The sequence below is a fragment of the Panicum virgatum genome, chromosome 9K (assembly GCF_016808335.1).
Source record: "Panicum virgatum strain AP13 chromosome 9K, P.virgatum_v5, whole genome shotgun sequence".
Lineage (NCBI taxonomy): Eukaryota > Viridiplantae > Streptophyta > Magnoliopsida > Poales > Poaceae > Panicum > Panicum virgatum.
In genome coordinates this window covers 21545742-21609637 of record NC_053144.1, presented here as the reverse complement: position 1 = coordinate 21609637, position 63896 = coordinate 21545742, and the positions used below count along the sequence as shown (strand labels likewise).

The window sequence follows — 63896 nt, the reverse complement described above, 5'->3', positions numbered from 1 at the left end:
TTGGGCTGTGAGGTCTGTTTGTTCCCCTTCGATTTGCGTTCGGATGGGATCCCTTTTCTGCCGGGCTTCCTTCCCAATGAAGTGGTCTGTGGCTTGGTCGGCCGCTGCGCCGCAAGGGGGACCCGTCGCGCCGCGCCGCGCCATTGCGAAGGGGACCCGCCGCGAGGGGGCTCGGCCAGCCGCCGTGCCGCGCCGCCGCGAGGGGGCCGCCGGCCGATGCGCCGCCACGAGGGGGACCCGCCAAAGAGCCGTGGGAGGGCGGGACAGAGGCGGGCCAGCCGGTGGCGCTGCTCCCGCTTGACCCGCGAGCTCCAGCGAAGGGGTAGTAGCGGGAGGGCAGGGCAGGGCAGGCGGCGAGCAGCACGGCGTCGGCGTCTCAGGCCATAGCAGCAGCGGAGGCACGCCGGCTCATGATTTTCAAGGGCCCTAGGGCGAGCCAAACACTATGGGGCCGGGGTGTTTTGGAATAGGGACTTAAAAAAGTCTCAGAGACTTTTTAGTATTTAGAAGTATTAAATAAATGTTAATTATAAAACTAACTGCAGAATTCTGGGGCTAAACTGCGAGACGAATCTAATGAGGCATCTTAAGCCATGATTAGCAAATGGTTACTGTAGCATCACTGTAGCTGAATTAATTAGGCTAATTAGATTCGTCTCGCGAAAAAACACTCAGCTGTCAAAAAACATTTATAAACAGATTTTATTTAATACTATAAAATAGTAAGATTCCTTTTGATGTGATAGGGACTTCTGAAAAAAGTTGGGATCCAAACAGGACCAGACCCTCCACATTATTGCAATGATATTTGAAAAAAAATCTCACAGTGAGTGAATATGCATCAACTTTATAGAGCTGTAGTGTATAGATTAACAGTCATCGAAACTATCAAATATGCTTGGAACTCACATCAAATAAAATAGCAATGTTTTTAGTTTATCTCTCGCCAGACTCGAGACAAGCTGTGAGCGGCAGTTGGCGAGGAGAGCTGATAAGGACAATGAAACAATTTTTAATGGATTTGGCACCTGCGCAAGTTCTTGTTCCGTTCCACATTTTCTTGGCATAGCATGAAATAAGCATCGTCTCTCACAGTGTGTAGAGTAATGCACCCAATACTCTTTCTTCTTTTTTTTTAGCATCGCTCAAGCCTCACATTATGGAGGTTCTTAGGTCAACTATTTTTCATTTGAGACTGTAATTAAAAAAAAGATAGCAATTCTAATAATATATGTAATTCACGCGGATGTCCGAAAGACCTGCGTGACTGGTTGCGTGTCTAGCTGTCTGCTCGTATACTCCGAATTAGGCCAAATATTACTACCTACTGTATACTAAATCTTAGGCCCCCCGGAATCTGTGAGCCCCGGGCCGTCGCCCTGCTGCCTGCCCCCCCCACTTCTAAGCCGGGCCTGAGCGGAGGGAGGGTAAGACGGACGCGCACGAAGCGCGCGAAGGAGGCCCGCACATGGGATGGCGAGCGGGACTCCTTTTGCAAAGAAGCCGAGCGAAGGGGTCGGTTTGGTGAGGTGGAAACACGGGATTTTTTATTTAATCTAATAAACATAGAGAGACTGGTGGAGTTGCTTTAATCTGCTGGCTGCTGGCACTCCCACGAGGCACTAGCCCGTGAGGTCGGGTTGCCCGAAAAAAAAAAAAACCCGTGAGGTCGGCGCTCTCCTCGTGCTGCCGCCGCCAGCGCCACCCATGCAGCACTCGCTGGTGTGGTCACAGCCGCCGCCACTCGCGTTGGTCTCCGGCGCACGGCGTTTGCGTGCTGGAGGCCCTTTTGCAGCCTTGCAGGCCCGCGTCATCGAGAAAGGGCAGCCCCAAATTAGACTCAGATTGACCACCGGATATCCACTGCGGCTAGTAAATCAAGCACCAAGTACAAAATCAAATCAAGTTGCCAGCCACATTATCGAATATCAATACCAACTTTAATTGAGCTTGATCTGGACAGAATGAGTGAAGCCAGCAACCTGGAGGTAAGTATAAGCGGCGCAAGAAAGATGACCTGGTAGAGGTGGTGCAGAGCGATGGGATAACATATCGGAGACTTGCATACGAGGGGCAAAAATGTCTTTCAGATTGGACTTAATAACCAATCTAACGGAAGTGTCAAGAAAGGAAGGAAAGAAAAATTTTGATGCTAAAAAGGAAGGCAAAATTTTTATCCGGTGCTATATAAGGTATTTTCTCAATAATGATGATACTAATTAGTTTCTTAGTTAAAGTTAAAAAATTATTTTTTCATAAAATGAGAAAGAGCAATTAGTACTATCCTCATTAATTATCGACAAATTAAAATTAGACCTTACTAATTGGAAGAAAATTCAGTGGAGACGGACCCCAAACTCTCTCCGGTACGGACCCATCCTCGATTGCTGCAGCCTGGTGACTCTAGGCTCTAGCGATCCGACGACGCCGAGAGGCGAGAGCTCGCTTCCTCTGCATGGGAAAGGCTGCCAGCTCGGCTCTCTCCAACTGCCCAACGTGTGGCTCGGCTCCTGGACAAGGACGCTGCAGCTCGGCTCGCCGCGCCGAAACGCAACGCAGCCTTTTCCGCTTCTTGCCACCTTCATCCTCCGCCGCCGCATCCTCCGCCATCCGCCGCCGATGTTTTCTCCGCCATCCGCCGCCGTCTGCGTCACCCGCTTGTGTAGTTTCCTCGCTCTGCGAGGCCATCTGCCTCAACCTCGTCGCCTTATCCATCATCGTTCCTCATCCGCCTAAGGTTCAATTATTCTTTGATTTCCTGAATTGCTTCAAATTTGTTTCTTCCCTTCAGACTATAAACGAATCATTCATAGTGATGTGATCATGTGAACATGAAGCCTGTGATGGATGTATAATTAATTAATTATCTAATTTTATTGCTGGAGGCCGCCTGGAGCTGCCATGACGTAAATCAGAGAACAATGGAGGCGATGACAGCGGAGGAATGTCGAGGAGGCCGCCGCCATCGAGCGAGGCAACTATACGGTGCATGGCGGCGGCGGCGGAGTACGACGGAGGCAAAAGCACCAGAGGAAGAGGGAGGTCAAAGGGAGCACGGCTGGACGAGGGGACAGCGGTGGATCGCGCCGGTAGCGGTGCCGCCGTCGCGGCTCTGGATGCTGCGCGCGGATGTGATGTGCCGTGGGCGTCTAGGAGCCGAATGCCCGACCACCCGAGCCGCACGCGTGCAGACTGGCGAGCCGAATGCTCAAGCCTTTTTGGTCGTCGTTGGATTCTTGCTTTGGAAGAAGAGGAAGCAAAAACCAGCAATAAAATGGTATCCGCATGGATTTATTACTCAAAATCTGCTCCATTGCTATGGCAGTATGGCTGAGGGATTCGAGTTTCCAAATTAGGCCGCCCGCGAGCGGCTGGCCCCCTCCGTATAAATTGACGAGATTGACTAATCAAGTCTCAATCCAACTCAGCATCCTCCATTGCGATCGATCTCAGCGAGGGGGAGGATTGTGAGCGTTTGCTGAACTGATGGCGGCGACGGGGAGCGGCAATGTCGAGTTCATCCGTGCGCGCAGCGACAAGCGGGAGTACCGCCGCGTGGCGCTCGCCAACGCGCTCGAGGTCCTAGTAATCAGCGACCCCGACGCCGACAAGGTATGTAGTGTTGGATTAATCTTGATGTTGGCGGCCTCTGAATGTTCAAGCCGATGTTTGTCTGAATGTTCAGAAAGTGCAGAAGCAAGAGGCGGGAAGCCGTTTTGTTTGGAAAGACGTTTTCAGAGAATAGCATCTTCAGTTTTATTCGGATAAGCACCAGGCCCGAGTCTTCAGGGCAGAAGAGTGCGTAGGTGCGTGCGTTTTGATCCGTAATGTGCGGTCGTGGGATGGCACGACTGTTGGCACATGATCGGGGAGTAGTTAACTTGTAATCTAGCTTTGACTTGTGTGTGCTAGTTAGAGAAAAGTCTCCTCTGCTTTTGTGTGAGCAGTGTGCTCTGTTCAAAAACAAAGACAGCATGGGTTCTGACGGCATGGGAGCTGAGTGGCGCATGTCGTCCGTGTTTCACTCGTTCTGGATTCTTTTGCTTCCTTCGGTTGTAAGCTTTGTTGAGATATATAATGAGAAAAGCAGCTCGGTTAGAGACTACACCAAAAAAAAGCGCTTTCTGTGTTCCTCTGTTCTCTCGAGTACAGAGTGAGTCCAGAGTGAGTCCAGAGTGAGTTCAGAGTTCATGAGTGTTCTTCGTTGATCTCTGAAATTAGTGAGATTGGTGCCTGATCCTTGGCCTGGGTTCCATCATTTGGTACCAGAGCCTCAGGTTTATGCCAAAGTATCCTCAGTTCCATCCCATGTCGGTCGTCACGGCAGGAGGCGCCGGTGGAAGCAGCACAGGCGGAAGCAGCGGCGGCGGCGGAGGAGGCGGTGGTGTGCCGTTCCAGTACCCGCAGCTCAACTGGTCGAACTACACGGCGTGGTCGATCAGGATGCAGGCCATGCTCGATGCGGAGGATGTGTGGGAGGCGATTGAACCGGAGGCGGGGTTAGCGATCGACGTGAAGAAAAACAAGAAGGCGAGGTCGTGTCTGCTTCAGGCACTCCCGGAGGATCTTCTCATGGAGGTTGCCGGGAAGAAGACGGCGCAAGAGGTGTGGGAGAGCCTCAAGACGAGGTTCGTCGGCGCCGATCGAGTGAAGGAGGCACGGTTACAGACCTTGAAGGGCGAGTTCGACGCCATGCGCGTGAAGGGCGGTGAGTCGCTGGATCAGCTCGCCGGGCGCATCGCCGAGATGGCGGTGCGTTACAGCAATCTCGGCGGCACCTTGGAGAATGCGGCTTTGGTGAAGAAGCTGCTTGACTCTGTCCCCGTGCGATTCATCCACTGCATCGCCGGGATGGAGCAGTTTTGTGACCTCAAAACTATGCAATTTGAGGAGGCGGTGGGCCGGTTGAAGGCCTACGATGAGCGCACTCGTGGCGTATCGGCTGGCGGTGGAGGCGGTGCTGCAGGCGATGGGCATCTTCTCCTCGCGGATGGTCAGCACAAGAAGGAGGGCGGCGAGAGCTCCGGCAAGCAAAGCGGTTCTGATGGAGGTGGACGCGGTCGTGGACGCGGCTACCGTGGAAGAGGGCACGGCCGGGGTGGTCGTGGTGAGCATCAGGGTGGCAGGAACACAGGAGGTAAACCACGAGACAAAAGCCACATAAAGTGTTTCAATTGCAAAGAATACGGCCATTACGCCAATCAGTGTAAAGAGCCGAAGAAGAAAGCCAAAGCTCACATGGCAGAAACTAAAGGTGCAGAGCCAGCACTGATGCTTGCAGTGCTGGAGGAGGAGCACCATGACAGGCAGGAAGCAGTGTTCCTAAATGAAGAAAAGTTCAGTCCTGAACTGCATCAGGTGAAGCAAGATGTGTATGATGCAGGCGTATGGTATCTTGACAATGGTGCAAGTAACCATATGACTGGAGACAAAGGGAATTTTCTCGAGCTTGATGAGAGCATCACAGGCAGTGTGCGATTTGGTGATGGCTCCAGAGTGCACATCAAAGGAAAGGGCTCAATTCTTTTTGCCTATAAGAATGGTGGGCAGTGGCTACTTCATCAGGTGTATTTCATACCCAGTCTTTGTAGTAATCTACTCAGCCTTGGGCAGTTGACCGAGTGTGGTCACAAGGTTGTGATGGATGAGGAGAAGTTGGAGGTGTTTCAGAAGGAACCATGGCAACTCATTATGAGGGTTCAGCGCTCTGAGAATCGTCTCTACCGAATACAACTGAGATTGGGATCACCTGTTTGCTTGCTGGCTGAAATGGAAGACCCGGCTTGGCTCTGGCATGCACGGTTGGGGCATGTTAATTTTCAGTCAGTAAAGAAGTTGGCAGAGAAGAAAATGGCTGCTGGGGTACCACTCATTTCTCATCCTAACAAAGTGTGCCACGGTTGTTTAGTGGCAAAGCAGGCAAGGATGCCTTTTCCTGCAGTAACAGACTACCGAGCTGATGAGCCACTTCAGCTGCTACATGCAGATTTGTGTGGGCCGATCACTCCTTCGACAATTGCAGGCAACAAGTACTTTCTGTTAATTGTTGATGATTGTACCAGGTGGATGTGGATCTACACACTCAAGACAAAGGATCAGGCCTGCTCGGCTTTTGTCAGATTCAAAGCATTAGCAGAAAATGAGTGTGATCGCCGGATCAAGGTGCTTCGCACAGATCGAGGTGGTGAATTCCTGTCATCAGAGTTCGCTGAGGTGTGTATTGCAGCTGGGATCACAAGGCAATGTACAGCACCGTATACACCACAGCAGAACGGTGTTGTTGAGCGAAGAAACCGCACTGTCATGGAAATGGCTCGGTCTCTACTCAAGTCAATGAATGTGCCAGCCAAGTTCTGGGGAGAGGCAGTGAGGCATACTGTCTATTTGTTGAACCGATTGCCAACAAAAGCAATGGGCGATCAGACCCCGTTTGAAGCTTGGAAGGGGAGGAAGCCTCATTTGGCACATTTGAGAGTCTTTGGGTGCACTGCACATGTGAGGACAGTGGGCTCTCATCTGAAGAAGTTGGATGCAAGAAGTCAGCCTATGGTGTACCTAGGAGTGGAGGAAGGGAGCAAAGCACATCGTTTATTTGATCCACAGAGAGCAAGACTGGTTGTAAGCCGTGATGTGGTGTTTGAAGAAAAATTACAGTGGCAATGGAATGCTGGAGGAGGTGAGCCTGAACCTGATGAGTTAATGGTTGAGGATTGGTTCTATGCTGAGTCACCTGGAGGCAGTGGAGATGGCACTACTGGAGGTGCAGTTGGGCATGGCCAGAGGGCAACAGTGGAAGAAGAAGCACCAGTGATCATTGAAGCAGCTGCTGAGGGGTCACCTGAAGGTGCAATTTCAGTCACGCCAGTACCAACAGGTGCTGGTTTATCACCTGCATTGAGTGGCTCAGCAACACACTTGGACCCAATAAGCAATCAGCCAAGTGGAGTGCAGTCAGCACAAGGTGCATCACCTTCCAGTCAGTCCAGCACAGATGAAGCTCCAGCAAGGTACAGGAGGCTTTCAGATATTCTCAGGGAAGCACCAACAGTTGAATTGAACTTTGATGGTGATGATGAGGATGCCTTCTTTGCTGAAACTGATGAACCATTCAGTTATGCAGAGGCAGCTGGGCAGAAGGCTTGGCAGGATGCAATGGAGAAGGAAATTCAGTCCATTGAAAAGAATCAAACATGGACACTCACTACACTCCCAGCTGGCCATAGACCTATTGGATTAAAGTGGGTGTATAAGCTGAAAAGAGACTCAAATGGTGAAGTGCTAAAGCATAAAGCTCGACTTGTAGCAAAGGGTTACGTGCAAAAACATGGAGTGGACTTTGATGAGGTCTTTGCACCTGTGGCTAGATTAGACACAGTGAGATTATTGTTAGTTTTGGCTGCAAATCGAGGTTGGCAGATTCACCATTTGGATGTTAAGTCAGCTTTTCTGCATGGTGACTTGAAAGAGGAGGTGTATGTTTCACAACCTGAGGGATTCAGGGTAAAAGGCATGGAAGAAAAAGTGTACAAGCTTAGTAAAGCTTTGTATGGGCTTAGACAAGCACCAAGGGCATGGAATACAAGACTTGACAAAAGTTTGAAGTCTCTAAATTTTCAGAAATGCTCACAAGAGCCAGCAGTCTACATGAGGGGAGACAGCAGTAATGAAATCATTGTGGGTGTTTATGTTGATGATCTAATTGTCACAGGTGCCAACACAGAGCAGATTGGAGCTTTTAAGCACCAGATGATGCATGAGTTTGAGATGAGTGATCTAGGATTACTCACTTACTACCTTGGCATTGAGGTAGAACAGCAGAGTACTGGGATCAGTCTTAAGCAAACAGGTTATGCAAGTAAGATACTTACTCAGTTTGGCATGAGTGACTCTAACTCAGTTAAGACTCCAATGGAGCCAAGAATGCAACTCCACAAGGATGCTGAAGGTGAAATAGTGGATGACACTGAGTACAGAAGGGTAATTGGTTGCCTGAGATACTTACTGCATACAAGACCAGACCTGTCATTCTCAGTGGGAGTTGCAAGTAGGTTCATGGAGAAACCTACCACAGCACACCTGAAAGTTGTCAAGCATATTCTGCGTTATGTGAAGGGAACAACACACTATGGTTTGTTCTACCCAAAACAGCAGAAGGAAGAAGAAATCTTTGGATTTTCAGATAGTGACTTGGCAGGAGATGTGAATGACAGGAGGAGCACTGGGGGGATGACCTTCTTTCTCAATGGCAGTTTGATTACATGGTGTTCTCAGAAGCAAAAGACAGTTGCTCTGTCTTCCTGTGAGGCAGAGTTCATGGCAGCAGCAGCTGCAGCTTGTCAGGCCAAATGGCTAAGAAATTTGATTGCAGAGGTTACCTGCAGAGAACCCAAGCCAATCACTGTGTTTGTGGATAACAAATCAGCCATTGCTTTGATGAAGAACCCGGTGTTCCATGGGAGGAGCAAACACATTGACACTAAGTACCACTTTATCAGAGAATGTGTGGAGAAGGGTGAGATAGTAGTTGAGTTCGTCAGGTCTGAAGATCAGCGAGCAGATGCTCTAACTAAAGCGTTGCCGGTGGTGAAGCTAGCAACCATGCGACACTTGATGGGTGTACGTGATTTTGAGCCACACCAAGATTAAGGAGGAGTATGTTGGATTAATCTTGATGTTGGGGGCCTCTGAATGTTCAAGCCGATGTTTGTCTGAATGTTCAGAAAGTGCAGAAGCAAGAGGCGGGAAGCCGTTTTGTTTGGAAAGACGTTTTCAGAGAATAGCATCTTCAGTTTTATTCGGATAAGCACCAGGCCCGAGTCTTCAGGGCAGAAGAGTGCGTAGGTGCGTGCGTTTTGATCCGTAATGTGCGGTCGTGGGATGGCACGAATGTTGGCACATGATCGGGGAGTAGTTAACTTGTAATCTAGCTTTGACTTGTGTGTGCTAGTTAGAGAAAAGTCTCCTCTGTTTTTGTGTGAGCAGTGTGCTCTGTTCAAGAACAGAGACAGTATGGGTTCTGTCGGCATGGGAGCTGAGTGGCGCATGTCGTCCGTGTTTCACTCGTTCTGGATTCTTTTGCTTCCTTCGGTTGTAAGCTTTGTTGAGATATATAATGAGAAAAGCAGCTCGGTTGGAGACTACACCAAAAAAAAAGCGATTTCTGTGTTTCTCTGTTCTCTCGAGTACAGAGTGAGTGCAGAGTTCATGAGTGTTCTTCGTTGATCTCTGAAATTAGTGAGATTGGTGCCTGATCCTTGGCCTGGGTTCCATCATGTAGGTCCGTCGCCATCTCCGGCCGGCCGCCGTTCGGAATGGTTGCTAACCTCTCTCTCTCGCTATGCTCAGGCGGCGGCGTGCATGGAGGTCGAGGTGGGCTCGTTCAGCGACCCGGAGGGGCTCGAGGGCCTCGCGCACTTGCTCGGTGAGTTCACTGCTTCACTACTACTCTCCTCGGTCCTCCCCATCCATCCCCTCGCTCGCTCAGCTCATCTCGCTTTGCCGCTGGACACTCGACGGAGGTTGAATTGAACAGGAACATGAAGATACATTTATTCCTGAGCCGGCCTGTTTTTCAGCCCTGCCCCTAATAGAGAAGCCCATCAGCCGATTAGAGAATACTAGAATACAAACCAGCCTTTCTTCCTTCTTCCATTTATCGACTTCTTGACTTGATCGGCCTTGGGCGGCCGAGGACGAGTTGCGGCCTTGCTGCCGGTGGCAGCGGCCGCCGGCGGGCGGAGCCGCGGGGGAGGAGCCAGTGCACGCGCCGCACGGACTAGAGTTGGTTCTTGGTTGCCTTTGTTCGTCGTGGTGCTTTCATCGGTCAAATGATGATTCTTGGCACGTATTTGCAGTCTATATTAATTTTAATTCAATGGAATAATAGTCAATGGATGTTCCTTTTGTAGCTTGGCATGTTTTGTCCGTCGGATCATCAAAGTAAACGATTGACGGTTTAGATGTACACTATAATCTCTCTGTTTGGTTTGTCTGTTTTCATCTTATTCCAATTTATTTCGACTTATTCTTTCTCGAGAGTGTTATTGAACTAGCCAAAATCAGCCTAGTCCACCTGAGGTCTGAGGGAATGATATAACCAGAGCAAGAAATCTGTGTTTATTTTTGAGAGCATCCATGACCATGATGATTGGGATCCTGTACATGCATCCCTTGTGCCCCAAACTTTTTTGGCCAGGACCTAGGGTTAATGCATCACTTTTCTCAGGAAGTCTTTTAAAATTGTTGTGTCAACATAAGTCTCCGGGTCGGTGCTACTATTGAATCGCATCTATGGAGCGATTTAAGAATTGTTTACTCAGTAAAGTAGTACAGGACCGTGTTGTCCAAATAAATCCAAATCACTCCTGGACCTTCCTGCGTGGTAGGATCCTTGGCAGCTTCCTCATTCCTATATTTTATATGCTGGCGGCCACGGGACGGTTAGCACTTGTGGTTAAAAAAAAAACTAGACATGCAGAGTATGACGGGCAGAGGAGGGGAGTTTTCTTAACCTCAGAGCCTGCCTAAAATTTGCTCCCACAGGGTCCCTTGTGTTTTTTTAAAAAAAACCAGCAGCCTGCCTGAAATTCCCTCAGAGCCCGCCTAAAATTTGCTCCCACAGGGTTCCTTAGGCAACACATTGGTACACACATGGGACTACCACTTATGCAAGCACTGAGCAGTTGCAGGATTGTTTCCAACTACCTATTATTTGCCACGCATGCAAGGCAACCTGACAGACTAAGCTAGAGTGGCGTGGGGCGCTGTTTTTTTAACAATCTGTTGCTGTAATCTTGAGGAGGCAACATTGCCCAACATCATCTAAAAAGATATTTGATGGATACCTGTGTCATTGAACAAAAAATCATTCTCTTGTAACCATAGTCATGATTCCTTACCATTTGTCTAGAAAATACACTATCTGTTTCTTTGTTTTCTTTCTTGTCTTGGTATTGACTTTATTACCGTGTCTTGTTTACAGAACACATGCTATTTTATGCCAGCGAGAAGTACCCTGAAGAAGATGAGTATAGGAAATATATCACAGAGGTACATTCTATTCATCAATTCCAATCAAAGCAGGGAGGGTGGAGGGATTCATGTTCATTTCATTTTGCAAAAAAGTTCACCCTCTGAGTTCAGCAATTAACATAAATCACACAAAAATAAAAATTTGGATGAGTTTCAACTCAATTGCAGTGTGCTCTATTTTAGAAGCTGAGCCTGTCACAACATGATACATGAGTTAGAGAAAAGATGAGAGGAAATGCTTTTATTAGGCGGGGGACACTGCTTGTAAGGTTGTACCAAAAGGCCATAGGGGCATGGTGGTTAGAGTACAACTCAAATCCAGTCTTACCATAAATGAGCAATGCAAATATGTAGTATGTTGTGATCTCGAACAAAATACACTTAACTCTGCAGCTCGTCTGTGTATGGATATTTTGGTGATAGTCTTGTTACCCTTACTTGCCAGGGCGAATGCTGAAAAAAGGCAATAAAAATCTCCTTTCATAAGTCAGTTAGTTGCTAAGCTCTCTACAACTCTGGACTGTTTGCTGCATGGAATTCTGTTATTATTATTTGTTAGAAGTTGACTGGGCACCTTATATTTTTGTAATAATATTCCTGGCCACTTTCAGCGTATTTTGGTTACTACTTTGACTATTTGGTATGATGTGAAAATACCAGCATGGTGGATATTGGAATGCATATACAAGAAGAGAGACAACGATTTTCTTTTTCGATGTCAATGTGGACAATTTTGAAGAAGCCTTAGATAGGCAAGTTTCTTGAGTAGTATTTTGTTCTCAGTTTATCTATGTATGTTGGATAAGCTTCTGAATTATGTTCTGCATTACTGCATGGTTATCCATTGAATAAAAATGTGGTTATTCCTGATGCACAGATTTGCTCAGTTCTTCATTAAGCCACTGATGTCACAGGATGCTGTTCTTAGAGAGACAAAAGCTGTTGATTCTGGTGAGCAGTTATTTTGTGCATGGTGACTCTATTTGCATTTGACAAGGCATATCCTTCTATTGTATTCCAAATAAAATAAATAGTAATCCCTTGGTTCCAAAATGTAAGTCGTTTTAGTTTTCCTGTCAATCAAACTTCGTTGTCAAGTTTGCAGAAACAGCACCAACATCTACAATGTCAAATAAATTCACTACCAAGACATATTCCATGGTGGATTTAACAAAACTAATTTGATGTTTAAGATGTTGCTGTATTTTTCTATTAACTTGCTCCAAGTTAAGTTTGACATAGTGCAAAATTAAAATAACCTTATGTCTCAAAGCAACTAGCTTTTGATGGCTGATTATTTTTACCTAGTCTGAGCTAACAACCATAATAACTATGTAATTTTTAAATGTTTTATTTGTAGTTAAGAGATAAGAGATCCACATCCTGTCTAATTTTTCTATTTTATTGACCTTACAGAATACAAGAATAATTTGTTGTCTGATGGCAGCAGAATATATCAGGTACTTGGAAGTTCAGTACATCAGATTATTATTTTGCATTTTGCATTGTGTCATCTCTCTATCAGAAACAGCAGTCAGTAGTGCATAAAGGCATTTTGAGTACACAATTTTCGTATTTGCAAGGTGTGCTTTAATATATTATAATAATAGTTTAAATCTTTTAAAACAGTCATAATTATTTTATTGCATTATCAAAGTTATGGTTCTTTTAAATATCCTAGTTTATCATATTTTAATTTTACAAGTTATGCCTCCTTATTACGAGAACACCAGTGTAAATTTTTGTAGCGATCATACTTACTTTGGAACAAGAATTGACCATACTTTGCATTATCTAGGTCTTGCTTATCCTCAAAATATCTTCCACTTTTCAAACTTACCATTTCACTATAAAGTTTTGATCCAATAGCCATGCTCAATTGTGGCCTCAGTTTCTTTCTTTCTTTTCCCCTCTCACAGCTTCATAAGCATTTGTCTTCAAAGGATCACCCTTACCACAAATTCAGTACAGGTAAGAATGCTCTATGTTCAGATAGTTGCAGTCGGTGCTCATTTTGGCAGCTTATTATCTTTGTTAGTTTTTGGACCCAACTTGTTTGGGAGGCAAGAATTTTTTTCTCGAATAAGCAAAAAGGTTTGTGGTTACAATGACGCGCTTGTAAAGTGCCCTAGTAAAGTGCCCTAGGGGGTTGAGAGGAATTACAATGCAAGCTGAACCGCCCTAGTGTACTTAGCAGCTCAAGTCTATTATGCAAAGGAGAACAGCAAAGGAGCGTAGTCTTATCAATCTCTCACAAAGGTTACTCATACATGGAGGTAGTACCCTCCTTATATAGGCATTTAGGTCTGGCTGCTTTAGTAAACAACATAGCTACAGTAACCAACTTCTATCAGTACCTTTTTTTATCTCTCTAGGACACATAGATCTGCGTGTTATTGCATTAGTAGAAGTATAAATATTAGACTATTAGAACTCGGTTCAAACTAGCAGTCGAGGGACATCTTCTGGCCATGCACTATTGTGTATTCATTGGAATTTTTAATCCCAAATATGTAATATAAGTTTTGGATTTGTCATTTTGATTTTTTGAATTTTCCATTTATATCAGGAAGTTTGGAAACACTAGAAACTAAACCAAAAGCAAAGGGCCTGGACATCAGGCTTGAACTTCTAAAGTTCTACGAGAATTATTCAGCAAACCTTATGCACCTTGTTGTTTATGGAAAGGGTAAGTATTGCAAATTAGAACACTGGAGTACATAAGCCTATTTGTTACTGATAAAATGATTCTGTAGAGAGCCTCGATTGCATTCAAGGCTTGGTTGAGCGTATGTTTAGTGATATAAAAAACACTGATCAGAGAAGCTTCAAATTTCCAAGTCATCCTTTTTCAGAGGAACATTTGCAGGTAGAAGATGGAATGCTTGACAGTTCTATCTGTCAGCGCATTTGACAGTTCTATTTGTTAGAGAATATTTGTTTCATGATGCCAAATGTGGGTGATTTCTCATATACTGGTTATACAGATTCTTGTCAAAACAGTGCCAATAGAAGAAGGCGACCATCTACGAATTTCATGGCCAATTACACCCAGCATCCAGTTTTACAAAGAAGGTCCTTGCCATTATCTGAGTCACCTCATTGAGCATGAAGGCGAGGGGTCCATCTTCCATATTATAAAGGAACTAGGTAATTTTACTTCCACAGTTGGTTGTTGTACTTATACTTTTGCTGACCTTATCTACTGAGATATAGTCCATGTCATTCTTTACCTGTCAACCTGTAACATATCTAATCTGGCTACTTTAGGATGGGCCATGTACTTAGAAGCTGGAGAGACCACTGACAGTGACAGTAATGAATATTCATTTTTCTCAATAGGCATCGGGCTCACTGATGCAGGTCATGGTCAGTTTTCATCCATATTTGCTTACTTGGACTAGCATAACTATTTTAATTTGAAGCACTTTGATATTACTTAAGCCTTTTATGCTGCAATGATTGTACATTTGTAGAACACATGGAGGATATTGTTGGGCTGATCTTTAATTATCTTCATCTATTAAAAGAAGACGGAGTCCATGAGTGGATATTTAATGAGGTAATGGAGAGGGTCATCGATTATATATTAAAGTAATATTATATTCAATGAATTGCTTATTTTTTTATTCTCCTTTCACAAAGTATTTAGAGGCTGTTTGTTTCCAATACGGGTTGATAAGTCATATTATCAACTCTTCTGCATGTGTTTAGCATCTTGTGGAACAAATGAAACGATTTACATTCACTTACACAAAAGGTAAATGCTAATATTGTCATTTTGTAGCTTGTGACAATAAAAGAAATGGAATTCCATTATCAAGACAAAGTCGATCCAATCAGCTATGTGATTAATACTGTCTCAACTATGCGGGTATATTTCGCTACAACCTATAACATGGTCTAGCTTTTGCAGTTATTTCTAATATAAATCTATCTTTATATGTAATATATTGCCTTGTGGTATTCTGTTTCATTGACAACACTAATCAGGAAACATTCTACAATTTCTTTATAGTGTCAGAAATCTGTTGAAGTAACTTCATCTGTTCATTATTTTCCTTAGACTTCAGTTCCAAATACTTGTAAGCTGTATTGCAGTTGTTCCCACCAGAAGAATGGCTGGTTGGAGCAGCATTACCATCAAAGTATGCACCACAAAGAATAAATATGATACTTGATCAACTATCACCTGAAACAGTAAGGTACGCTCTGCAATCTGTCATCTATATCATTATCCTTGTAAACACATACATGAAATGGTTCTTTTCTATCTAAGATATAAAATAGGGAGAGTTTGTAAATCAAACAATAGAATCAAAATTATCGTTCCTTTTGCCACTTCAGTTACTGATGAGCATGCAGATCAAAAGACAAGAGCAGCAAATTAAAGCTGTAATAAACCTTGTCAACTAGAGTACCTTCAATCTTATGGTTTAGGTAGCAGTAGGAGCGACATTAGTAACTCTGGCAAATCTTGTTAAATCTCCCTTCTTGTCACTGGGGTGAAAATACAAAAGCCTATTCGCTCTTCTCAAATCTAGCTACTCTTTGATAATCTCGATTTTTGATTTTGTCCATTCACATATGCATATGTATTGGAAGTGTTGGGAGTTGATGGAACTGTGCCCGGATGTACCGTGTTTAATTTTGGAAAAATCATGGTCTGGGAAGCTCCACATGCATAATGTAAGCACATGTTTGGCCTAGCTATCTTATAGTCCATGCTCCATACCCACCCAAAAAAAAGACCGATCAAGGAGTAACTTGGTGGCTTTAAGAAAATAGGGCACCCAAATTTGCCTCGACGAGGACTTGACCTTTGCCTCGATGAGGACACCTTAGTCAACTGACTCTTAATGTCCATAAAGACAATTTGGGTAACTCTTTCAAGGTGGTAGTTAAAATGTTAACACCCAGTAGCTGATTATTTCCGCTTCACTTTCATAATTGAATTCATTTTCCATGTACCTTGCCCATTGTGCCATATGCATTTGTTCTTTCTTTTATGCAATACTTCTTTCTATTTATTTAGAATATTCTGGAGGTCCAAAAAATTTGAAGGATCTATGAGTTCTGCTGAGCCCTGGTACAACACACCATATTCAGTTGAAAATGTCACTCCTGCTGTGATACAGGTCCACCTTTTCAAAAGTCCCATGTTCTTGTATTCCCTTGTCTTATTGAATTCCATCTTGTTTCACCTAACCTGTTGATGTGCTAACATATCGTAATTGATTTTCTCTACTTGACAGCAATGGATTAAAAAAGCTCCAACTGGGAAACTCCATCTCCCAAAACCTAACATCTTCATACCAAAGGATTTATCTCTTAAAGAAGTGCATGAAAAGGTCAGTTTTGCAGTACCTCAATTCTAACATCATTGTACTTTTTTTACTCGAACATGCAGGAAAATTATCTGCATACTCATATTCATATGAATTGTTGGGACCTTGCATAGTAAATAACTCTAACGAAGAAAATGCTTTAACAGGTTACTTTTCCAACTGTGTTAAGGAAGAGCCCACTTTCACAGTTATGGTATAAGCCTGATATGTTGTTCTCCACACCAAAGGTTCACATTATCATTGATTTCCACTGTCCATTATCCAGCCACTCCCCTGAAGCAGTTATTGCTACTGAACTCTTTGTTGATTTGTTAGTAGATTATTTGAATGCTTATGGTAAGCACAAATCTGTAAATTTGGTGTACTTTTATATTTTTCCCATCCATAATGATCAATTTAGAGTATACTACCAACTTTAAGTTCAAATGTATACTATCTGCATTTTTTGCAGCTTATGATGCTCAAATTGCTGGTTTATTCTATGAAATATATGTTACTTCGGCAGGATTCCAGGTATTTTTAGTTACTATGATTCCAGCTATACGCTGCACATTTATAATTATCATGCTGACTGTTGCAATTCTGATGCAAATGTGAAGTTACTAGTGTTATGCTAATTTTGTTAGAACTCCAATTTAACTTTAAATGTCTATTAAAGATTTCTTTAGGTGGTTACAATGACAAGATGAGAGTTCTCTTAAATGCCATACTAGTGCAAATTGTGAATTTTGAAGTTAAGCCAAACAGATTTTCTGCCCTGACGGTAAGGTGGATCTTATTACTTTCGTTTTTGTTCCCTTTCATAATATTTCTAAGCCACATTTAACCTTACAGCTGATGTGATTTGGGTTGTTGACATGATATTTTGGAGTCCTGAAAAAAGTACCAAGGTTCCATAGACCTTGTGCTCTGCATTTGTGTTATTCTTATTCATGATTGTAATATATTTGTTGGCTTACAAGTGGAAGTTATGGCAGGCTTCCAAAAATCATCTAGCTAAATAGAATGTTTTTTACACTTAAAAAATTTAGTTTATACAAACGAAGCAAACTAAAATATTTCTTCTAGAAAAATAAAATTGTCTTTATTTTGTTGTTTAAGCTTCCTAACCATCCTATATTACAGTCTTAGCCAATACCTATTAGAGATGCTAACAAATGTGACCTTTCCAAATTATAGGTTGTTTTGGCTTTTCTAGATCTATAGTTTTTACTATGTGTCTAGATTCTAGACAGCGTATCTAAGCGCATAGCAAAAGCTATGCATCTAGACAAGCCAAAACAACCTATAATTTAGGACAGAGGGACTAGCTAACAAAAAGATGCCACAATTTGTGCAGGAAAAAAGAACATATCCTATTAATCAAGCACATATATGGTGCGAAAACACAAAATGTGGCCCTATACTAGGGAAATACAAATAGCTGGTATGTATGAGTAATTACTGACTAGTATCTTAAATCTCAGGAAGCTTCTGTCAAGGACTACCAGAATTTCAATTTCCGACAACCTTATTCTCAAGCTTCATACTATGTCTCTTTGATATTGAAAGATAAAAATTGGCCTGCAGCTGAGAAACTTGAAGCTCTTTCTTTGCTTGAATCGGATTTTTTTGCAAAGTTTGTACCACACCTACTGTCGAAAACATTTTTGGAATGTTATGTTCAAGGTTTGGCATTTGTACCAATTATAGTGTTAGTTTATTTATGTGTGTCTTGAGTGGAAAATATTTCTAATTGCACGTTTACATTTCTCCTTGTAGGGAACATTGAACCAAGTGAAGCAAAATCTGTTGTACAAGAGATCGAAAACATTATATTTAATGCCCCAAATTCTTTGTTCAAATCCATGTCTCCATCCGAATATCTGACTAAAAGGGTCATCATGCTTGAAAATGAGTTGAAATGCTACTACCAAACTGAGGGATTAAACCAGAAGAATGAGAATTCATCAGTTATCCAATATATTCAGGTATCTTATGTCGTTCCATGCTGTAGAGCTGTTTGCTTTGTCGACTGAACCTGTCTGGTGCAGGCAGCTCCCAGAGCCCAGGCATCCGATTTTGGACGCCTGGGGCTGGATGAAGCTGCCTAGTTGGTGCTGCCCAGCCAGGTTCCAAACAAAACAGCCCCTAAGTGCAATCATACCTCCATTTTCAAATATATGACGTTTATGGACAAACTATACTATTTAGTTAAAATATAAACTAAATAGCTTGTCCTAAGAGTCATATATTTAAGAACGGATGGGGAATTAATCAAAACTTAAGTAATTGGTGGTTTGTACTTTGTACCGTCAAATATTGTGGAGCGGATTATTGGCGGTGCACTGGTTATCACTGAGTTGTGTACCTTCAGCAAGTTTTACCCCATTTATTTAACATTTTTAAAGCTCTGTGATACAATATTCTGCTTACATGCAAACTATTATCAAATACTCAAACTCAACAAGAATTTATTTATAAGTCGGAATGACTTACCATGTATCTTTAATATATTCAGGTGCATCAGGATGATGCCATTTTGAATATCAAACTTCAGTTGTTCGCTCTAATAGCGAGCCAGCCAGCCTTTAACCAGCTACGAACTGTTGAACAACTTGGGTATATGACTAGTCTTTACGTGAGGTACATGCTTCAGGTTTTTGTTACATTTACTGCTTGTCAATATCTCCTTTTAGGAATAACATGAAGTTTAGTTCACATTTGAAATTGAAATATATCAATTAGATCTTAGCTCACAACAATTGCCCCATTCTACAGAAACGACTATGGCGTCCTCGCACTGCAGGTTGTTATCCAGTCCACAGTAAAGGTAACACGTGAACTAGTTTCCTTTAAAAAAAAACAATCTACAGTAGTTGTTGCTAATGCTGATATTTTGTTGGATGCCTAGGATCCTTCATACCTTGATGTTAGAGTTGATGAATTCTTTAAGATGTTTGAAAGCAAAATCTATGAACTCTCTGACAAGGATTTCAAGGTTAGTACCTTTGGTTTTCCATTCACGCCTAATGAATCTTTCTAGCTAGTAAACCATGTGTTTTGCAATGCAAAATTGCTGTTCCTTTTGTAAGTGCACCTTGCAACGCTCTTTAACATCTCCACCACTGGATAGAAAGAAGCCACATTCTCGCAGACTCACTATTGGTGAGAACAGGGGCCTAGATAGTGGATCAAAAGGATGGGAAACTATGGGTTAAAAGATCAGAAATATGACGTGATAGTATTTAGTTTATCCTCATTTTTTTATTTTACCGTACATTGGACTATTTGTATGCTCATAACCAAAGGACATTACTTCATACCACTGGACTAGATCTTTTTGCGCTTGAAGCATTGACATGGGCTTTGTTATTTCAGAGAAATGTGAAATCACTAATTGATTCTAAACTGGAGAAGTGTAACAACTTATGGGATCAATCTTATTTCTACTGGGGAGAGATTATGGCAGGAACTCTGAAGTTTGATAGGGCCACGTCTGAGGTAAGTGTTCTCCTTTCAGCAACAATGCATGTAAAGGAAATTATATTATCAAGTATAAAGCAAACAGGCTGGATGTAGCCTTTCGAGTAAACAGATAATACTGTATTATTAGAAAATTTTCACGAAATTTATAACTGTCACCACTTTATATTCAGAGGAAACAGAAATAAGAATATTGTGCTAGTAATTGTCAAGATGTATGACCTTCGCTAACAAATGAAACAGGTGGCTGCGCTAAGGGAGCTCAAAAAAGAAGAATTCATCGAGTTCTTCGATCAGTACATAAAAGTGGGCGCGCCACAAAGGAGGACATTAAGCGTGCAAGTCTTCGGCGGCAACCATTCGGCGGAGTTCAAGAAGGCGATCAACGAAGCCGATCCGCCCAAAACGTACAGAATTACAGACGACATATCCGGCTTCAAACGGTCGAGGCCGCTGTACAGCTCACTCAAGGGAGGTCCGGGCAGGATCACCATGGACTGACAGCCATCATGCCTTATCTTTCATGTACGTAGCAGTGTAATGGCCTGTGCAATATAGCCATGAATTTTCGATTCTGAATCCTGCATCAGATTCAATTGCACGATTGTTGGTGCTGCCATTCTTCACTCATGGTTTTTATAACCAATAATTCACGACAGCGTACGTGTCACTTTGTGGGCAAATCTAGGGAGCTGTACAAATCTTGTATTGTTCGCATCTCTGTTTGCGTCTCTTCTGACTGCTATGCGGTATGGACAGTTACGTATCCACAGTCTGCCTCTGCCCGTGGCCGTGCGGGCGTGCCCGACGCCAGCCGAGAACCGTCAAGGCGCCCCCATCCGCACGTCCCGACTTCGGCATGCCCCGGCAAGTTCGCGAACGGCCGCTGCGGTGCCACCGGTGCAACGTTGGCGAGCACACGAAGTAGTAGTGAGGCGCCGCCTGACTTTGTAACGCTATAGGTAGAATCAATATCTAACACTGTTCGCCCTGCGCCCTGCACCTCTTTGGGCTTTGGCGCTGCAGCCCAAAATGTTGCCGCTTCACCGCCAGATATATTTTATCTCACACAAAAAATAGTAATAGTGGTGAAGAATCTCAAAATTTAAAATAAATATATGCATGATTAATTACAGATTATACATATGTATATATATGGTAGTCAATATAATTTGCGGCGATTTACAAGACTTATTGCTATGTGTATTGACCAATCAATTGACACTATCGTCTATGATCGATGTCCGTAATTCAAGTCGATCTCTTTTTTCTTGATGGATTAGTTGTTACGAAATTCCTACTATATGGTAGTATTTCTAACAGGAACGTCAGGAAGGCACTCTCGCCGCCCTTGATGCTCTACTTGGGGGCTGGCTCTTCGGGTTTCAGGGAGCAGCATCGTGTTTTTAACTTGTGCCTCGATATTTTCTGAAGCGGATTTTATATGGTGCTTGCCTCGATTAATCTATTAACCAAGGTATTTGTTTTAGGGCCTGTTTGGGACTGCGGTCCAAAAAAGCGCGGCACGCATAAGCGATAAACGGCGCGGACCTCGCTTCTCGCGTTTTCCCCGCTTCCAGTTCAAACGCTCGCTTATCGCGTGGTGGGCGGCCGGCAAACGCGCGTTGGACGCAGACCGTTCGGAGGGATTTTTTTTTGTTTCTTTCGCTGATACGCGCCGCAGCCGCCGTCCCAAACGGAGCCTTAGAACAACCAACTCGATTATCTATATTAACCGGGCGGTCATTGTAAGGGTGCCCGTCTGGATTAATCTATTTTAAGAGGTGATTTTTTAACCATCTCGGTTAATAAAAATTAACCGCCTCGGTTAATCAATATCATTAACCGAGGTGGTTAAAATTTATACCCGTCTTAGAAGTGTTTTAGAAAGGTCGCGATAAATTATTTTTATAGTAGTGGGTTAGCCCTTCCTATACAGAGCGGGAGACGGCAGCATCCGCTGTTGCGGCCTTCGGCGACACGATGATGCCTAGGTGGGCCTGGGTTATGCACCCCCTCTGCACATGCTTCAGAGTTTCCTATCTCATCTCGGTGAATAAAATTAACGTGAGGTGCATATACGGTGAAAAGTTGATCCAAGTCACTGATTTTTCATTTTCATGAGGGTGCATGTGCACAGGGGCGGAGCCAGAAAGTCGATTTTTTCATTGTTAGGGGGCCAACCATACAAATTTATATAAAAATTTAATCAAAATTTAAATTTGTAATGTAAATTTGGGGACTATAGGGGCCAGGCCCCTGCCCCCCCCCCCCCCTCCTCCGCCCCTGCATGTGCATCCCTAGATACAACATACTTTCACCCCTGTTCTCCCCGGGATGCTTTCGTCCACATGCAGAACTAAAACAGCTGGTTGGTGCAGGTTCCTTCGGACAGTGGCGGAACTGAAAGAAAATTAGGGGGGGGGGGGGGGGGGGGGGGGCAACGATAGAACAAAATCCGATAGTATTTGTAGTTACAAAAAATTTGCAATTTGCACTAGTTTTTTTATTGATTGTGCTAATATGCACTAGCTAGTCACAATATATATTATTTAATCATGCAATGACAATTCATAGAAATAGGAGCAGGAGTCAATATATCTTGTTCATTTTAGTTTTACCTCAGTTTCCTACAAAGATTAGGCCTAATTTAAAAAAAACTCTATTATGCGATCCGAAATCAGCAATGTTTATAGAGTATACCGTATCAATAATAATATATTTATATAGGTTTTAATTGGAGAAGTATAAACAGAAGCCATGACGGTGGCTATATGCGATGCCATTAATAAAGCAGGTGGGTTTGTCGTTGCCGTGCATCTTGGCTTTGGCCGCCTGCCTGCTTGCCGTCAGTGCCTTGTCATGCATTCATGCAATGCCGATAGTGAGGCGTGAGTCCGCTAATACTCTCTGCTCAGCCACACACGGAGAACGGAGAGAACTTCCGGGGCTAGAGATCAGGGTGGATTGTGGACTTCTGAGGAACCGAAGTGGGTTAAGATTAAAAAGTACTTAAAAACTTAAGCTGAGATTTAAAAAATACTTAAAAACTTAGTTAAAATTAAGTTGAGATTAAATAGTACTTAACAAAAAAAGTGTGTTGTTAGGGGGCCATGGCCCCTGCCAGCCCCTCCACCCCATCCCCACAGCTCCGCCACTGCCTTCAGGTGTTGATACGGTGTAGTAGTAGTTGTTTAGTTCAATACAGTGTGTATGGTAAAACTGCCAGAACCATGCTCTGCGTTCTTTATTTTAAACTTTAAAGTCAAGTCCACTAAAGAAGCTGCGAGATCGATTGCCGTTGTATATACCCTTAGCTTTAGTAGCTAGTCTAGGGTTTCAGTCCTTCGCTTCGTTGACAGCGGCGCAAAGTTCAGTAGTTCCAGGTGGCATCCACAAGGTGGAGGCGGCGCTATGTCCATGGAATAAGCTTCTCCAGCTCTTCCTCCAACTCGCCGATGAGCGCAGCGGCGAGGGGCTGGTGAATTCCTACCTCATCAGATCTGGGGATTCTTTTGAAGCTTCGGATTTCGGCGATGAGAGCTTTTCTCCCTCCCTGGCTTTTTCGGGACTGTCATCGGCGACGATGCCCCCATCCTAGCGAAGCTGTAGGGAGGTATACAAGAACAGTAGTAACAAGAGCACAATTAGCTGTAACCAAGAAATAAGAAGATTCCGTCTTTTAATCATGCGGCAGTTAATAGACTTGGTGGTATTTTTTAATGAAATAGTGGTTATATTAAAATATGACGTGTTATTGTGGAGGTAGTATAAGAAGCAACAAAAGAATGGTGGTACAATATTATATCTTTAGCGAAACAGGATCTTATGTTGAACAAATTACGAAAACACTTTGAATTAACAATTTTGTTATATAACAAAGCTTTAGGTTTTGAAATTTTGAGCAATGTTTGTATTCAAAACTTTATAATAAAATTGTAGATTTTTTTAATTATGAGCAACTTTTGTGTTGAACATTTTTTTAAGATGTTTGGTGTTGAAATTGTAGGTACAATGGATCGCATTTAAGAATTTGTGCAAATGAATTGCGAGAGTGTTTTGAATTTTAAAATTTGTTCTATAATAAATTGTAGTTCTTAAATTTTTTGAACAAGTTTCATGTTGATTAATTTTTTATTTCAACATGTTTTGGTATTCAAATTATACTAATAACGTTGCTCGTGTGTAAGTAACGAATGGAACGGATTGTGGTTTGACTTAATTGAAATCCGAGGGTTCTTCTAAAAAATTGGTAAGAAAGGACTAGGATGGCGGGTTGATTTATGAAAACTTTAGGTTTTCTTTGCAAATTTTGCTGAACAATGAAGGTTGGACTGCGGGTTTATTTAGATAAAATTTGTGTGTCCTTTCATTAAAATAACTATGAGAGGTCGGACTGCGGGTTGATTTCGTTAAAGGTCGTGTGTTTTTTTACAAAATGATTGGAACTCACACGATTTGGGCCGTTCGCATGCCCGATCCTGGCCAGAAAAGACGGACGACGTGGCACAATTTGAGTTCGAGAAGTTCACTGATTTTAGGTCTTTAGAGATAATTTTATCCACGATGAACAACTCTTAAATAAACGCCCGATCCGACGGCCGGGAAAGACGGACGACATGGCACAATTTGAACTTGAGAAGTTCATTGGTTTGGAACTCGTACGATTTAGGTCGTCCGCACGTCCGATCCGATGGTCGAGAAAGACGGTCGACATGGCCCAATATGTGATTTTAGGTCTTTAGAGATAATTTTATCATAATATGTGGTTTACTGGTTTTAGGTCTTTAGAGATAATTTTACCATTATTGACGGCTCTTGACTAAACGCCCGATCCGGAAAGACAGACGGCGTGGCACAATCTGGGTTTGTGAAGTTCACCGGTTGTAGAGGTCTTTAGATTAGATTAGATTAGATTAGAGATAGAGATAGAGATTTGGTCATCTGTCCTTCAGCTAGACGATTTCACGCGGAAATTCCATTTTTACCCCTAGTTGTTTACTACTAAAGCACAGCCCCCTCGCTTGATTCTGCACGCCTCCAAAACCCCTTCTCGCCACGGCGGCCAAGGGGCCTTGCTCCAAGCCCTCCAAACTGCGCCGCGGAAGGCATTGCAGGTACGTCCGCTCAATCCCTCCCAGATCCCCCTCCGTTTCTCTCGATTCTTTCTCTCGATTCGTATCGAAGTCTGCTCCTTTGTTTATCTTGTTCTGCAATCATGATCTATAAAAGTACATATGGAGGGGAAATGGAAGGAAGGGGCTTGATCGGTTTCTGGTGTAGCCCGATCCAGTGTTCCTGAGTTGTTTGAGGGTTTTCTGCGACGTGAGTTCTTAGATTTCTTGGCAAGAGGGTAAAGTTCGTTTTCGAGAGTAAAGTTCGTTTCTTTTGAAGTTTTGAGCTGCCTCTTTGTTTGTGGAATGGGGTTTTACCTCCCCGGCCTCTCTTCTCTCTTGTGTGAAATTCTGGTAATCTCTTGGTTCTTGATTCTGCATCGTTTGCTTACGGCTTCATGATTGGTTTCACGTGCAGTGGACTCCTGAGCAGGGGAAGTGGTCTCTACCATGGGCAACTCTTGCGTTGCAGGCGCTTGTAAGGATTCAATCGAACTTCTTTTGCTTGTGGATTAAATTATTCTACTAGAATGCTGATTGCTACTTTAACTTGGTGGTGTTGGTTGGTTTGTATTTGGATTCAGATCCCTCATTAGTATGACCTTATTGTCGATGAAATCGAGATAATCCCTTAATAAACAAACATAGGGCAAAAATGAACTGTCCATCTCCAAATTTTCATTCCAGTTGAAAGTTGATTTTTGATTTGGTGCTGTACAAGCTACCAGCTACCACTACCTGTTATGATGTTGTGCGACCCACGTTGCAGTATGTGTATGTAGAATATGATTAGCGGCATGTATTATGTGCTACTGCTTTGAAGATTTATTGTGGAAATAAACTGATTCGTCGCTGCAAAGAAAATAAAACTCTTGGCTTTCTAAGTTGCCCTCTTATCAATGGAGTGCACAGAAAGAGTAGTGTGTGTATTATGTGCTAAGATATGCAAAAGCAGAATTCCACTGGTTTTTACTCCTGTTTGATCAAGTAACCAATTATCAGGAGCCATTTGTCATAAGTAACTCTGCTAGATATTTTTATCTAAACAGTTGGAAATTTGCCCTCTGGTTTTCCCTCTGTATAGATTATACAGAACTATTATGCTCCATTTCCTTCCATGAGGTTTCTATTTTGAGTTCATTTATTTGTCGCTGCAATCATGCACCCTAATCTGCTCATAGCGTGTAATCTCTTCATTCCCCACTGTCTTCCTCAAACTGTGCTTAATTGTTCTTGTAACAATTTCAGCTCCTGCACCTCTGAGAAAGACCCATGATCCAGTTTTCAAATGGAAGTTTTACGGTTTCTCAGCTTTACTTGATAGGGGGGCTGTATCAGCTAATTCTGCTCCTTTTCACTGCTGTGGATACAGTTGGTATGTATCATAATCCCAAAATGAATCTTTATCTAGCAGGCATGACACATCACTCAAAATCTCATTTGATTTGTTTGAGATAAAGAAAAAGTTGTCTATCAAAAATATTAATTAGAACAATTAGATTGTTCTTGAAAATAATATTAATTAGACTGTCAGGTAGTCACAAATGATGTTCTAGTGAAGTTAGAAGCAATCACATTCCCGAAGAAAAGCCTTTCATTTTCTTCACTCTTGACTTCTAGTCTGAGTTGTTGATCTGCTCATTAATTCATTTAACAGGTTCCTGCACGTGATCCCAAAGCATAAAAAGTCTGGTGATAAGATTCCATACGTTGCTCTATGCCTTTGCGTAAACCAAAACATCTTAAAGCCAGGTTGCACCTTGAGTGCAGTTTTCGAGTTGTCAATATACAACCATTCAAAAGGGACTTACCGTGGATGTAAAGGTAGTTCCTGAACTTATAGTTTCAAGTACAGTCATTTGATTAAACTGCGAGTTCTTATTCCTCCGTCCTTTATAAGCTTCAGCGCTAACTCTCAGAACTTGGAACCTCTGAGCATCATATAGTAATTTACCTTTTCAACTCAATCTGTGTGTAGAGTTTGATATATGATCAAATACTTGTCACATTGTCTTTAAATTTTCATACTATTTCGTTCACTTGATATTGTATTCTTGTTTGATCAATATTTCGAAGAACATAGACATGCCACTCTTACTATTTTGACCATTCTGATTGCACTTCACAAAAGCTAGCCCTGCATACATGTTTATTTGCTTTTCTAAATTAATTAAAGTGAATAATTATTTTCATGTTAGTTTCATGTAATAGTTTTCTTTTTGGGCCAACTCCCCCACCTGTGGTCCTAGGTGGTGTGCTGTTTTTTTCTTACTGGACTTTTTATCTCTTAATACAAAGATACATAGCTCTCCTGCGTGTTCGAGAAAAAAAATTGATTAACTAGGGTAGAAGCAGGTTGTATTGTGCTTGGGAAATTTGTACCTTACAATTTTATAGGAGTATATTTCTCATACTGCTACCTTTATCTATGAGCAGCTAGCTACCACTTCCATGTCAAGCAGACGCACTCAGAGAGAAAATGCTTGATTCCTCTTGACGAAGTACTGAAATCATCTGATTTTCTGGTTGATGATAGCTGTGTCTTTGGTGTGAGGATATTAAAGGCGGATGTTTCTTCGCAAAATAAGCCTATTGTGATTCCAAAGAAGCCTATCACAGTTCAGAACATCTTCCTCCAGAAGAAGGGATTCATCAAAGGAATCTACACCTGGACCATGAACAACTTCCTTGACATGAAGCTCCCAGTCCTTTCTCCTGAATTTGATGTTGGCGGACAAAAATGGTATGCATCTATTTTTATTCTGGTGTAATTGATTCATATAATATGCATATGCCATTAGTCATTTCAGTCAGTTTTCGGTGTGCAAGTAGCATTCAACTCAGGTGGTGTTTGTTTAGAAGTACAAGTAATTATTTATGCCACCAATATTATCAGTGGATATTCTATTGTACTAGAATTTTGTGTGGGTTTCTTCATCAACAGAAGATCCCTTGTTCCTACAAATATTTTCATGTTTCATATCCCATTTAGATGATCTAGCGTTATCTGTGTTTGGAGATGAGCAACTCTGGTACTATTATGTTTTGAACAACCAGTGATTCATTCAAGCCTATTAAATCTACTCTTTCTGGAAGCTTAATCTTGTTTAACTGTCACTTGACATGGGCACATGGCTGCCAACAATGTCACCTTTTCAAGGAGCCAGCATTATACTTTCTTTTCCTTTTCTTACCTGTCAATTACGAATGGTAATATAGATTGTTTTTGTTCCATTTCAGGCACATCAACATGCATCCACTTGGTGACCAATATAGCACCAATTCGCTTTCGCTGTACTTATACCTGCATGATCAGAAGAAGCTCCCTCTCGAGTCTGGAATGATGATTGAACTGACTCTATCCATCCTGGACCAGAAGCATGGGAAACACTACACAGTTACAGGTTCAGCTCTCCATAACATCTACCGGCCTCATGGAATAGTCAATTAACTAGTGAAACTTACTTTGTGGCAATCTATTGTAGGTCGCTTCGTGTTTGCAACCAACGCAAAGAATGGCTGGGGATGGTCCAACTTCATTCCACTGAAGACACTCATGGACCCATCCAGAGGCTATCTTGTGGGATCAAACTGCATTCTGAAGGCAGATGCCACTATCATTGGGTCATCCAATGACGGCTAGACCTTTTTTGATGACCTCTGAAAGGAAAAATGCTTTTGCACACTTGGAACAATTGTCCGTGATGCCTATATGGTGTCTATGCTGGTATAAATGGCTGAATCGTGATCTTATTATGCATGTTTATGAACTGATGAGCTCTAGGGGTTGAGAAACTCTAGAAGGTTGGTGTGCACTATGTGTGCATTAGTGGCAGACAATAGCTCAAAATGGATGATTTTAGTATCTTGGTTTGTGTGCCGTACATGTTGGGTTCCTGTTATATATCGCTTTGTTTTGGCGTGGCATTACCAACTGTTAAATTCTGCGTAAATGTTATTCAAATTAATCAGAGTGAATCAATATTCGCGAGCAACTCTCTTAAATAACCAGGGGTGAACTATTGATTGGATGACATAAGTGCACAAGTACCTCGGGTTGTAGTGCCATCTAGGTCCCTAAATTTCAAAAATGTATATTTAGATTCTCAAACTTGCTAATTACTTCATGGCAACGGTAGGTCGCTTTGTGTTCACAACTGGAAACAAAGCTGGCTGGGGATGGTTACTCTTACTTCATGGCACTGAACACATTCGAGGACCAGTCCAGAGGTGATCTTGTGGGATTGAACTGTATCTTGAAGGCCAACATCACTGCCATTGGGTCTTCAAATGACGAGTAAAATGCACTCAGGTTCTTTAAACTTTTGGGGCCTTCCTATCTAGATCCTTGAACTATAAAAGTGATTATCTAGGTCCTTGAACTACTGCCTCTGTGCACCAAAGGTCCAAAACTTGCCATGCCAGTGCCCGCATGCGACGTGGACATGCCACGGTGGCAGCCAGAGGGCACCCACGCTGGTCCACACGAGGCGTGCGTCAACCTGGCACATGGCCCGGTGAGCGCGAGCGTGGCGTACGCGAGCGCGCCGCCAGACAGAGCTCGCCTGCGCCCACGCCCGCGGCGGTCCGCCGGAGCTCCCTCATGCGTACCGGCGGCCGGGGCGCAGCTGCCCTCCACGCGCACCCATGGCGGCTAAGGCGGAGCTCCCCCAAAGCGCGCTCGTGCCGTCCGGGCGGAGTTTGCTTGCGCCCACGGCGGATGTGCCGGAGCTCCTCGGCACGCACGCTCGCGGCCGCTGGGCAGAGCTCGCCTGCGCCCGAGCCCGCGACGGCCGGCCGGAGCTCCCCCACGCGCACCGGCGGCCAAGCCAAGCTCCCCCACGCACGCTCGCAGCCTCGCCGTCCTCTTGGACGTCAGGGACCCTACTTCCACTACTCCGGGGATTCCGAGTGGTGGTTTACATGCAACTGTTTGGGCGACTCCTATTCCCTTTCGGTTGCTTCATTGTACGTCGATTTGGGGGGTGCTGGCAATGCTTGCAGCAACTACTCCCATGTTCTCCAGCGGCGTCATGACCAATGGTCTTGTTCTTCGGCTTGTGCGTCCAACAGCTCTACGGTATGTCGATGTTGACATGCTACTCGTTGTGCCATTCAAAAATATTGAAGTTTCTTCGTCAGGAAGGGTGTTGGCTTCAAGTTGCAACCTCGGCGTGCATCTTTTCCTACCTCTGGTGCGGTGGCTGCCCGTCGAGGGGCTCCTCCATTCGCCGGTAACGAAGATATCCGGGAGACTCTTGTATGGACTAATATGTAATTTTCTTTTTACTCAAGGGTATTTGTGTAAGAGTTGCATTGTAAACCTTTACTCTTATATGTGAAATACAATCCCGGTATTCTAAAAAAAAATTCCTCTCAAACAAAAACTTTGAAGTAAGTCGGTCTGAGAAGAGGCTAGGCATAAGTGTGCTTGGAACAATGTGGGTGCGAAATACTCCAGCAAGATGTGCACCCTTGCGTTCACAGACAAGTAACAATATGAGGTCTAAAACTTGAGAAAGTTCTCTCTTTTTTTTTTCATAAGATGAGAAAGCTCTTGTTTACTGCAGATTAAGAACTTTTCCAGCTCAAAACTATACAGAACTTGGAGATAAAATGATGAGAAAGCTGAATTGCCTATTATTATTATATATACTGGTAATCCATGATAATCTGAAATCTTAGCAGTAGCAGTCTACGGGAAAAGTCAGAGACGGAAAAACAGAAATGATCGTGATCAGGGAACAACAGGTAATTGATCATTACATGATATGGATAATTTCCATTTGAATGTTGCAAAGTCAGCAAAGCAGTGTACAGAATTTATTAGTTATTCAACATAATATATGCATAATATTTAGAGGAACCAGGCTTTCCACAGGGTTAGAGCATTGACCATAAGGTAACATCTAGATCCTTGTTCAGGGAACAATGTATGGCAGAATCAACCATATTCAACATAAATAGGTCACTGGGGAAGCTTTTAAAACAAAACATGTTCAACTCCGGGTGCAGAGAAATGTCAAGTACATCAGTTGTGTTTCAGCACAACAATGGCTTGAAAGTCTTGCACTGCCCTGTGCGCCTCCTCACTTTCCATGTTCAAAATGGTGCTTGAATCACCATCCACGAGAGCTAAGGTATACAACAAGTCGCCCGAGAGTCTCATCCACCGCCTTGTTCCATACATGAGCCAACTCAGTCGAGCTTCTTCTACTAGTGATTTCACCAGGCTGTGTAACACAAAGATTGAGGCAGTCAGAATAGCTTCATCATGAGACAGAAAAACTGACACAGGTAACAGGAAAGATTCAGAAAAAGTTTGGACAAAACAATTTTCATTTGTTCTGTCTAATGAAGTACATGAAAGGGGACAATTTTTCTTACTCCTCAAAATATGGTGATCCATATGTCCTCACAAAAAACATTACACATCCATGATAATACTGTCCAGCTTTATATTCTGATGCTGTTTCTAGCTATCATTTCCACTTGAAATACAGTTCAAACACACATCTTTCACAATTCGGAAATATTATTTAACCTAGGGAACATGCTCAATGTCAGAGGTGCGATATGTAGAGCCCATTTTCTCATCAACTTCACTACGAATTTTGCAAGATTTGTATCTTGATATGTAAGAAAACTGAGGGGATAGCAATTCCATTTCTTCAAAAAGGCACCATACGTTGAATTTGAATAGATCGCAATGGTTCCTCGTCCAACGAATATATGTAATACATGGGATAACCATTTAATACTTGGATGTGTTTTGACTTTTGACCTCTTGTACGAGATCATGCAGAAATTATAGCAGTGTTCACACAGTAGTTTGATAGTTTCAGACTCCATAACTCTTTTGAGGTTTTGCTTTTGTATCATGTAATGTTACTGGTTTCGGAACATGCAGATGTTAATCCCTCAAGCGCCAATGTTTCGGAAACAGAATTTGGCATTTTCTAACTTGGAGGTTTCTCATAATTTTTTAATGCCATGAATACCACACTAAGCTACAATCTCTATTAGTGAAGCAGCAACAGGAACATCGATCCAGACAACACGAATTTGATGAAAAATACAACAAAACTAAGGAGGGAATAAAAGCTTCATAAATTCCTGAGCTTAGCCTATGTTCATTTCCATCATGATTTGTAAAGTTGCCATAAGCATATTTGACCTTTGACATCTCTTATAATATAATGTCAATCATTACAAACCCAATAGCACATTAAAAGTGTTTGACATGCAAATCTAGTGATATAACTTTTTAGCACTAAACTTACAAATAATTTGATCAACTATTGGTCAAAACTTAGGAAATTTGACTTTTTCTAACAAAAATATACTGTATAGAAATGAATGGTGGAATTTGATCAACCATTATTGAGCTTGCAATGTCAACCCTTCTACTGTGGTGAGGAATGAACTACCTTGAATATCGAATCGTAATGGTTGCAGTTGCAGCAATCCATTCGCTTAGTGCATTACTGAAGGAATTGCACTACCGTCATAGAAAGATAGAGGATTCTTCAAACTAAACATCTGTTTTAATTGGAACCTGTGCGATTATAACCTGCCTATTGCCAATTTGCCATGCTAGTGGCGGTAAAAGGTCACAACACAAACAAAAGATCACAAATTTCCGATGGTCACTAGAAGTCTGTCATGGTTGAACGGAAAAGTAAGCCATGAACCGCAACAATAGTTCAGAAAGCAGACATTTGCTAGGTTCGGGGGAAGCAACCATATGCCGACCTGGTAGGAGTAAGGAGACCCGTCAGCTTCGGCGAGGGAACGGTAGATGGCGCGGCGCTGGTGGAGGACGAAGCCACCCATGGAGACGGAGCCCAGGGCGAACCCGAGGAGGCGCTCCTGCGCGTAGATCCAGACCCAACCAACAAGAAAACGAACCGAATCAGCCACAACAATCAAACAGGATCCTGTCGATTTCTCGGTGCTTAAAGGGGTTTAGGCTGGGTTGCCTGCGCGAAGATGCTGATCATGGCGGTGACGGTGGCGCGCCGCCGGCGAGACGCGAGATTGGGCGTGTAGGCTTCTTTTCCCCTTCCTTCCGGCTACGGTGCGTTGGGCGGCGAGCCGGTGCTGCGGTTGGTTAGTTGGTAGGCTCCGAGAATGGCGTTTTTTTATTTTTATATTTTTGAAAAACATTTTTTACAGAAATATATTTTCAATTTCACAATTTACAGTTTTATACCACTACCGCTCGGCAGGGGGGCGGCAGGGACTTATATGTAAATAAAAAAATTTAATTGTGCGGAAGCCCTTGGCGGGAGCCTGCCGCCCCCCTACCGGGCGGCAGGGGGGCGGCAGGCTCCCCCATCCGCAGAATGGGCCATTAGATGTGGTTTTAGATATTTTGGATACAAATAAAAAACATTAGTAAAGTATATGAATATGAAAAGTATAAGTTAGCAATTCATACACATACGCAAATGAGAACGAAATAGGTGATGCATGAGAACGAAATAAGTATAACATGACGACATGTCCATAACAAAAATACGGAAACAGCTAGAAGCACCTCCTAACCACCCCGGCCACCCCGGCCATGTCGACCTCTTTTACGCTGAGCGTGGACGTGGTCTGTAGAATAGGTGTGCCGCTCTGGAGGCCATACGTCTCTACCTGGACGTCCGGTGGCCATAGGTGTCTGCAAAGTAGGATCGGCCTGCTGGTTAGGTGTAGAAAATAACCGACTCCAATCTTCGAAGTTCGCCTCAAAGGTATCATGTGTGGGCCCTATACAGTAGCAATTAAGATATCTTAATCATAGTCTTATAAGTCATATATTTGGGTACATATTCATCATACGTACCTGGTGGTGGTGGATACGAAGAATGACCCATATCAGGAAGCTGGTGGTGCGATCCTGTAAACCGTTCAAATTATTTCAAATATTCATAGCACATGATAAATTCGGGCTACAGATTTGGTATTTACCTTGCGTTCCTTTTGCTGTCGCCGTAGGGTAATACGAAGAAGGTCCAGCATCATATAACTGTTGTGATCCTATATGTAAATACAAAAGGAATTAGACTTCATACCACAATTAATTGAAATTAAGATATTGACTGTATGTCTACCGAAAGGTTGTGGTGGTGCCTGTGTTGGTTGAAATGACATCCCTGCAGCTGGTGCCATGGTACTAAACTGAGTCCCTCCGTGAGGTTGGTAAGGTGGGTGTGCATCACCTGTATGGATTGAGAATTAATTGTTGGCTTCAAAGTAGGAAGTTAGTAAGTATCCTCACGTACCTGGATAATGCTGCTGAGACCAATAAGGTGCTTGGGAAGACTGCTGCTGTGTGGGACCACAAGGAAACGAGGTCGAGGCTTGAGACGAACCGTACGAGTCATCGTACGATGTCTGACTACCAAAGGCTTCAAGCATGGAATGGGCTCTTTGTGAAACTCGGGTCCAGGCCGACTCTTGCTCATTCCTATCCATCATAGATCCCGCTCGAATCCTCATCAAATTCGCCCTGGCATCTATGTCCATCAACTTGCACATTTCAAACTGCAAGCAAGAAAAAGAAAGACATTAACACTGTAATCCAAAGTATTTGAAAAGCGATGATGAAAGGATCTTAAGATGCCTAGAGGGGGGTGAACAGGCAATCTGTAATTCAAAACACTTACAAAAATGTCAGACGCAGACTATCCCGGATACTCCGGGTATACGCCCGGATACTCCGGGTTTGGTGGTCCGGAGTATCCGGAGCTATATCCGGAGTCTCCGGGTTTGAAGGACCTGAAACGAAACTGCAAGAATCTCTGTAAGAAAAGTAGATCAAGCTAAAGAATGAGTACCAGGGGTTCCTTAAGGTTGATATCCAACAAACAAAGTTCATTAGAAACTCGAGAGTGAGTAGATCGAGCTCAAACCCTAGAAATGAAGTCTCACAAGCAAATGACAATGAAACCAAGTAAACTAACACAAAGGAGACAAGGATTTGTTTCCCGAAGTTCACACCCGAAGGTGCTACGTCTCCGTTGAGGAAGGATTCAAGAGACGGTGCCCAAGAACCCCTATGCTCCTCTTCCAAGGGCGAGATTAGCTCTCAAGCCCAAGGTTACTTACTATGGATTCCTCGGCGAGGAATGGAGATTACAAACTTCTTGTGCAGCTCACAATCTTGGTTGAGCAATCACAAGCACGCCTAGCCGTCTAGGAGCACAAGGCTCCAAGAGTAACAAACTTGAATCCGTGAGCTTGACCAAAACCAAGTGCTCAAGAGATGGAAATGAGGCTCACTAGCACTAATCCTTGCTCTTGCTTTCTTCTCACTCAAATCCCTCAAGGGAATCACTCAAGAATGGAGAAGGGAGAGTGAGAGAGTTCTTTTTGGCTTAGGTTTGAGTTCTGTTCGTCAAAGTGGCAAGAGGAGAGGGCTGAAGGGGTATGGAGGGGGTATTTATAGTCTTCAGCCCAAAAATAGCCGTTGGGCGAAAGGGTACCCGGAGACTCCGGGTATATGCCCGGAGACTCCGGGAAACCCTGATTTTTCAGCCCGGAAACAGCACCCGGACACTCCGGGCAATGGGGTCCGGAGTATCCGGCCCTATACCCGGAGTATCCGGATAAGGCAGGGAGAAACTTCGGTTTATGACTCTTTTGAGTTGTTTTGTGGCTCACAATCATTTGTATAGGTTCTCTTGAGCACAAGATCTAAGTCGAAACCCTTGAACCAAGTCCCTCTTGATAGTACGACGTTCCTATACTCAAATTTCAAATTCAAAATCTAATTTCTTGAGTAAACTTGAACTCCGCTTTTTCATTTCCTTTTTGAGGGTCGTATATCGTCACTTGATTCACCTATACTTGTTCACCACCTGCACACATGCTCAATTACACGATTAAATGCACATGTGTTTTATCATTAACCACCAAAACCCACTTAGGGGCCTAGATCACTTTCAATCTCCCCCTTTTTGGTGATTGATGACAACCCACATGTAACTCATTTGATAATTATAAAGCGATAAACATCTAACATATAAGACCTCCCCCTAAATGTATGCCATGAACTTTGAATTTTAGTTTTGACTTGACATGTCAACAATTGGCATATTTATCGAGAGAAACACAAAAGCTCTTATAAGTTTTACAGTGGGGTGAACAGGTGAGTGCCAAGAATATGTGTGATGCATATGACATGTTATCCACTCAATAAAATGTGTATCTGTCAGCTAGACCCGGAGACTCCGGGTATAAGTCCGGAGACTCCGGTCATGATATCCGGAGAATCCGGCCTATAGCCTGGAGAATCCGGCCTTTCTGAACTAGAACACAGAAAAACAGAAAACAGATAATCCACAGCTCAAATATGACACATACTAGCAGAAATTCCTTAGAAATAACTCAAGTTCGACAGCTAAGCACAGAGTAACACACAATACAAAGGTTCTCACACCACATAGTCCTTACAAATGATCAAGAGAGTTTAAAACGGAATGGAAACGACATGAGTACGATACAAACGCGACACATGCCCAAATGAGTACATAAATGGCATTTTCAGTCCCCCTTTGTCATCAAGTGCCAAAAAGGGAATGAAAAGAAGCATGAAGTTCATCTACTCATTATCTTCATCTTGAGCGGCATCCTCGGAGGTATCCTCATCTTCATCGGAGTCGGGGTGCTCACGATAGCCTATGGGCTCATCTTGTTCGGTCTCCTCTTCCTCATCAAAGATCTCTTGGCCACTTGGAGGAGCACGGCGGGGAGAAGAAGAAGCACGTCGACGAGGAGAACGGGGTTGACGACGAGCACGTGGAAGTGGAGCATGAGTAGCGGCAATAGAAGCCTCATCGGCGGCACCCCACTCAGCAAATGGATCATCAAAATCCGGGAGCTCGCGGTGAGGATCCAAAGGAAGTCCCAAATGACCCCGAATCTCATTGATGGACCTTGTGTTCTCATGCACATCTTTTGCAATATTCCTACACATCCCAAATAAGCTGCGGAGGGCCCTCTTCACAAAGGAGTCATGATGACGGTGACGAGACGATGAAGAGGCACTCACAGAAGATGGAGCAGGATCATGTCTTGGGTTCCTTGTTGCACCTGCATGAGCTGGAGGAGGAGGAGGTGGTGCATCACCTGAGAGGGCACGCAAGTGAAGAGGCTCATGCTTAACTGTCTTTAGAAATGTGACCTTGGTCACCCTCTCTATCATATACATGATGTAAGGTGCAGCAGGAAGGGACTTCTTGGCCTCAATCATAGTCCTTCTTAGCTCATTCCAAATGAAGTCCATAATGCAAAACGGTCTACCACTTGGCAAAGTCCGGGCTAGAAGATTCACTGCATAGTATCTAAGTGCCACAGGATCACCATCCTTTGCATCAATGGTTGCTCTAAAGAATTGATTCATTGCATAGTAAACCGGCAAGAGATGGTTTGCCTTTCCTTCTTGAGCACAATAAGGATTGTAGAACAAGGTGGGTACTTGATATGTCTTGAGTTGCTCCTCAACATGAATGGGATCTCTCTTCTCATCCTTAGTGCCAAGTCCAAGAATCCTAGAGAAGGTCATGTAATCCACTCCATATTTTGCTCCTTCGGTGGTCCAATAGAATGCAATCTCATTTTCATCATAATATAAAGAAGAATGAAATTGAGCAAGGATCTCCTCATTCCAATCATAGCGAAAACCCATAATATCATAGAGACCCATCTCCTTGCACTTTTCCATAGCCTCATTGAAGAATGGATCCTTCATATTCTCATAATATTTCCAATCCACATACTTGCAATGAACAATGGGAGCACGAGACTTACACATCACAACAGAAGAATAGAAGTCTTCGTGAAGCTTGCACCAAAAGCGCCGCTCAAGACCTTCACTCTTGTCATATCTGTAAACTTTCTCTTTGCGTGCCTCCCTAAGTGCCACATCTTGCTTGTAATAGTTTCTTTCCATCTCTACTGTGAAGCCAAGCACTATCACAGGTCGATGAAGCATTGGAATGTTAGGATAAGTGCGCTGCCCGGGAGGATACTCAACTACCAAGCGAGGGGGGGTCTTAGGACATATGTCATGAGCAATACCCTTGCTTGTCGGAGTCGGACGGGATGGAGGAGCCGCGGCTCGGCTTTGCAAAATGTAAGGAGCTTTTTGGCTCCTTAGAACTGCTCCCAGCGGGTTCCTTCCCGGCACGATGACGTGGACGCAACTCCCTTGGAGGATTTCGAGGAGCATCTTCCCTTTGAGTGTGAGGATCATGACGCCTCTTTTGTCTTCTTTGTTCCGCATCCTCCAAGGATTCACCAGCACGTGGCCTCACCATGCCTAAGTATAGAAAGGAATGATCAAGACCAAGGTCGATAGAAATTGGAGGAAAAAGACGTGTTTGTGGTGTCCAAGTCCGGAGCTCCGGTTATATCCCCGGAGACTCCGACCCAGAGGGTCCGGAGTATCCGGGTGTATATCCGGAGTATCCAGACATGTGCACCTGAAACCCTAAGTTTCAAAAATCTAAGGATTTGACCAGGGGATTTGAATGAAACTTGAGCCAAAGGTTTCTACACATGCTATGAAGAGATCTCCTAAAGATTTTTCAAAGAAACCTACGACATTGGGAGATCGGGCGATCCGAAGTTCAAAAGTACCTTTGAGACCGTTGAGAGCGCGGGAACTTCAAATCCAAGACTTCCCCGGAGTTTCCGGAGGGGAGGAGAGTCTTCCTTCAAAGATTTACGAGTTCTTGAAGCTTGGAAGAGTGGAATCGCCCCTAGGGCGTGAGTGGGAGAGTAGAGAGAAGAGGGGGCGGCGGCTGTGGTAAAAAGAATGAAATGAACCGTTTTCCCAACCCTCCCCGCGGTATATATAGTAAATTTCAAATATCCGGAGTATCCGGCCTCAGGGCCGGAGTATCCGGATAGTCCGGAGTTTCCGGGCCCTGGGCCGGAGACTCCGGCTCCCCCTGAGACTGAGCAGAGAGAAGTTCAAAAGAACTTGATCTAGATGGATTTGGTAAAGATAGATTTTGTAGATCTAATGGTGTGAGAGAGATCACTCAACTTGAGATCAGCCAATATTCAATCAAGGAGAACAATGATCTCAAGTGAGCAAAAAGAATAGCCAAACTTTTCACAAAACAAAGGTCACACAATTTGAAAGTTTTCAAGATTCTTAATCTATGATCACACAAGTGTATGCAGTAATTCAAGCTAGGTTACGAGAATCCAAGATGTTTAGTTCACTTCTCAAAGCACAAAACCTTGACTCATCTAGAGACTTAGTAAAGATATCGGCAAGTTGCCCGTCGGTGCTTACATGTTGTAAAGCAATATCTCCCTTAGCCTCATGATCCCTTAAGAAGTGATGACGAATATCTATGTGCTTTGTTCGGGAGTGTTGTACCGGGTTGTTTGCTAACTTGATTGCACTCTCATTGTCACAAAATAGAGGAATTGCATCAAAATGACAACCAAAGTCACTCAACATTTGTCTCATCCACAAGAGTTGTGCACAACACGCACCGGCGGCAACATATTCGGCCTCCGCCGTGGACAAGGCAACCGAATTTTGCTTCTTAGAGCTCCAAGCTACTAAGGACCGGCCAAGGAATTGACAAGTCCCCGTAGTGCTCTTTCGATCCACTTTGCAACCGGCATAATCCGAATTGGAATAGCCAAGTAAATCGAAAGATGAGCCCTTGGGATACCATAAACCAATGTTAAGAGTGAAAACTAAATATCTTAGGATTCTCTTAACCGCCATCAAATGACATTCTTTCGGATTAGCTTGAAATCTTGCACACATGCACACACTAAGCATAATATCGGGCATAGATGCACAAAGGTAAAGAAGGGATCCAATCATGGAGCGATATACCTTTTGATCCACGGCCTTGCCATCTTCATTAAGATCGAGATGTCCATTGGTTGGCATGGGAGTTTTGATGGGCTTGGCATTTTCCATATCAAACTTCTTGAGCATATCATTGGTGTACTTGGTTTGACTAATGAAAGTGCCATCCTTGAGTTGCTTGATTTGAAATCCGAGGAAGAAGGTCAACTCACCCATCATAGACATCTCAAATCTCTTTGTCATAATCCTACTAAAATCATCGCACCAAGTTTTGTTAGTAGAGCCAAATATAATGTCATCGACATATATTTGGCACACAAAGATATCTTTATCAACTTTGCGAGTGAAAAGAGTAGGATCGGCTTTGCCTATTTCAAAGCCTTTCCTTAAGAGAAAGTCATTAAGGCATTCATACCATGCTCTAGGGGCTTGCTTGAGCCCATAAAGCGCCTTATGGAGCAAGTAGACGTGATTTGGGAATTTTGGATCTTCAAAGCCCGGTGGTTGCTCAACATATACCAATTCGGAGATTGGTCCAATAAGGAAAGCACTCTTCACGTCCATTTGATATAGCTTGAAATCATGGTGAGTAGCATAGGCAAGTAAAATACGAATTGACTCAAGCCTAGCTACGGGTTCATACGTCTCACCAAAATCCAAACCTTCGATTTGTGTGTAGCCTTGAGCAACCAACCTTGCTTTGTTTCTTGTTACCACGCCATGTTCATCTTGTTTGTTTCGAAAGACCCATTTGGTTCCAATGATATTTTGCTTGGGTCTTTCTACTAAGGACCAGACTTCATTCCGAGTGAAGTTGTTCAATTCCTCTTGCATAGCCATCACCCAATCCGGATCATCCAATGCTTCTTCCATCTTAAGAGGTTCCAAGGAAGAAACAAACGAGTAATGTTCACAAAAAGTAGCCAAACGAGATCGAGTGGTTACCCCTTTACTTATACTTCCAAGGATATTATCCACGGGATGATCCTTTTGAATTATGTGATGAACTCTTGGATGTGGAATGGAGGATTGATGTTGGATTGGTTCAGCATCTCTACCATCTTGAGACTGATCTTGATGTTGGATTGATGCCTCAGCTTGAGTATCCCGGATACTCCGGTCTAGAGTCCGGATACTCCGGTCTGGGTGTCCGGAGTCTCCGGCTTCATATCCGGAGTTTCCGGGTTTTGCAGCGGATGTAGAGGTAGATGGCCCTTGAAACATCAACACATTATCATCGTCATTGTCCACTTGTTCTTGAGGTTTTATTTCACCAATCGCCAACTTCTTGATAGCTTGACTTGATGATTCTTCCATTCCTACAACATTATCAACTTGCTCCCCTTGAGAGCCATTAGATTCATCAAATGTCACGTCACACGCTATTTCAACACAACCAGAGGTTTTGTTGAAAACACGATAGCCATGAGCATTTGAGGCATAACCAAGAAGAAAACCTTCATCAACTTTAGGTGCAAACTTAGAGTTCTTGGGCTTCTTGTTAAGAATGAAGCACTTACTTCCAAAAACTCTAAAGTAAGACACATTAGGCTTTTTACCAAGTAGGAGCTTGTATGCCGTCTTGTTCAAGATCTTGTGAAGATATAGGCGGTTGATTGCATGACATGCCGTGTTGATTGCTTCCGCCCAAAATTGATCCGAGATCTTGTACTCATCAAGCATTGTTCTAGCGGCCTCGATGAGAGTTCTATTTTTCCTCTCAACAATTCCATTTTGTTGAGGAGTGTATGGAACCGAAAATTCATGACCAATGCCCTCTTCATCTAGAAACTCTTCTACATTAGTGTTCTTGAATTCGGTGCCGTTGTCACTTTTCACTTTCTTGATCTTAGTCTCAAATTCATTTGGAGCTCTTTTTGCAAACTTCTTGAAGGTCTCTTGCACTACATTTTTGTCATGCAAAAAGAATACCCAAGTGAAACGAGAATAATCATCAACAATAACAAGACCATATTTGTTACCACCAATGCTAATGTACGCCACCGGGCCAAAGAGATCCATATGTAGAAGTTCAAATGGCTTGACGGTGGTGACGATGCTCTTTGATGGATGTGGAACATCAACTTTCTTCCCGGCTTGGCATGCACTACATACACGATCTTTCTCAAAAGAAACATTTGTTAGTCCTAGAATGTGATCCCCCTTTAGAAGCTTGTTGAGATTTCTCATCCCAACATGAGCTAGTCGGCGATGCCATAACCAACCCAAGCTAGACTTTGCTATCAAGCAAGCATCAAGTTGAGTCCTCTCTTGAGAAAAATCCACAAGATAGAGCTTTCCCTTGAGCACCCCCTTGAAAGCAACGGAGTCATCGCTTCTTCTAATGACGGTTACACCCTCGTTAGTGAACAAACAATTGAAGCCCGAATAACAAAGTTGTGAGATGGACAACAAATTGTAACCAAGTGACTCAACTAAAAGAACTTTTGAGAGAGTGAACTTTGAGTTTAGATTAATCTTACCGGTGCCAAGCACTCTTCCCTTTTGATTTCCCGCAAAAGTAACGAAATGATCTCCACTTGATGCGGTTATTGTTTCAAACATACTCCTTTCTCCGGTCATATGATTTGTGCAACCACTATCAATCACCCAAGTTGATCCACCGGAGGAGTATCCCTACAAAACAAAGTTACTCTTTTCTTTTAGATACCCAACAATACTTGGGTCCTTTAATGTTAGTCACAAGAACTTTGGGCACCCATACATGGTTTTTCACTTTTGTGTTCCATGTACGGAGTCCTACAAATTTGGCAACCACTTTACCACGGTGGTTCCTTATCAATATATAATCAGCATAGAAGGATACATGAGATGATTCTTGTGCCTTGATCTTAGTTGGGTTATAGGCCTTGAACTTATCTTCTTTGAATGAGGATGCAACAATCTTAGCACCCTCATCACATGTTGTGTCTCTCTTGATGAAGTTGACATGACCACTTTCTTGAATTACATCATTTGTCTTGTGAATTGGAGTGGTCATGTTCACTAGACCTCCTTGAGCACCCAAGGCGGTCTTGTTGTTGTTCTTGGTAAATGGAATGGCATGTGGGGTACCTTGCCCATTCCTACCAAGTCCCTTACCCACTTCAAACCCAAACTTGCTCATGTATCTTGACCCAAATCCCTTGGTGTGTTTCTCAAATTCACCTACCCTTGTAAAGGTAATTTTCTTTGGGACTTGAGTATGTGATGGAGCCTCTTCTTGCAACAAGTGAGTGAGTCTAGAGATTTCTTTCTTCATTGCATTCATCTCAATATGGTTAGTAGCACAAGTTTGAATATCAATATTAAAGCACCGTGCACATCCATTACTTGTAGAAGGACTAGATGAATTAGATGTCTCTTTAGTCTTAGAAGTACTTTCCCAAAGAGTATTAAATTGAACTTCAAGTACCGTGTGATTAGTTTGTAAGCTTGTCATGCTCTCTTGAAGTTTCTCATTATCCTTCCTTAGGAAAGTGTTAGTGTCATTGACAAAAGAAAATTTTCTAGTCAAATCATCCACTTTTTCTTTTTCACTAGAGAGTGACTCTTTCAACTCAAGAAGAGTGCCATCCTTGACTTTGATTGAGTTCACAAGCATCTTGTTTTCCTCCCTTTCATAGGCGAGGTCCTTTTCAAGAGCCTTGAATTTTTCTCTCTCAAGTCTAAGCAATTCTTCTTGTGTTTCAAGAGTCTCATCCGCTTCATTTAGTTTCATAACTAATTTCATCATTTTAGTTGCGGCCCCTTTACCATATTTCTTGACTAGTTTAGCAACTTCTACTTCATTATCCAATTCATCGTCCGATGAGTTTGGAGATGTTATCTTGGAGTTTTTAGCCATGAGACACATGATAGGAGCTTCATTCTCATCGTCGGTGAGATCTTCAAACAAGCTTGGAGGATGTGGAGATGATGCCTTGAACGCCATGGTTGCAACATCTTCTTTCTCGGACTCACTTTCTTGTTGTGAATCCCATTCTTGACCAAGATGAGCTTCTCCGGCTTGCTTCTTGTATCTTGATCTATCTCTCTTGGATGTGCTTTCTTTGGTGTCTTTGTTCTTCTTCTTTTCTTCCGGGCAATCGGCAATGAAATGCCCAATTTTGTTACACCCAAAACACGGCCTATTTGATCTTCTTCTTGGCTCATACTTCTTGTTCTTTCCAAAGTTTCTAAAGTTGCCTCTCTTCAATACTCTTGTGAAGTTCTTGATAAAGAAAGCCATTTGCTCATCATTAAGCTCTTCATCATCATCACTACTAGTTCCTTCATTTTTTGAGGATTGGTTTGCCTTTTCTTTGCCTTTTGACTTAGCTTGAAGTGTCAACCCATTATTCTTGGCCGCTTGTTCTTGAAGCTCGGCTAGATCTTGGTTGATCTTAACTCTCTTCAATTGATCATGGTGAGCTTCAATTCTTCCAAGAACATTCTCGGCGGTGAAGTGTTTGAATCCCCTTTCGGCTCTAATCAAGCTAGGTAGAGTAACATCCCTAGCCATATACACGGTCAAAAGCTTGTCCACAATCTCACGGTCACCCCACTTGTCACCGCCAAGAGATTTGATTTGATTTATGATTTTCTTCATCCGGTTGTACATCTCTTTCACACCTTCATCCTTCTTCATAGAGAACAAGCCCAATTCATCTTCTAAAGTTTTGATTCTTGATTCTCGTACTTTCCTTGATCCTTGATGGTTCACTAGTAGAGTGTCCCAAGCATCTTTGACGGTTGGTGCATCCTCTATCTTGTCAAACTCTTCAGGACTCACGGATGTGTGTAGGATGTTCAATGCTTGGAAATTCCGTTGTAGCACATATGCTTGAACCGGGGTTGGAGTTTCATCTTCATCCGGAATTTCACACCCAACTTCCACAACTTTCCAAAGATCCTTGTGGATTGCATTCATGTAACCGAACATCTTAGTCTTCCATTGATTATATCCGGTACCATCAAAGAAAGGTGGCTTGCCCATATGAATTGATGCATTGTGCTCACTAGGTAGAGAAAAAGTGTAATCATGAGCAACTCTTCGATAATCACCTTTGCCTTTTGATTTTGATGAGCTGCCCTTATTTGAAGAGCGTGAGGCTCTTCTCTTGGAATCGGTGTCGGAGTCATCACTAGAGTCAATGATAACTCGGGAGCTAGTCTTTTTCTTCCTTTGCTCCTTCTTCTTTTTCCTCCATGCCTTCCACTCCTCATAAGACATCTCATCATCGGATGTCTCTTCATCACTTTCTACTCCACCATTCTTATTCTTTCCCTTCTTGTTGTTGTTGGATGGCTCTACATTCTTGTCTTTGTCTCTTTTATCACTAGGATCACCTTTTTCACCTTCATTAACCGGAATCTCTTGATTTTTTTCATCATCCGACATCTTGACCTCTCCGGACAGTTAAGCCCTTTGAATGGAGAGCCAAACTCTGATACCAATCGAAAGGATCTTAAGATGCCTAGAGGGGGGTGAATAGGCAATCTGCAATTCAAAACACTTAACAAAAATGTCAGACGCAGACTATCCCGGATACTCCAGGTATATGCCCGGATACTCCGGGTTTGGTGGTCCGGAGTATCCGGAGCTATATCCGGAGTCTCCGGGTTTGAAGGACCTGAAACGAAACTACAAGAATCTCTGTAAGAAAAGTAGATCAAGCTAAAGAATGAGTACCAGGGGTTCCTTAAGGTTGATATCCAACAAACAAAGTTCACTAGAAACTCGAGAGTGAGTAGATCGAGCTCAAACCCTAGAAATAAAGTCTCACAAGCAAATGACAATGAAACCAAGTAAACTAACACAAATGAGACAAGGATTTGTTTCCCGAAGTTCACACCCGAAGGTGCTACGTCTCCGTTGAGGAAGGATTCAAGAGACGGTGCCCAAGAACCCCTATGCTCCTCTTCCAAGGGCGAGATCACCTCTTAAGCCCAAGGTTACTTACTATGGATTCCTCGGCGAGGAATGGAGATTACAAACTTCTTGTGCAGCTCACAATCTTGGTTGAGTAATCACAAGCACGCCTAGCCGTCTAGGAGCACAAGGCTCCAAGAGTAACAAATTTGAATCCGCGAGCTTGACCAAAACCAAGTGCTCAAGAGATGGAAATGAGGCTCACTAGCACTAATCCTTGCTCTTGCTTGCTTCTCACTCAAATCCCTCAAGGGAATCACTCAAGAATGGAGAAGGGAGAGGTTTGAGTTCTTTTTGGCTTAGGTTTGAGTTCTGTTCGTCAAAGTGGCAAGAGGAGAGGGCTGAAGGGGTATGGAGGGGGTATTTATAGTCTTCAGCCCAAAAATAGCCGTTGGGCGAAAGGGTACCCGGAGACTCCGGGTATATGCCCGGAGACTCCGGGAAACCCTGATTTTTCAGCCCGGAAACAGCACCCGGACACTCCGGGCAATGGGGTCCGGAGTATCCGGCCCTATACCCAGAGTATCCGGGTAAGGCAGGGAGAAACTTCGGTTTATGGCTCTTTTGAGTTGTTTTGTGGGTCACAATCGTTTGTATAGGTTCTCTTGAGCACAAGATCTAAGTCGAAACCCTAGAACCAAGTCCCTCTTGATAGTACGGCGTTCCTATACTCAAATTTCAAATTCAAAATCTAATTTCTTGAGTAAACTTGAACTCCGCTTTTTCATTTCCTTTTTGAGGGTCGTATATCGTCACTTGATTCACATATACATGTTCACCACCTGCACATATGCTTAATTACACGATTAAATGCACTTGTGTTTTGTCATTAACCACCGAAACCCACTCAGGGGCCTAGATCACTTTCAGATGATAACTTTGACTCACCGCCCCAGCTAATGCCTCATCCCTATGTCGTGCGTAGCCATCCTGTGATGTCGCAACATGCGGCTGTGGTTGCATGTCAGCATATATCAAGCGGCAACAAGTCTGTGGCTGGTACCAGCTCAGGTACGCCCTGTACGAAGCATCCGTGTGTGCAGGGGTCGCAAGCACCACGTTCTCCTCTGCCTGGTCCCAGCCATCGACCCAAGGCTGCACCCTTGTCACCCACATGTTGGAGAAGGGTTGCCCAGTCCTCGATAAACTAAATATTGAAAACAGTTTAGTCAAATATGATTAGTTAACTATACAATGCATAGTCACTGAAATAGTATATGAATTGTTACCTGTGGTCATGGCGTTCGACTCGATCCAATGCTGACGGCACATGATACAACTGCCTTTGACCGAACTGTCTCCTGGCTCTGTCCGGGCAGTGAGCCTCAATGTAAACGTCGTACACCAACGCTGTAGTTGTCATCCAAAAGGCATGGTCCTGAAAGCAAACCGAAGATATCCCGATCGGTACACGAGTGTTTATAGCCAACTCGGAGTAGGGCTCCCACACGACATCTTCAGGTGTCAACCGATCCAACTCAGCCACAAATTCAGGATAGGCCCGACGAGACTGTACGTGGGCCCACCTCTTCTACACAAAATTAATAATAATTTGTACAAATAAGAAATACAAAGAGGGTGAAACAAAGCAACAGAATTGCCAACAGAATAGTACGAGTAGCAGTCATTTCCGTACCTGACGAGCGTACCAGAGAGTCCCCATGGTGGGCCTATCGTCCTCGGTGTCACCGTACATATCAAGCTCATACGGTGAGTGGTCGACAAGCGGGCGACCAATTGTTATCCTCTCGTACGACCAAAGCTGTAGCAGAATCGGACATCCTGTAAGAATTGCATTGTGCTTATTTTGCACCGATGCCTTGCAGAGGCCACGGTACGTGGCTGCAAGTACTGCTGCACCCCAACTGTATTGAGGCATTTCCTCCACAGCTGCCTCTGTGATCTCCAGTGCGTAAGGCACAAGCACCCTATCCACATAGGCCCCGTGTGAGTTGTTAAACATTATGTATCCAAACAACCACAACAGGTATGCCTCAAGGGATCGAGTGACGCTATCCTCATCAGCATCATGTGCCAAATTGTTGGGCTGCATAGAAAAGATGAACATTTATGAGTACGAGATCAATTATAAAATAAAACCATAACTGCACTAGTCAAAAGCATAACTCTAACATTAATCGTAACAAAACAAGGTATGTACCTGGAACTGCAGGATCCATGCCTTGGCAGGCCCTGTTGCTTTTGGGTGCTCTTCTACATCAATCGCGATGTCAATATTTGCAAAACGCTCTTCTAGATCGTCCAACCACGTAGGCGGGACGACACGAGACCCTACGGCATCCCAACTGATAGGAAGACCCAGCAGCATCGCAACGTCCTGTAGGGTCGGTGCCATCTCCCCACAAGGAAGGTGGAAGGTGTTTGTCTCAAGCCTCCATCTATCAACCAGAGCCGTCATTAGGGACCTATTCAGCTTTACTGAACCACTCTCAGCAAGACGACCTATAATAAGAAGACTAGCCTCACTCAACCTGAAAAATAGAACGATCAAAGGTAAGTACATTATGTACGAAACGTATACAAAACAAGCGTATTCTTAGAAACATAATCCGACGACATATCACCTGGGCACCCATCGTGGGTCAACAGGAATAAACTCTGCTGGTGGACGTGGACGCAGCACGGTAAGTTTCACGCGCTGAACCACTGCAAGGAAGGACCGGTGCGACGAGTCTATGACTCCGTCAAGTAGAGCTGGCGTATCTTCGGTCATACCTAACACAAAAAAATATAAGTTTTCTGTATTTTCTACAATTTTTCTGCATTTTTCTACAATTTATCTTAAATTTTCATAAACTTTTCTAACATTTTCTTGCATTTCCTACAATTTTTTTACAATATATTTTTATAAATATATTTTTCTAACATTTTCTAAATTTTTCTGCATTTTCTAAAATTTATCTGAATGTTTCATATACTTTTCTAACATTTTCTACAATTTCTGACTATTTCTCGAAATTTTTTCTCGTATTAAATAACTAATCAATACCACAAAATTTGTTGGTAAACCTAATTGGTTATTCTAAAAACTAATCTTAATTCTACCTAAATTATATTAAAAACATTACCTAAATCGCTAAAATATCATTACTGCTGCATACACTAATTATAGAATTAAGCATACAAAAAATTTAGATCGAGAAAGTTGAGAAATATTTATTACCTGCGGTTAGGATCCAAAATCCGGCAGGGCTTCCGCGCAATTAATTTTTTTTATTTACATATAAGTCCCTGCCGCCCCCCTGCCGGACGGTAGGGGTATAAAACTGTAAATTGTGAAATTGAAAATATATTTTTGTAAAAAATGTTTTTCAAAAATATAAAAATAAAAAAGACGCCCGAGAATGTGACGCTCATGGGCCGTCGTGGTGTTGTTTGTTAGTGGGTCGGGCTGAAGTGGAATGGAGCTCTGGTAGAGACGGCCCAGCTCACCCACCTATGCAGGCTTCGCCAATGGTGTTTTGAGTCTTCTACCTGTAAAAAGAACACTGTCTTTAGGCGTTGCCATTTGTAACTGTATTGATGCGAATCAAGGCTTGCTAAGAGGATTGTTACAAATCTAAATTCAGAAGGGAAATGCGAAAATTCTGTGCATGTTAAATTACCATCACTAGAATCGTAACTACTTCAATATTGCTAATCAAATTCAATTCAGCGCTTAAACGATATCAGAAAGAGCTATTAGGCATGCATATCACCACAGAGCCTTACCCACGGCTAGAGATGAAACTCCCTGAGCTCAAATGGCCTTCCCAACCATTGTAGCCATCAAAACCAATGTTCAATACAATGCTGGGGCGGTGGCAGAGGAGGGGTCGACTGGGCATCGGTCCTGCAGGTAGCGGGGATGAGCCGATGAGGGTCAGAATGCAAGTGGGGCGGTGTAGGGATACCCAGTACCCGTCCGCAGCAGCCGCTAGCTTTTGGCGCGTTTTTTTTATTTTTATATTTTTCAAAATCATTTTTTACAGAAATATATTTTCGGTTTCATAATTTACAGTTTTGTACCCCTACCGCCCGGTTGCGGGGCGGCCGGCCCCCTACCGTCCTCCTGCAGGGCGGTAGGGACCTGAATATAAATAAAATTTATTTTTAATCATATTTTGATCCCTGGGGGAGCCTGCCGCCCCCCTGCCAGGCGGCAGGTATCTGCCGCCCGGTGGCGGGGCGGTAGGGCAAGCAAAAATTTATTTCTTTTTTAGTTTCCAAAACAGTGAACTTCTAAATTCAATTAGAAATCATAGAAAAATCAGAAATATACAAACTAAATTTTGTTAGGTTTCTTAAATCAAGATCTACAGAGGAAAAATACTCATGCATGTGAAATGTCAATTTTACCACTGCTAAAATTTTAGGTTGTGTTTAATCTAGTTTATTTTGTATCTGTTGTTCTGTTTGTCTAAAAATCTTGAAAATTTTGTGGTAGCCTACTTTTTGCATGTGTATTCCAATGGAAAATTTTCAGGTGCATAGCCTAGGTGTATGTTTGTGGATCTATTATTGTTGGATTTCCATCATAGGGCTAAATGATGGAAATCCAACAATAATAGATCCACAAATATGCACCTAGCCTATGCACCTGAAAATTTTCCAGTGGAATACACATGCAAAGAGTAGGCTACCACAAAAATTTTAGGATTTTTAGACAAACAGAACAACAGATACAAAATAAACTAGATTAAACACAACCTAAAATTTTAGCAGGGGCAAAATTGACATTTCACATGAATGAGTATTTTCCTCTGTAGATCTTGATTTAAGAAACCTAACAAAATTTAGTTTGCATTTTTCTGATTTTTCTATTATTTTTAATTGAATTTAGAATTCCACTGTTTTGGAAACTAAAAAGGAAATAAACTTTTGCCTGCCCTACCGCCCCGCCACCTGCCGCCCGGCACCCGCCAAGGACCTCTGCGCAAAAAAAATTATTTTTATTTACATATAGATCCCTACCGCCCCTCTGCCGTATAGAACTGTAAAATCTAAAACCAAAAATATATTTCTGTAATTTTTTTTGAAAAATATAAAAATAAAGAAGACGCAGCTTTTAGCGGATATTTGCGGCAGCCCACAAGACGCCGCGTGCTTGTTGCGGGTGTCCGCGGTGGCCCGCAAGATGGCAGGAAGCGCATGTAGAATGCTGCGCAACGCAGGGCACCGAGCGTTGGACACAGCAACATGAGGCATGTGCACAATCTCACATATATATATAGCCTGCCTATGCACAATCCACAATGAACAACAGGGCAATATGGCACATGATCTAACTAATTTCGGATAAAACCAAATCCTATCAATCATAAACTAAACATTTTCTCCAATAAAACCAAATCTCAGATGGACTCCCAAAAATCAATATAATCTGAATACATGTTGATACGTTCAAAGGAATTGAGATCACTCGAAGGACCTTTTATCAAGCTAAGCTGCGTTTTTACCAATGCAAACAACCATCTCAGAACGATACAACTTGAACTACTTAATCACAGCCAGTTTTTCTTAGTTCTTTGTGCCACGTGAAGGAGAAATGTCATTCACAGCTGCAAGTAGAAAACTAGGCAAAAATGAAAAAAGAGCTTGCTGAGCCTGGTTCAGGCATGACTGCACCAACTTCTGCAGGTCCTAGAGCTGATAGCGGAGGAAGATAGGTGGATCAGCAATGCACGAAATTGATGTGCACATGTGGTTCTGCATTAAGAAACATTTAAAAAGACCTGCAGAAAAGATGAATGGATTGACCAATCTCACAAGAAGATGCAGGTCACTACTGCACAAGTTCTGAATGTGCAGTAGCATTTTTCAATTAACATCACCCTTTGTTCAGGGCAATAAAGCATCACTGCTTGCCAATATTCTAAACAAGCAGCATCAACTTGTGTATGGAAGCAATTGACTACAGTACCATCAATCAGGGCAACAAAGCATCACTGCAAGTAAACTAGTATATGTGTAAACAAAGAAGAACAGAACTGTGAGAGCCCCTATAAGGACATTCATTCATAAAGCATGTACCAGTCACTGCATTCTTGGAACAGTGCTTGAAATCTCTATATCATCCCCAAAATTAAGAAATGAAATCTGCAAGGTCCTAGAAGTACTAATAGCAGTACGTTAGTACAAGCAAAGTAAATCTGTAGGTCTAAACAGCAAACGCTAGCACCAGAAGCAAATCTGCAGACCCCAACTGTTCGTGTTCTTCTTCAGTTCAATCTATTGCCGTCACTCACCTGATCTGGCACCTCATCCTCTCGTGGATCACATCAGGGGCTCTCGATGTGACCTGTGATGGCTTCCTCCTCTCTCCTTCCCTGATTGCCTCTCGATGTGCTGTGGCCGCGGCCACGGCGGCAGCGGCGGTTGAAGATGAGCACATAGGCATGGCAGGAGACCTCAAAGGTGGAGAAGGACTAGCACAGGGCACCATGGGCATCGGCACAAGTGCTATTGAGGGCGACGAAGCATTGTCTCCCGATGTAGGAAGCGGCGGCAATGGAGGCAGTGCCGCAACAGACGGCAACGCCGAGGGGGCAGTGCTAGGGTTGCCCATGGCGGCGCAGCTGTACAGCGCACCAATGGGGGAGGAGGAGCTGGGACCGGGGAGGGCGACGACTAAGTGGGTTGTGTGGGATGTGCGGGTTACCCGCACGAGGCCCACTCTAGCTAAGCGGGTTGGGATGTGCGGGTTACCCGCACGAGGCCCACTCTAGCTAAGCGGGTTGGGATGTGGGACTAATTTCATTAGCGGTGCTGTCTGACCCATTGGGCTGGCAGAGAGGCCCGCGCCGCTTGCAACCTGAGATGAGGGTGGCCGATGGAAGGGTGCAAGCGACCGAGGGGCGCAAGTGTGCTTTCCATTCCGACTTGGATTTGGGCTGCTTTGTGGACCTTTCTATCCAATGGTTGCACGATGCATCATGCATGTGGTCTGGTTTAGTTTGGTTTTGAAAGATGGTGATTTGAGGTGGTATGGTGTGGCATAATGTATGTTAGTAAAATGGTTATATATATTAGTAAAATGGTTTGGTCCGGTTATGGTCCAGTGCTCGGACCATTACCACGCCTAGAGCCTACGCGGAGGGTCACCGCTTAGGCGCTTAGAGAGCACCTAGCGCTTTTGGTAACCTTGATCAGAACAGACCATGAGGCGGAAGAAACCTAACGCTTCTTGCTGCATGATTAGCCCGGTTGCATCCACAGCCACAATGCGGCTGACAATCTAGCATGAACACTTGCTCGCGAACACTCAGCATCAGGAACTAGTTATTTACATTGGAGCATGACCCCCGATCGTGATCAACAAGCTTTGAATCTGAGCTCGACTTTGACGAGCAGCAATCGTGTGAGATTAAGTTAATCACGAGGACAATCCAAAAGCCAGCACGAGCTTAGATGTTTCTACGCTATTTACAGACCTAGAATCATACGACTGCAGGATGGTACCCAGTCGGCGGTATGTTATCCATCCTTGGCATGTTGCTCACATTCCTCCTCGAGCCCCATTCCTGACAGCACTCCAGAGCTAGACGAAGGGCGGTGCCCAAGCCGAGAACGATAAGCACACCTGCAAACATCAGGTAGGTGAGGTGACTCGATGAAAACATCCAGCACGCAGAGCCTTCTTCAAGTCAACCAACGAATAAGCAGCAGCAAGACAATTGATCAAAAGAGAAAATGACTCCAATCTAACAAAAATTATGAAGCACAAGAAACATATCCAATACCAATAAACCTAATGGTATAGATCTCTCGGAGAACTTACAATCACTGATGACACATGGTCTGTCAAAATTTGGAACTGTCAATTTGAGTTGCTGATACATATATAAACACTATCCATCACATTCATTACTCAAAGAAAAAAAATGATTGTTTCAAGCCCATAATTGCTCCACAGAATTCACAAGTTTTGAATCACTTGTCTTCTCCTGAAAAACCCTAGCTTTCTATTAAGATCCTAAGGCTAAAGCTTTAGACTTCAAGATTAGGAAAATCATAAAAAATTACGTTTAATAGTCTGCCTATTCAATGAAATGATGTTAGACACCAGTGTCAACAATAACAACACACACGACTCAATTTCACCCTGTGACTTGCAATTTTGCTTTTACATGAAACAATCATAGCTCTCTGGGTTCAGTGGAAGCTAAATAATAACAAAACCATAAGGACATTGGATTACAATAGAGCAAAAGATGTTCCATACCAATTATTATGTTGACAGGAAGTGCGGAAACGCCAAGGGAAACAGATATCAGCACGTCCAATAAGAGACCACCAATCAGAATTGCAAACGCAACCCAAAGTGGGCTAAACCATCCCTGCACACATATAAAGAGAAAGAAAATAAAATATGAAGCAGAACGAAGTTGCACAGAATTAAAGAACAATTGAAAGCTTGCACATGGTTACATGATTAGTAATTCATTATTGCATATAGAGAGTCAAATTCGTGCATTAATTTCTTATTTATCGTATCCAGTCATAAAAATACCCTTTCACGTCCTCCTCGTCCCCTTCCATAAGTCGAATCAACCCTCCAAACCCAATAACTTGTCTGCTGAATGAAAACAAGTAAATTTCACAACTAGAGAGAGGAATTCGACTTGTACAGTTGTATTTTTTGTACTTTTATCAATATCGTGACTCCTCAAATTTCAGGATCACCTTAATTTATGTAATTGTGGAATAGAGGACTTCTAGAACAGAGTCAAATGGTGTTGTCATAATTAATGAGGTGTTCCTAAAACTACAAGCACATATGAACATACGATAAGTATTTTAACTTGCTAAACGTAAACATAGATAAGTTTTAGTTAGAACATAATGATCGCATGAACTAGGAAGCATACTTCTCAAAATAGTCCAATACATACTGAATGATGTAATGTGCAAAATAGTAAACATACACTTGCTTGCGTCTCTGGAGGAGGGATATTGACAGCCACTTGCCTGTATAGTAAGGAAAATCAGGTTGGCAAACTAATTTAAAGCAACAGTCAATAACCACATATGCAGAAGACTTACTGGCATATCTCACATTTGTTTGATCCTCTAGTACGAAACCAAACATCAATGCATGTGCGATGTGCTTTAGAAAGATCTCCACGACACCTGCATCCAAGATCTACCAGAGGTTCTTCTGTCTTCTGCTGACAAACTCTGCAGAAGTGAAAAATTATTAATCCTCGAGGAAAAAACACCTGGTCTCCAGGTAATGGGCTTGTTAATTGTATCCAGTATTATTCCTCTCAAACAAGCGATAAAAAGCGCAAACTCCCTTAGCAGTTAGCACTACTAGCGAATACTGATTTCAGGTGGTTATAATGGGAACAAAATAACCAAAACACAATGTTCCTGTGAATAATTGAAAATGTCAAACTAAAGAGGCAGGATGATTCCACAAGAACATCAATAGATGCCAAAGCAAAGGTGCAGTCTATGCTTACAGCACATTTGGACACAAAATCTTTAGCTAGATGTCGATTATCACTTTACAGCATGCTTCCTCACATTATTTTTCCCCTGCAGCATCCAAGCTGCCAGTTAGCCTTTAGTAGACTAGAACTAAATACTCCATAGATATATTGACATGGTGTCCTAATCTACAACAGTACTGTACATAATCTTACAACCTGCAAGCTTGAGCACAAAGTTAATGTTGGCTCAAACATTTATTCCCAATATCCTTTGCATCTACAATTAAGGTCAACCAACTGCATTGGGAAGCAAAACATACCTTCCATACGATAAAGCTCAAATACCTACAAGACCATGAGATAACATAGCTGCCATCAATTCTCTATATTCCCTTTTGCACTCCACAACAGCCTAACTACACTGATGTATGAGCTTCATTAGAATTACCCTTTAGCGCTTCAACTAAATTAGCACATATAAACTGCACGGGGAAGGGCGGCCGATACTAACAAAGAGACGGGTAAAATGGCAATTAGCATGTTTAAAGACTTATTGCTTGTTTGTGATCAAGTGATGAACAACATCTATCTGCACTGCAGCCAAAAATCAATTGGTGTTGTCAGAGTCAGAAAAGCAAGCTTCGGCCTTCGGGTAATCACAAGTCATGTTGATGTGCTAGGGGCTGGGGCAACTCCAAGAAATGAATCACTACTTTCGTTCATACACCTACAATCAATTCTCTGCACGAGCAAGCAGCGCCTAGCACAGGGATCACCAAACGCCATCACAAGTCCAGTTGAACGCGCAACTGCTAAACCTAACAAGTTCAATATACAAAATTGGAACACTTCCAGGGAAAGCACACTCCCGTCCCCTCCCCGATTAGCAATTCAATAAAATGATCCGAGCTTGGGCACAGCTGAACACACAACGGGGTGGTGGGGTGGGGGCTGCTTCCGGCTGCTGCGGGCTGCTGCTGCCGTTCGGCTGCTCGGCTGCTAGGAGGGGGAGGTGCGGCTGCTAGGCTGCTGCGCGCTGGTCGCTGCTGCTGGCTGCTGCTGCGAGCAGCCCCCACCCCACCAGCCGAACGGGGTGAACGACGGGCTACCTGCATTGCTCGTAGTCGTCGAAGCTGTCGGACCTCGCCAGCTCGGCCTCCTTCGCGGCCACCGCAGCAGTCACCGACACCGAGGCGGCCGTGGCCTTGCCGCCACCGGCCTGCGGGGAGGACGCTGGGGAGACGCCCTTTGCGTCGGGCGCCTGAACCTCGTCCCCTGGCCGCGAGATCACGATGGTAACCGCCGGCACCGGCGCCTCCGTCTGCAACGCCACCACCTCCTGCTGCAGCGCCGGCGCCAGCGCCTCCATCCGCAACGCCACCACCTCCTGCTGCGGCGCCGGCTCCGGCGCCTCCATCTGCAACGCCACCGCCTCCTGCTGCGGCGCCGGCGCCTCCATCTCCAACGCCACCATCTCCTGCTGCGGTGCCGGCTCCGGAGCCTGCGGCACGGGCGGCTCACGGTTCGGCTCCGGGCCCGGCATCGGGTCGAGGGCCGGGGGGGCGAGCGCCGATCCGTCCGCGCCGGTCGACATGGGCGGGCCGCCGGCTCCCACCTCCTAGTCCCGTGCGGCTCTCCGTCGAACACCACGCGTGCCGTGCGAAGAGGGGAGGTGGCGTCCCCTTCAGCGTATTGGAGGGCGGGACACGGAGCACCTACTCCTGCGGCTACTGGCTGCTCGGTCTCGCGACGGCGAGGGGAGGTCAGGCGGTGGGGACCTACGCCGACGGGGAGCTCAGATGGGGACGGGTGGGATGGGCAGCTGCCGGTGTGGATTGGGGATAAGGACGAGGGCTCTGCGGGGGAAGTGGGTATGACTGACCGGTGGGGCTCTCATGTTGTGGGACCCGGATGTCAATGGCAGTACGTGGTGAACGTAAAGTAAGGGAAGTTGCGCCCCGTTTCGGATCTGGAGAGACGAGTGTGCAGTACGAATAAGCTTTGCCAGTTCTCTGTCTTTTTTTGAATAAGCCCGTGTTTAGTTACAAAATTCAAAATTCCAAAAAAAAATTCCGGCACCTGCATGAAGACTTAAATCTAGACGAAATAAAAAACGCATAGCGACTGCTGTCTGTAAATGGCGAGACGAATCTAATGAACCTAATTAGGCTGTAATTAGACGCTAAATTGCTACAGAAATACTACAGTAAACAACCTCTAATGACGGATTAATTAGGCTCGTTAGATTCGTCTCGCGATTTACAGACGAGTTCTGTAATTATTTTTGTGATTAGTCTATGTTTAGTACTTCAAATGTAAAAAAATGCTTTTTCAAAAATTTTACGGAGCGCAACTAAACACCCCCTAAGCCAGTTCTCTGTCTTGGATCGAAATGAAATCATGATGCTTCACTTTTGTCAATTAGGATCTTGTCGTAGCTACGAAATGTTAAGGTTGAACGAGCTGGCATTAATCAGCCAGGTACAGTGACTGATAATAACCTTCATAAAACGGCTATTTAATTGGACTAAGGTCTCGTTTGCTTTTTTAAGTTTAAGTCATAAATTTCGTCACATCGTATATTTAAACACCAATTAGGAGTACTAAACATAAATTTATTATAAAAATAATTTCATAAATCGTGAGTTAATCACGAGACGAGTCTACTGAGTCTAATTAGGTCATAATTTGACAACTAATTGGTAAAATAACCATCTGCTAATTGTATATTAATTATACTTAATAGATTTGTCTAGAACCTTGATTGCAACTTATGCAATTAGTTTATATTAAATTAGCATCTGAATACTTAAATTGACATCCAAACATTTGATGTGACAACAACTTAAAAAACTAAATGAAGCCCTAAACATGTGTTTAGACGAACACGGCGGCCCGCTTGAATAAATGACCATTTGAGTAAAAGAGCGGTGGGATATGAAAACTCGTGTTATAGAATGGTGCGTATGATGGTTTATGATTTTAGATTTAGAATGTACTAGTAAATATGTTCAATTTGCATAATAAATGATTAGGAGAAAAAGTATCTTGATGCAAAATACTTGTTGCTTTAGGCAAATTTTAATTTTATAATTTTTGAAATACTTATTGTACAAGTTTTAGTCAACTTATTATTTCCAATATTACCATTCCTCAATTGCATAATTAAGTAACTTCGTTTTAGTGCATACACCTTCTTAATTCTTGTACCCAACTCTAAAACAATACTACTGTAGTTTAAAAGAGGTAGTAAGGGCAAGAACATCGCCAACCAGTCGACCACTTGTTTTCATTACTAAGAAATACCCTCTCTATCATACATATATGATTTTAGTGATTTAGGTAAATATGAAACAAATACTCTTTGCTTCTTTATGTGGATCTGTTAAGCCCTGTAACATGATTGTGTTTGCCTCTTTAATGAATCCGTCTCCGCATAACACGATATTAGAGCAACTCCAGTAGGAAGAGTGTTATAACATCCCAAAATCCACCGAAATAAATCACGCGCTAAAATTTTTTCAAAAGTTTTTCGTCGTTGAGCTCGAGATCCTCCTAAAGCCTAAACCCTAGATTCCGGAAACTTTTCCCTGTCCCGATCACCCGATGTCCCATCCCTTTTTCCCTCTCCGCGCGACGCGCTGCGTGTCGCCCGACAACGCGCGCGTGGACGACCAGCCCGCGGTCGCCGCCGCGGATTTCAACGGCGCACTCTCTCTCTCTCTCTCTCCCCCTCTTTTTCTTTTTCCCTCCTTTTCCTTTTTTTCCCAATTTTCTTTCCTTTTCCTTTTCCTTTTTCTATTTTTTTCTTTTCCTTTTTTCTTTCTTTTTCTTTTCTCCCCCTCCTCCCTTCTCTTTCTCCCTCCTCTGCCCCGCTCCGGCACGCCTCCGAATGCCGCGCTCGGCCCGCGCGCACGCATGGCCTGGCTCACCCTCCCTTTTCCCGCGCGCCGCTCACCGGCCGCCCCCAGTCTCGCTCCCCAGCCCCGCGAGCAGAGCCCACGCGCACGCCCGCGCGCTCACCCCCGGCCGTCTCCGCCCAGCTCGGCCACCGCCTTCCCTGCTCGCGCGGCAGCCGCGCCCACGCCTCGGCTAGTCGCCTGCCCACGCGCACGTCGCTGGCACCCTGCCCCACCGCTGACCCCACGCGCGGTCCGCGCACACTAACACGCGCCGCGCACCTCCACTGCCCCTCCGCTCGCATGCACGCGCACGCCGCGATGCCGCGGCCTCCCTCTGCTCGCACTCAAGCCGCGCACGCCGCACCCGCTCGCCCCGCGCACGCCCACGCGCTCCACGCGGCCGCCATCACCGCCGCGCCGCTCGCCACTGCCAGCGCTGCTCGTGAGCGCAGAGCATGCACAGCGCCCGCCCTCACCGCCGGTCACACAGCGCCCACGCACTGCACCCACATGCGCCGCGCGCCACGCCGCTCGACCACGCCACCGCCTGCCCAAGACGTCCCATCACCCAGCGCCGCCTCGCCGCCCGCGCCGCCGCGCCACGACACGAGCAAGCGGCCGGAGCGCCATTAATGGCGCCCCGCGATGCTCGCCGGCCGGCACCGACCCACCACTACCTCGAACCCCTCCTCACCTCCTTACTCGGGCTATAAAGAGGCCCGCCGCGTCACCCTTCGCCCTCCACCAGCTCCACCGCCGCCCCTAGCTCCTCCCCAAAGCTTCCAGTGCCGCCGCCACCCCCATAGACGTCGAGCTCCGCCCGCCGCCATGGAGAGCCGCCCATGGGCCGCCATCACCCAAGGTGAGCGGGGGAATCAACTCCCCGAGGCTCCCTCGTGCTCCTCCCCCTAACCCCGGCCGTAGCCAAGCTCCGCAGTGCCGCCACCGCGAACACCAGAGCCGGCCGCCGCCCGCCACCATGGTCGCACCTCCACAAGCCACCTCCGCCCAAATTAAGTGGGGGAATCGACTCACCACGACTCCCTCTCCCTTTTCCCCATGACCCCGGCCGCCCTCGAGCCCCCAGGCCGTCGGCGAGGACCGCCACCGGCGTGCCACCGCCCTCCCTTGTTCCTCAGCGCGAGGGGAGGAAGAAGACAGGGCACTTTTGCCCATAACCCCCTCCCCTCTATTCTATTTAATTAAGAGCCCCTCCACCCTTCGACTTTTATGCAAAAGCATCCCTGCCCTTTATGATATTCACAAACAAACCCTTCCACTATGCATCATATTTATAAATAAACCCCTAACCCTTTTTAGAATAACCCAAATAGTTTCTAAAATACAAACCAAGCCCTTGCCTCCTCAAATATAATTACGAACAAGTCCCTGGACCTTATTTAACCCCTAAGCCTAGTATAACCTATCATTTCATGCGCCGAACGACCTCGGATCTACCTAAAACTTTACCACGCCTCTCATAACATAGTTTTGACCATGCCATTAGGAAACCGCCCAAAAATATTACTCCGAACTCCATATCTTAACTATTTCTGATCCGAGCTTAACAATTAAACTTTTATTTCTGTTTCTTGATTGTGTGCATGTTTGTATACGTCGTAGATCACGGTATGAACGAAGGAGAGCCCGTAGACGAGCAGTACTGTAAGCAAGCGAATGAAGATTCAGTTCTGCGACCCGAGCCCGAAGGACAGTGCTTCGACCAGGACCTCCCCGAAGGCTTCGAAGACGGCAAGTTCAATCCTGCCCTTTGATGCATGTTTTGTCCTAGTTTTTATAAACACAACCTATTGGCCTGTTTTACAAAATTGCATATGTTTTGCTTGCTAAAAACACGGTTGGATAGCCACCCCTTGATTTGTTATAACCATTCCTTGACCACCTAGATTAATGTCTGAATGTGTTTTGTTTGGACATTAATCGCTGTTAGAACGCTTAGGATTGTATACGCAATACAACTTGTTTTTATGAAGAAAATGTGTGCGTGTGTGGGAAGGGATAAAAGTGAATTTTCGAAAGATGAGTCTAGACGGGATGGATGGCATTTCGGTGTGATTTGTCGTTTGGTGTGCTCGTGCCTGTGTGTTAGGGCAAGGAAGGGAGATATCCATCTTGTCACAACTAAGGACCGAGTTGGTGTGACATCTCACCTAACTCCACTATTGTGCAAACCACTCGACCGTTGTATGGGCAATGGCTTAACATAAATCCCACTAGTTAGTCTGATAGCCATCAGGAGAGCTGAGAGCAACGGGTGACTAAGGAGAAGGGATAAGCTCTGTGTGACTTATGCCCCGGTTAAACCTAGGTGAAAGGTCGATGACCCCTTGGTGCATCCTGTGATGGCTAGTCAGGTCTAGCTAAGGTGGGTAATGGCTTTGTTGGGATCTGCACCGACACTAAGGTGATCGAGTTGCGGTACCCCGCTTGTGGGTAAAGTTGCACACCTCTGCAGAGTTAAGAATCTATTCGAATAGTCGTGCCCACAGTACTGGGCGAGTTACGGTGTGGTCACATAACTAGTGTGTATTGTGGGATGGGTTGACGTGAGTTGTTTTCGAAATGTGTCCGGTAGTTGTGCCGTGTGCTACGGCGGATGAGGAGTCCGGTAGCAGCTTAAAACTTGGATCATGTGTGGATCAACCCCTCGTGTTACTCGGTACAAGAAAACTGGTTTCGGAAAATGCTTTCTTTCAAATGAACCCCTGCATAAAATATTGCTTTCCGCATATCAAACTCTAGCCTTATCCTTGATTTACCCCGTTCATTATATTCTGTTTATACCCCCTCCGTGGGTGTAGTTGAACTTGCTGAGTACGTTTCTACTCACCCCATTCTTAATTTTTACAGAGGAAGACCCAGACTTCGTTCCAGAGGACGTTGAGTAGGGTACCGTCCTGCATCCAGACTTGCCTGTGGATTTGGGTCACCCGCAGGAGATTCCGCATGGCGCAAGACTCTGACGACCCTCTTTTTATAGTTAATATTGTTCTGTTGGTGTGGGTTGTAATCCTCGCGATAGTGGCGCTTCTCTGCTCACTACCGCGTAGAGTTGTACGGTAATGAACCATATGATGTAATAAATGTATCATCAGCCTCCTGGGACTGATGTTTGTATCACATTTAAGTCTTCTCTTATGAGGGGACGCTTCAAAGAGCAGGTGAGCTTCTATGTGAAGATTTAGTCGGTGGACATAAAAAATCAATCTCAAGCAGAGGGAGCAAATGTGTTGCTATTTTGGTAGGTCTTCCAAATTTCTCCCCCGCCCCTCTAATTTGGTGGCGATCTATTTGGGCTGCCAATTTACTCAGCCTGCTGGAATGGAGGCCCATATTTGAGTGAGTAAAATTTAGAAATGGACTTCTAAATAGACATTTGCTTATCTAAATTTAACAGCTTTATTGGAGTTGCTCTTATGGCCGGGAAGCAACAGAAAAAGGGACGGAGAAAGATGCTCCAAAACTGTCACCATATACTAGTGCCGCCTCCACCATCCTGAAAAACTTAATACCATACTGGTTCTTCCCAAAAAAAAATTGAGTGGTCGTGAGGCGGTCCACATATGATGTAGTTTTCTCTGGAACCATGCGATAAATGCTAGTGTATATATCGTCAAAGCCAAACGCAGTGGGTCAGGCCAGACGACAAATCCTCTCTCTTCTTTTTTTTAAAGCACCCAGAGCACTGGGGAATCATTTAAGAATTCAGTTGGACACCCACGCTGACCGCGCGCTCAACGCAGATGGGCTGCCGGGAAGTCCGAGAACGCGCTTGCTGAAGCTTACACACGCACACACACCACACACCTAATACACACGCACCCCGGTACCCTCTCTGGGGATAAACCCCGGTGCCACACCCGGGCGATCCCAGACTGGGAATCGAACCCGGGCGGGTAGCCTCCGCAATGGGAGTCCTACCACTGCGCCGCAGGCGCGTTGGCCCTCTCTCGCTTTCACTTTCAATCATTACCGGAACATTTTGTGCGCAGAGCGTTCTATCATGGACGCGCAAAAGCGGCCGAGTTGGCTAGCCCAGCCCTGCCCAGCCTGATAACGTCGTTCTCACGAGATCGTGAGTTTGAATTCCAGCTGAGATGAATTTTCGCTAGTGGGTAAAAAATCCCCTCGCTGTGCTCGCCGCAAAGCTTGACCCTCTCGAGCATGTGCCAGGGTTCATGGGGTTTTTCGCGGCCGGAAGAAGCCGTAGTCGCTTCCTCTTAATAAAAAATGATGGGTCCGTTCACCCTTCCCCATAGTCATCTTAATAAAAAATGATGGGCTCCGTTCACCCTCCCCGCCGCGTTTTTTTAGACTCTGTAGAGTATATACAAGAATAAAGAGTTAAACATAAAATAAAATCTCTATAAAAGAAATTCCCAGTAAAGGCATATTGTTTTTTATTAAGGTTCTTTATGGCATTATATATAGATCACTAAAGCGTTGCAAAGATGGTGCATGGTCAACTGGAAAATGATCCATTTAAGTATTTGAGGTTCACATATAATTCCACTGATCAATTCAAGGCTGCTGGAACTGGACATTATGAAATACATGCGTGACAAAAAGAATTAATACACCAGAGCAAATTTAAACTGAATCGAGGTATTCCGCTTGCTACATATGAAAGGACATTCTCAATTCATTCTAGAAAAACACATTGGCAATTAGAAACTAAAAATGCAATATATTTTCTTGACACAAACCATCCTAATAGGATGCAAGGCACAGAGGTTATATAAACTTGTAGTCCGTGGGGAAGAGGATGAGAAGTCATTGCGACACTTCATAACCTTTATCAGGTGGAGCTTTTGATTATTCTTCG

General features: G+C 44.0%; 5 protein-coding genes across 12 annotated transcripts; 2 read left to right on the top strand and 3 right to left on the bottom strand.

The window, feature by feature from the left end:
• The first annotated feature begins 3200 nt into the window (after positions 1-3200).
• LOC120650747 (insulin-degrading enzyme-like 1, peroxisomal) lies at positions 3201-20514 on the top strand. Of its 3 annotated transcripts, XM_039927993.1 has the most exons (26): positions 3204-3612; positions 9346-9421; positions 10982-11049; positions 11692-11783; positions 11909-11982; positions 12448-12491; positions 12951-13002; positions 13601-13720; positions 13788-13900; positions 14019-14181; positions 14302-14400; positions 14508-14593; positions 14819-14905; positions 15133-15236; positions 16067-16169; positions 16287-16382; positions 16526-16715; positions 16831-16892; positions 17038-17142; positions 17846-18047; positions 18141-18349; positions 18880-19004; positions 19140-19191; positions 19273-19359; positions 19740-19862; positions 20088-20514. In XM_039927993.1, the coding sequence occupies exons 1-26, from the start codon at positions 3487-3489 to the stop codon at positions 20343-20345; spliced, it is 2916 nt and encodes a 971-aa protein (XP_039783927.1). In that variant the 5' UTR covers positions 3204-3486; the 3' UTR covers positions 20346-20514. The 3 variants fall into 3 exon arrangements, with proteins under 3 accessions (XP_039783928.1, XP_039783927.1, XP_039783929.1); XM_039927994.1 differs by lacking the exon at positions 14819-14905 and having other exon boundaries at positions 3201-3612; XM_039927995.1 differs by lacking the exons at positions 3204-3612; positions 9346-9421 and adding an exon at positions 11477-11521.
• Positions 20515-24824: 4310 nt separating this feature from the next.
• LOC120650746 lies at positions 24825-28888 on the top strand. Of its 3 annotated transcripts, none has more exons than XM_039927991.1 (7): positions 24825-24961; positions 25377-25436; positions 26201-26333; positions 26616-26782; positions 27395-27701; positions 28199-28355; positions 28444-28580. In XM_039927991.1, exons 2-7 carry the CDS (start codon positions 25409-25411, stop codon positions 28504-28506), a joined length of 855 nt encoding a protein of 284 aa, XP_039783925.1. In that variant the 5' UTR covers positions 24825-24961; positions 25377-25408; the 3' UTR covers positions 28507-28580. The 3 variants fall into 3 exon arrangements, with proteins under 3 accessions (XP_039783925.1, XP_039783924.1, XP_039783923.1); XM_039927990.1 differs by having other exon boundaries at positions 24826-24961; positions 26207-26333; positions 28199-28362; positions 28444-28888; XM_039927989.1 differs by having other exon boundaries at positions 24826-24961; positions 28199-28362; positions 28444-28888.
• Positions 28889-30698: 1810 nt separating this feature from the next.
• On the bottom strand, positions 30699-33094 carry LOC120650744. The gene is made up of 3 exons (XM_039927988.1): positions 32941-33094; positions 32714-32830; positions 30699-31191 (listed from the first exon to the last, which is right to left on the bottom strand). The coding sequence occupies exons 1-3, from the start codon at positions 32959-32961 to the stop codon at positions 31078-31080; spliced, it is 252 nt and encodes an 83-aa protein (XP_039783922.1). The 5' UTR covers positions 32962-33094; the 3' UTR covers positions 30699-31077.
• Positions 33095-51053: 17959 nt separating this feature from the next.
• LOC120650743 (actin cytoskeleton-regulatory complex protein pan1-like) lies at positions 51054-52360 on the bottom strand. 2 transcript variants are annotated; one of them, XR_005665791.1, is made up of 2 exons: positions 51960-52360; positions 51054-51420 (listed from the first exon to the last, which is right to left on the bottom strand). XR_005665791.1 is itself a non-coding variant. In XM_039927986.1 (2 exons), the coding sequence occupies exons 1-2, from the start codon at positions 52277-52279 to the stop codon at positions 51437-51439; spliced, it is 330 nt and encodes a 109-aa protein (XP_039783920.1). In that variant the 5' UTR covers positions 52280-52360; the 3' UTR covers positions 51054-51436. The 2 variants fall into 2 exon arrangements, 1 of the variants encoding a protein (XP_039783920.1); XM_039927986.1 differs by having other exon boundaries at positions 51054-51446.
• A 575-nt stretch (positions 52361-52935) lies between these two features.
• LOC120650742 (E3 ubiquitin-protein ligase MARCHF11-like) lies at positions 52936-56986 on the bottom strand. Of its 3 annotated transcripts, none has more exons than XM_039927984.1 (6): positions 56258-56986; positions 54757-54891; positions 54639-54681; positions 54224-54286; positions 53936-54050; positions 52936-53293 (listed from the first exon to the last, which is right to left on the bottom strand). In XM_039927984.1, the coding sequence occupies exons 1-6, from the start codon at positions 56740-56742 to the stop codon at positions 53151-53153; spliced, it is 984 nt and encodes a 327-aa protein (XP_039783918.1). In that variant the 5' UTR covers positions 56743-56986; the 3' UTR covers positions 52936-53150. The 3 variants fall into 3 exon arrangements, with proteins under 3 accessions (XP_039783918.1, XP_039783917.1, XP_039783919.1); XM_039927983.1 differs by having other exon boundaries at positions 54224-54289; positions 56258-56980; XM_039927985.1 differs by lacking the exon at positions 54224-54286 and having other exon boundaries at positions 56258-56979.
• Between the last annotated feature and the right edge of the window lie 6910 nt (positions 56987-63896).

Excerpts from the sequence above, each read along its gene's own strand:
- LOC120650747 (XM_039927993.1), top strand. The coding sequence starts at position 3,487 with ATGGCGGCGACGGGGAGCGGCAATGTCGAGTTCATCCGTGCGCGCAGC. Across the intron at positions 9,422-10,981 it reads GGGCCTCGCGCACTTGCTCG|AACACATGCTATTTTATGCC; the intron begins GTGAGTTCACTG and ends TCTTGTTTACAG. Across the intron at positions 14,401-14,507 it reads GCTCACTGATGCAGGTCATG|AACACATGGAGGATATTGTT; the intron begins GTCAGTTTTCAT and ends GTACATTTGTAG.
- LOC120650746 (XM_039927989.1), top strand. The coding sequence starts at position 25,409 with ATGGGCAACTCTTGCGTTGCAGGCGCTT. Across the intron at positions 26,783-27,394 it reads GACTTACCGTGGATGTAAAG|CTAGCTACCACTTCCATGTC; the intron begins GTAGTTCCTGAA and ends ATCTATGAGCAG. Across the intron at positions 27,702-28,198 it reads GATGTTGGCGGACAAAAATG|GCACATCAACATGCATCCAC; the intron begins GTATGCATCTAT and ends GTTCCATTTCAG.
- LOC120650744 (XM_039927988.1), bottom strand. The coding sequence starts at position 32,961 with ATGATCAGCATCTTCGCGCAG. Across the intron at positions 32,831-32,940 it reads TGATCAGCATCTTCGCGCAG|GAGCGCCTCCTCGGGTTCGC; the intron begins GCAACCCAGCCT and ends ATCTACGCGCAG. Across the intron at positions 31,192-32,713 it reads GGTCTCCTTACTCCTACCAG|CCTGGTGAAATCACTAGTAG; the intron begins GTCGGCATATGG and ends TGTGTTACACAG.
- LOC120650743 (XM_039927986.1), bottom strand. The coding sequence starts at position 52,279 with ATGGGCAACCCTAGCACTGCCCCCTCGGCGTTGCCGTCTGTTGCGGCA.
- LOC120650742 (XM_039927983.1), bottom strand. The coding sequence starts at position 56,742 with ATGTCGACCGGCGCGGACGGATCGGCGCTCGCCCCCCCGGCCCTCGAC. Across the intron at positions 54,892-56,257 it reads GACGACTACGAGCAATGCAG|AGTTTGTCAGCAGAAGACAG; the intron begins GTAGCCCGTCGT and ends TCACTTCTGCAG. Across the intron at positions 54,682-54,756 it reads AACAAATGTGAGATATGCCA|GCAAGTGGCTGTCAATATCC; the intron begins GTAAGTCTTCTG and ends CTTACTATACAG.